This window comes from Balaenoptera musculus, chromosome 1, assembly GCF_009873245.2.
Source record: "Balaenoptera musculus isolate JJ_BM4_2016_0621 chromosome 1, mBalMus1.pri.v3, whole genome shotgun sequence".
In the NCBI taxonomy this organism is placed as follows: domain Eukaryota; kingdom Metazoa; phylum Chordata; class Mammalia; order Artiodactyla; family Balaenopteridae; genus Balaenoptera; species Balaenoptera musculus.
The window spans coordinates 137,629,268-137,688,125 of record NC_045785.1 but is presented as its reverse complement, the minus strand read 5'-3'; the positions used below and the strand labels follow the sequence as shown (position 1 = coordinate 137,688,125).

The 58,858-nt window shown below is 46.3% G+C and overlaps 2 protein-coding genes across 3 annotated transcripts; both read left to right on the top strand.

Annotated features, from left to right (window-relative positions):
• Positions 1-26,707: 26,707 nt before the first annotated feature.
• On the top strand, positions 26,708-32,437 carry RGS16 (regulator of G protein signaling 16). 2 transcript variants are annotated; one of them, XM_036836775.1, is made up of 5 exons: positions 26,708-26,850; positions 27,745-27,855; positions 28,642-28,703; positions 28,994-29,160; positions 30,615-32,437. In XM_036836775.1, exons 1-5 carry the CDS (start codon positions 26,807-26,809, stop codon positions 30,819-30,821), a joined length of 591 nt encoding a protein of 196 aa, XP_036692670.1. In that variant the 5' UTR covers positions 26,708-26,806; the 3' UTR covers positions 30,822-32,437. The 2 variants fall into 2 exon arrangements, with proteins under 2 accessions (XP_036692670.1, XP_036692661.1); XM_036836766.1 differs by having other exon boundaries at positions 28,639-28,703.
• Positions 32,438-39,794: 7,357 nt separating this feature from the next.
• Positions 39,795-56,731, top strand: RNASEL (ribonuclease L). The gene is made up of 7 exons (XM_036834204.1): positions 39,795-39,900; positions 42,148-43,812; positions 48,087-48,172; positions 49,424-49,629; positions 50,428-50,560; positions 54,452-54,582; positions 55,235-56,731. Exons 2-7 carry the CDS (start codon positions 42,336-42,338, stop codon positions 55,413-55,415), a joined length of 2,214 nt encoding a protein of 737 aa, XP_036690099.1. The 5' UTR covers positions 39,795-39,900; positions 42,148-42,335; the 3' UTR covers positions 55,416-56,731.
• Positions 56,732-58,858: the final 2,127 nt, after the last annotated feature.

Sequence of the window (58,858 nt, the reverse complement as noted above, 5' to 3'; positions counted from 1 at the left end):
ATTTACTACATCAGTGGGCTTCATTCTAAGAGTTGTGTGCAAAAATCATTTCTGTGCGCTGAGTCCTGTGTTAAATGGACTAAGGGACCTTTGATTTAAAGAAACCCAGGGGTAAACTTTTCATTAATTGGATAACTTTCTATATTCTTTCATTCATTTAAATACTTTCTGTGCACCTAGTCTGTAGGCCTTTGAGGCCATGACTAGGCAGGCTAAGATAAATGTCATGGTCCCTGTCCTCAGGGAGCTCAAAGATCGACCAGCCATTCCTAAGTTATAGCACCTGCCTCAACTTTCCTTTTCAGTATATCTTCCATGGATCGATTTTGCGCCTCCTGTTAAAAACAAATAGGATTTCTACTTGGGGCTCCTATAGATGCACTCCATACCCTTTCCCACCTCTTGCCTTTACTTATGTTATTCCTTTTGCCTGGAATCCAATTCAATTAAGCATAAAAATTGAGCATCTGCTCTTTTAGGACTGTGGGAGCTGGAGCTACAAAGAGGAACACTATCTGGCTACTGGACATTGTAAAGCTTGGCCTTTAAATGTCTAAATCCTATCCACCCTTTAAGGTCCACTTCTTCAATGAAGCCTTCCCAGGTTTCCCAACGAGCCGTGCTCTCTGATCTTTGCCTCCTTGGAAGTTTTTGAATTGTAGCTTTGAATGGTGTGTCTACCTGCCGATTGGTGAATCTTCAGCCACACTTACCTAGGGGAACACAATGGAAACACCCCATAATTCCATGATTCATCTCCATGGCAGAGTCCCCGAAAAGGTGGTATTTCATTCTCTTGTCCCCAGATGTTGCTGCCTAGCATACAATGGGCAGGAAAGGACATAGTCAGTGATGGCAAAGGCTACTACTGGTTGGCCTACCCCTGCATCTAGCGTGACCCACTTTTGCTTTGTGGCTACCGCCCGTCCTTCTTCACCTGGCTGTTGCCACCGCTGTCGGGTGTCTCCGCCTTCCCCTCGCATCCTCCCACTGAAGCCTCTGCACTTCAAGTCTGAATAAACTCAGCCGCAGATGCCCTCGCCTTCCCCCAGAGCCCAGGACCTCAGCCTTTTCTGTCCTTGCTCTCATCCCATCCCACAGTCCAAGTCCTTCCCAGGAAGCCAGAGCTGCTCTGTCTTGGGCCCAGAGCCAGATTACATCTCAATGCAACCCTAGGGACTCCTTTGGGTTTTTCCAAGTTTAAACTCACCCAGTGTCTCACCAGGCCAGGGAATATGATCAGATCTTCCTTTTTTTCCTGCTGTGTCTACAGGAGCGAGGAAGACGGGAGGGCCGCCTCTATTACAAAAGAAATTTTGGTTGGCAACATAAATTCAACTCAAACCAGCATGAATAAAAGGGGGACTTGGCCAGAGTATGGGGCATCCCATGGAATCTAGACAGGGATGCAGCACAGCTGGCATCAGAAACAGTGAGCAGAGCTGTAGGGAACCCGGAAGCTCTGTTTCTCCTCCCCTCTGTTTCTCTCTGTGCACCTGCCGCATCCTTTTCTCTTCTTGCAGACTGTTTTCCTCTGTTTCCCAGTTCACATGGCAAAAAATGGCTGGTAGCTCCCATGTTTACACATCAGTCCTAACACAAAGACATGGAGAGGAGACCATTCTGTCTCTCAGTCTCAGGTCAAAAAACTCCCAGACTGACTGGCCCAACTTGATTTGGATGTGCTCCCTTGGGTCAAGGAGGCAAGCTCGCTTTATCAGAACACAGCTTCTGCTGCAACTGTGTGGAAGCAGGAGGGGAAAGGGAAATTTTTAGAGAAGGGGGTACTGGAGCCACAATCCAGGTGTCCCCCAGACCTTCTCATGGGGCACGTACTGACAGGTTCTCCCTCTAGGAAACTAGCCCCCTCCAATTCCGCATCCAGCCACCTGGACACTGGTGCTGGTAATATGCTTGTTTATGGGTGCATCTTCTGGCCCACTCCCTAACCCCTCCTTAAGCTCCTGGAGGGCAGGGACAGGCTTAGTGGCAGCCCCTCTACCCCACTGCCTATCCAGTGCCTGCACTTGGCAGATGTCCCTAGTGGTTGCCGAGAGAATATAACACTTACATGTACCAAGAATTGTTCTGAGCCCTGTACGCATTAACTTATTTAATCCTTGAAATAACCCTACGAGGTAGGAACATTTGAGGAGACCGAGGGGGCAAGTTGCATGTCCAAAATGACATAGTTAGTCGGTGGCTGAGTCAGGATTCAAACCCAGTTAGAGCGACGCTCAGGTTCAGGATCCTAACCGGCAGATCCTACCAACCTCTTCATGAGTGTTTGGTGAGTTTCTGCCTCACTTCTCAGGTTTCTCAAGTGAGCCATGTCTGAATACACACACTGGCAGCAGTGACCCTGGGTAAGGGGGTCAGGGGGGTAGAAGTCAGGAATTTCTTGGCCCTCCCTTCTTAGGTAGAATTGGCTACTCTCTTTTATGCCCATGTCTTACCTGTACACATGTAGCACCTGTAACTCTTTCCTGTACTGATCTGTTTATGTGTCTGTTTCACATATGTGACCAGTGGGGCACATTTTTAATATTCACTTAACATACTTTTATTTTAAATAAAAATGTTGCTGGGAAATGAGTTGTAAGTTATAGATGTAGAAAAAAACACAGTAGGGAATCCCCTGGCGGTCCAGGGGTTAGGACTCCGTGCTCTCACTGTCAAGGGCCTGGGTTCAATCCCTGGTCAGGGAACTAGGATCCCACAAGCCATGTGACATGGCCAAAAATAAATAAATAAATGAATAAATAAATAAGTAAATAGGGAAACATCATTATAAAAAAAAAAAAGAAAAAACACCATAAAAACTGTCTCTTATTCCCCTCCCCTCTGCCCCAGCTCCCTTTCCACAGAGAAAACCACTGTCAATGCAGCGTTAAGTTCTTTATCTGGTGATTTCCCCTATGCTTCTAACTCATGCCACTCCCTCTTGATTCATCAATTTTAGACGTCAGTTCTAGACTTCTCATTATGGCAGTGAGGATTCTAAAGTCATGTACTTTCCCCTCTTCTCTTCTAGGTCTCCCCAGTTTCTGGTTAACAATGATTTTGCTATCATGATTGTATAGATATTGTTTACTGTTAAGCCAATTAATATATTTTAATTACATATCCATTATTGCACAATTTTTTCCCCCTGGGATTAATAATTGCCTCTAATTTTCATCTGTTTAGTGTTCTATCAACACCTGGTTACATCTTCCCATGTGCTCCCACAGCTGTAAAACAATGCCTGATGACACCTCCACATCGTCCAGTCTGTCAGATAATCCCCACACCCCACTTCACCACCCCAGACATCTCTCCTAGAGTCCTCTGACCCCCTTATTAGGGATCAGTTGCTGTCTCAGTCTGCCGTTTAGATGTTGTGGCCCTTTCCTTTGCTGACTTCCTGGGAATTCCTTTCACCTCTCTCGTCTCCTAATTCCCGTCTCCCAGCCCATCCTCTCTCTTCTTATTTTCTTGTTTTTGTTTCAATAGAGCACACTTTCCAGTAGTGGCTTTCTAAGAAAGGGTGCATGGGAGATAATTTTTGGAAACTTTTTTTACTGAAAATCTCACCTCTGCTCACCTTTGATTTGAGTGGTACAGAATTCCAGGTTGAAAATTGTTTTCACTTAGAACTTTGGAGGCACTACTCTTGTTTTCTGGTTTCAATGTTGCCGTTAAGAAGAAGAATTATTTTGATTCCTGTGTATCATTTGTGGTCTCCCTCACCCTGGTTTCTCAACTTACAGGATCTTTTTTGTTTGTTTCAGCCTTCTGAATTTACAATGATGTGGGGCTTTTTCCATTCATGTGAGCATGTAGAAGGCCTTGCCAATTTGGAGAAGACTCATGCTTCACTTTGGGGATGGTTTGCTTATATTATTTCTTTGATGATTTCTTCCCCATTGTTTTCTCTGTTTTTTTTTTTTTTTTTCTGGCACTCCTATTAGTTAGAAATGACACTCTTTGGCTTTATCGCCTAATGGTCTTATTCACTTTTTTTATTGTCCTTTGCTTTATCTTTTTTTCTACTTTCTGGGAGATTTCCTCAACATTGCCTTTGGACACTTCTGTTGGTTGTTTTTGTTTGTTTGTTTTGCTATTGTAGTTTTGACTGCCAAGAGCTTGTATTTATTTTCTCTGATTAGTCCTTAGAAAGCAAAATTCTGTTCTTATTTCATAATGCAATATTTTCTCCTACTTGTCTGAGGATATTAATGATGGGTTTTGTTTTGTTTTGTTTACTTTTTCTTCCATTCCCTGCATTGTTTCTGTTTCTCCCAGGTTCCATGTTATTATTTGTTTTAGTCTCTTTCTTTCTTGTTTGAGACTTTGCTCTAAGGTCTGGTGATCCTTGGTTTTTCCCTCACATTTACGAGTGAAGCACTAAGAATGTGACTAAAAGCTCTGTGTGCGTAAGTGGGGCTTTTTCTGTGGGAAACCCCAAATGTCAGCATCTGTAAGTCTCCTCTCTGGAGCGGTTTGACCTCTCCATTGGAAAGCGGTTCCCCTGGGGCTGGGCCGGGAAGGAAAAAATAGCTGCTGGGTCATCAAAGCAGAGGAGGCCTGGGACCTGTTCTCCAGGGGTGTCCCCAGGGAGGCAGCAAGACCCTGAGAGTCATGGCCGGGAGGGCAAGGGATCCATAGACAGTACTTCCAAAGGTTGCTGTTCAGCAAGAGAAGTTACGAAGCAGCAGCTGCTGCTGGACCTGACTGTGGATGGGGATTGTGGCCGTCTGAGCAAAAACCTGAGTGGACAGAGGACCAAGGACAAAAGAGGGCCACTCACTCCCACTACCTGATGCCTCACTGTTGTATAAAGCCTTATCACCCTGGTAACATTTCATGGAGGGGTACCTCAGATAGGTCTGATTTCTTGTTTTGTTTTTGCTTCTCTAGCAGTTTGCAGAACAGGTGCTCAAATTGAGAAATTAGGTTAACCTATAGGAAATAAAGAAAATAGTAAAAAAAAAAAGAAAGAAAGAAAAAGAAAATAGTAGCTTGAGGACTGGGATTCACAGCTGGTATGTGTACAGTTGCAGATAAATCAACACCAAGTGTACCACATAATGATGACATAAAATAAATTCCTAGACCCCAAATGCAGGAGTTCTGGATAGGCTTCTGTTGGCTCCGTGGCATCCCTCAGCCTCTCATGGTAAGTCTAACCTGAATCCATCATTGGAGGAAGCCAAAGAATGATTCTACCCTGTACCATCCCACTCATATATCATCAGGGAATCACCAACCCTAATGGGAAAGTCAGATCAATGCAGCTGAAACTGCTTACATATTTGGAGAGAATTTCAGTCGTTTAGCTTAGGAATCACACATGTGTGTGCACACATGTACACATGCATACACATACGGACTGGGTTCCTAACTCAAGTGGTCGGGGGAGAGATGAGGGAACCATCGGGCTCATTTCCAGCGCAATTCCAGAACTCTCCAGACAAAGCCCAGAACTCTCCAGACAGAGCCTCAGTGCCTCTGGAGATGTAATCACAATCCCAAAGAGGTGTCAGGTGCAGCTGGGGGCCAGCCCGACTTCTTAGAGTCTGACAGTTCCAGAAAGGCAGGGTGGAGAAGAGAGACGGTGGCAGGGCACGGAGGCACACGAGAAGGCGGTGATGGGGACTGGACTCCCTCCTGAGCACTGGTGAGAAACAACCCTCCCTCCCTCCCCTCCCCCACTTCCCTGCGAGCCCCAGGGCTGAGGCAATGCGTCACCGTATTTTGAGTTATTCTGCTAAATTGTGTCTCGGGGAAGTGAAAGACAAATCTCCAGAGGTTTGCGTGTTCGATTCACACCTAACACAGCCGCTGTCTACCGCCAGGGGAAGTACAGCTGTGCAGATTTCTAGCAGCAGCCTGAGACTGGGTCTTCAACTTTATAGCTGTTTTGCCTGTCTTGTCGTTGGGCCTTGGGGAAGAGTGTCCATGATGCAATGCCAGCCCTCCTTGCTAGGGATGACTCAGCACTTTGGGAAAATAGAAACCTGACCCAGGGGAGAGCACTTAGCTAGGAGTGGCAGTAACCTGTTCATCATACCCGGAGGTGAGATGCTGCTCTCTTAGATGTATGCAGTTGCATTCGAATAATACTTTGTGCTCATCTCAAAGGGCCTTAACCAGAGAGCTTCATTAAAATCTCATGAGAGCCTCATGAAATATACAAAAAACTCTGTGCTTTGTATTTCAAAGAGAGAAACTGAGTCCTGAATGGCCAGCTGGGTGGCCCATGAGTAACCAGTAACAAAAAGAGCAAGAAATTCATTTCACTCTCATCACCTCTCTCTTTCTCTCTCCAGATTAATTAATTTAACCAAATTACCCATTTTAAAAATACTGATTTATTACTAGACCTCTAAGTATATACATGCAATCTGATGGATAAAAACCAAGAAGAAAAAATCTAGTTCACAACACGAATGTCTTCGGGGATGATGTTTCTTATCAAAAAGCATTTTTTTTTCACATTATAAGATGATTTCCGTTGGAAGTCCATTCATGGTGAGCTTCCCTGGTACATTTATTTATTTATTTATATTATTATTATTTTTTAACATCTTTATTGGACTATAATTACTTTACAATGTTGTGTTAGTTTCTACTGTATAACAAAGTGAATCAGCTATACGTATACGTATATCCCCATATCCCCTCCCTCTTGCGTCTCCCTCCCACCCTCGCTATCCCACCCCTCTAGGTGGTCACAAAGCACCGAGCTGATCTCCCTGTGCTATGCGGCTGCTTCCCACTAGCTATTTTACATTTGGTAGTGTATATATGTCCATGCCATTCTCTTACTTCATCCCAGCTTACCAGTCCCCCTCCCCCTGTCCTCAAGTCCATTCTATACGTTTGCATCTTTATTCCTGTCCTGCCCCCAGGTTCTTCAGAACCATTTTTTTTTTTTTTAGATTCCATATATATGTGTTAGCATACAGTATTTGTTTTTCTCTTTCTGACTTATTTCACTCTGTATGACAGACTGTAAGTCCACCCACCTCACTACAAATAACTCAATTTCGTTTCTTTTTATGGCTGAGTAATATTCCATTGTATATACATGCCACATCTTCTTTATCCATTCATCTGTCGATGGACACTTAGGTTGCTTCCATGTCCTGGCTATTGTAAATAGTGCTGCAATGAACATTGTGGTACATGACACTCTTTTTGAATTATGGTTTTCTCAGGGTATATGCCCAGTAGTGGGATTGCTGGGTCATATGGTAATTCTATTTTTAGTTTTTTAAGGAACCTCCATATTGTTCTCCATAGTGGCTGTATTAATTTACACTCCCACCAACAGTGCAAAAGGGTTCCCTTTTCTCCACACGCTCTCCAGCATTTATTGTTTGTAGATTTTTTGATGATGGCCATTCTGACTGGTGTGAAGTGATACCTCATTGTAGTTTTGATTTGCATTTCTCTAATGATTCATGATGTTGTGCATTCTTTCATATGCTTGTTGGCAATCTTTACATCTTCTTTGGAGAAATGTCTGTTTAGGTCTTCTGCCCATTTTTGGATTGGGTTGTTTGTTTTTTTGATATTGAGCTGCATGAGCTGCTTGTAAATTTTGGAGATTAATCCTTTGTCAGTTGCTTCATTTGCAAATATTTTCTTGCATTCTGAGGGTTGTCTTTTCGTCTTGTTTATGGTTTCCTTTGCTGTGCAAAAGCTTTTAAGTTTCATTAGGTCCCATTTGTTTATTTTTGTTTTTATTTCCATTTCTCTAGGAGGTGGGTCAAAAAGGATCTTGCTGTGATTTATGTCATAGAGTGTTCTGCCAATAGTTTTCTCTAAGAGTTTGATAGTGTCTGGCCTTACATTTAGGTCTTTAATCCATTTAGAGTTTATTTTTGTGTATGGTGTTTTTAGGGAATGCTCTAATTTCATTCTTTTACATATAGCTGTCCAGTTTTCCCAGCACCACTTATTGAAGAGGCTGTCTTTTCTCCATTGTATATTCTTGCCTCCTTTATCAAAGATAAGGTGACCATATGTGCATGGGTTTATCTCTGGGCTTTCTATCCTGTTCCATTGATCTATATTTCTGTTTTTGTGCCAGTACCATACTGTCTTGATTACAGTAGCTTTGTAGTATAGTCTGAAGTCAGGGAGCCTGATTCCTCCAACTCTGCTTTTCTTTCTTAAGATTGCTTTGGCTATTTGGGGTCTTTTGTGTTTCCATACAAATTGTGAAATTTTTTGTTCTAGTTCTGTGAAAAATGCCAGTGGTAGTTTGATAGGGATTGCATTGAATCTGTAGATTGCTTTGGGTAGTAGAGTCATTTTCACAATGTTGATTCTTCCAATCCAAGAACATGGTATGTCTCTCCATCTGTTTGTATCAACTTTAATTTCTTTCATCAGTGTCTTATAGTTTTCTGCATATGGGTCTTTTACCTCCTTAAGTACGTTTATACCTAGGTATTTTATTCTTTTTGTTGCAGTGGTAAATGGGAGTGTTTCCTTAATATCTTTTTCAGATTTTTCATCATTAGTGTACAGGAATGGAAGAGATTTCTGTGCATTAATTTTGTATCTTGCTACTTTACCAAATTCATTGATTAGCTCTAGTAGTTTTCTGGTAGCAAATTTAGGATTCTCTATGTATAGTATCATATCATCTGCAAGCAGTGACAGTTTTACTTCTTTTCCAATTTGGATTCCTTTTATTTCTTTTTCTCTGATTGCTGTGGCTAAAACTCCCAAAACTATGTTGCATAATAGTAGTGAGAGTGGATATCCTTGTCTTGTTCCTGATCTTAGTGGAGATGGTTGCAGTTTTTCACCATTGAGAATGATGTTGGCTGTGGGTTTGTCATATATGGCCTTTATTATGTTGAGGTAAGTTCCCTCTATGCCTACTTTCTGGAGAGTTTTTATCATAAATAGGTGTTGAATTTTGTCAAAAGGTTTTTCTGCATCTATTGAGATTATCATATGGTTTTTCTCCTTCAGTTTGTTAATATGGTGTATCACATTGATTGATTTGTGTATACTGAAGAATCCTTGCACTCCTGGGATAAACCCCACTTGATCATGGTGGATGATCCTTTTAATGTGCTCTTGGATTCTGTTTGCTAGTATTTTGTTGAGGATTTTTGCAACTATGTTCATCAGTGATATTGGCCTGTAGATTTCTTCTTTTGTGACATCTTTGTCTGGTTTTGGTATCAGGGTGATGGTGGCCTCGTAGAATGAGTTTGGGAGTGTTCCTCCCTCTGCTATATTTTGGAAGAGTCTGAGAAGGATGGGTGTTAGCTCTTCTCTAAATGTTTGATAGAATTTGCCTGTGAAGCCATCTGGTCTTGGGCATTTGTTTGAAGATTTTTAATTACAGTTTCAACTTCAGTGCTTGTGATTGGTCTGTTTATATTTTCTATTTCTTCCTGGTTCAGTTTTGGAAGGTTGTGCTTTTCTAAGACTTTGTCCCATTTCTTCCAGGTTGTCCGTTTTTTTGGCATATAGTTGCTTGTCGTAATCTCTCATGATCCTTTGTATTTCTGCAGTGTCAGTTGTTACTTCTCCTTTTTCATTTCTAATTCTATTGATTTGAGTCTTCTCCCTTTTTTTCTTGATGAGTCTGGCTAATGGTTTATCAATTTTGTTTATCTTCTCAAAGAACCAGCTTTTAGTTTTATTGATCTTTGTTATTGTTTCCTTCATTTCTTTTTCATTTATTTCTGATCAGATTTTTATGATTTCTTTCCTTTTACTAACTCTGGGGTTTTTTTGTTCTTCTTTCTCTAATTGCTTTAGATGTAAGGTTAGGTTGTTTGAGATTTTTCTTTTTTCTTGCGGTAGGATTGTATTGCTATAAACTTTCCTCTTAGAACTGCTTTTACTGCATCCCTTAGGTTTTGGATCATCGTGTTTTCATTGTCATTTGTTTCTAGGTAATTTTTATTTCCCCTTTGATTTCTTCAGTGATCTCTTGGGTATTTAGTAGTGTATTGTTTAACCTCCATGTGTTTGTATCTTTTACAGTTTTTCTCCTGTAATTGATATCTAGTCTCATAATGTTGTGGTCAGAAAAGATACTTGATAGGATTCCAATTTTCTTAAATTTACCAAGGCTTGATTGTGACCCAAGATATGATCTATCCTGGAGAATGTTCCATGAGCACTTGAGAAGAAAGTGTATTCTGTTGTTTTGGGATGGAATGTCCTATAAATATCAATTAAGCCCAACTTGTTTAATGTGTCATTTAAAGCTCGTGTGTCCTTATTTATTTTCATTTTGGATGATCTGTCCATTGGTGAAAGTGAGGTGTTAAAGTCCCTTACGATTATTGTGCTACTGTCGATTTCCCCTTTTATGGTTGTTAGCATTTGCCTTATGTATTGAGGTGCTCCTATGTTGGGTGCATAAATATTTACAACTGTTATATCTTCTTCTTGGATTGATCCCTTGATCATTATGTAGTGTCCTTCTTTGTCTTTTGTAATAATCTTTATTTTAAAGTCTATTTTGTCTGATATGAGAATTGCTACTCCAGCTTTCTTTTGATTTCCATTTGCATGGAATATCTTTTTACATCCCCTCACTTTCAGTCTGTATGTGTCCCGAGGTCTGAAGTGGGTCTCTTGTAGACTGCATATATATGTGTCTTGTTTTTATATCTATTTATCCAGTCTATGTCTTTTGGTTGGAGCATTTAATCCATTTACATTTAAGGTAATTATCGATATGTATGTTCCTATTACCATTTTCTTAATTGTTTTGGGTTTGTTATTGTAGGTCTTTTCCTTCTCTTGTGTTTCTGCCTAGAGAAGTTCCTTTAGGTTTTGTTGTAAAGCTGGTTTGGTGGTGCTGAATTCTCTCAGCTTTCGCTTGTCTGTAAAGCTTTTAATTTCTCCATCGAATCTGAATGAGATCCTTGCTGGGTAGAGTAATCTTGGTTGTAGGTTTTTCTCTTTCATGACTTTAAATATGTCCTGCCACTCCCTTCTGGCTTGCAGAGTTTCTGCTGAAAGATCCGCTGTTAACCTTATGGGGATTCCCTTATATGTTATTTGTTGCTTTTCCCTTGCTGCTTTTAATATTTTTTCTTTGTATTTATTTTTGATAGTTTGATTAATATGTGTCTTGGCGTGTTTCTCCTTGGATATATCCTGTATGGGACTCTCTGCGCTTCCTGGACTTGATTGACTATTTCCTTTCCCATATTAGGGAAGTTTTCAACTATAATCTCTTCAAATATTTTCTCAGTTCCTTTCTTTTTCTCTTCTTCTTCTGGGACCCCTATAGTTTGAATGTTGGTGTGTTTAATGTTGTCCCAGAGGTCTCTGAGACTGTCCTCAATTCTTTTCATTCTTTTTTTCTTTATTTTGCTCTGTGGTAGTTATTTCCAGTATTGTAACTTCCAGGTCACTTATCCGTTCTTCTGCCTCAGTTATTCTGCTATTGATTCCTTCTAGAGAATTTTAAATTTCATTTATTTTGTTGTTCATCATTGTTTGTTTGCTCTTTAGTGCTTCTAGGTCCTTGTTAAACGTTTCTTGTATTTTCTCCAGTCTATTTCCAAGATTTTGGATCATCTTTACTATCATTACTCTGAATTCTTTTTCAGATAGACTGCCTATTTCCTCTTCATTTGTTTGGTCTGGTGGGTTTTTACTTTGCTCCTTCATCTGCTGTGTATTTCTCTGTCTTCTCATTTTGCTTAACTTACTGTGTTTGGGGTCTCCTTTTCTCAGGCTGCAGGTTCGTCGTTCCCACTGTTTTTGGTGTCTGCCCCCAGTGGGTAAGTTTGGTTCAGTGGGTTGTGTAGGCTTCCTGGTGGAGGGGACTGGTGCCTGTGGTCTGGTGGATGAGGCTGGATCTTGTCTTTATGGTGGGCAGGACCATGTCCGGTGGTCTGTTTTGGGTTGTCTGTGAACTTATTATGATTTTAGGCAGTCTCTCTTCTAATGGATGGGGTTGTGTTCCTGTCTTGCTAGTTGTTTGGCATGGGGTGTCCAGCACTGGAGCTTGCTGGTCGTTGAGTGGACCTGGGTCTTAGCATTGAGACGGAGATCTCTGGGAGAGCTCTCACTGACTGATATCACATTGGACCAAGAGAGACCTCCTGGGGCCAGGAGGTCTCTCATGGTCCCATGTCCTGAACTCGGCTCTCCCACCTCAGAGGCTCAGGCCTGACACCAGGCCGGATCACCAAGACTCTGTCAGCCACATGGCTTCTAGTGTTGGAGGGTGTCCTGCAGAGGCAGGGGGTGGCTTTGGCTCACTGCATGTAGGAGGACACTGGCAGCAGAAGTTCTGGGAAGTACTCCCTGGTACATTTAAATATTGGCTCATAGATCTTTGCTTGCCAAGAAAAGTATGAAGGCAGGGGGCAATGAAACTTTAAGCTGAAATACCCAGTGGTCAATATGTGCTGAAGAGCAGTTGTAAATTAACAATGATTTCTGAAATGATGGTGTAAGCCAATGAGTATATAGAATCAATTCACAAAAATGCAACTCACATGCAGCTTTGGGGCCATATGTGTTTTTTGAAAGTGAGCCCTGCCCATAGCAGTGTAAACCCAGAGGTATAGAACCCCAGAGAAGATTTATGGAGGCCTGGTGGGCTAAGGCTCAGTGGGATGGAGAGGTCTGCCTTGACAAAGAAGAAACCATAGATCCCTGTCAAATGGCCTCACAGAGCTTGGCTACGTGGGATTCTGGGACAGCTGCAGTCCTGGGGTGTCAAGAAGAGACACAGGTGGTTAGCAGCTAAAGAGCTGGAGAGCCTCTGGTCCTAAATCCAGATGGAGTTTACTGTCCCCTCCCCCCATGGATCGTGGCTGAGATTCAGCAGCAGGGATCTCTTTTGTGCCAAAATTTTGCCTGAATTTCAACCCCCCTAGGAGACAGCGTGCGTTCCTGTGAACATAACAGATCTGTGTTCAAATCTGGGCTCAGCCATGTTCCAGACAAGATTCCTAATCTCTCTAAGCCTTAGATTCTGCATCCCAAAATGGAGAGAGTGAGTAGCTACCTTGCAAAGAGGTAGTAAGCCTGAGAGATGATGTCTGTAAAGGATTTGCATATAATAGGCACTCCAAATTAGCAGCTATTATTTTTATTGGAAGAGAGGCTGAAATCCCATCAAGGGGAAAGAGGAAGGCTGCCATCAGCCAAAGTGTGTTTGGAGGGGGGCGGACTTCAATAAAGAGTGGACGGAGAGTCAGCCCTAAGCTCAGGTCTGCATACTCAGAAGCAATTGGACCGGTGCCAGAGGCTGCCTGTATCTGCCCAGCACAGCTTGGAATTTTGCATCAGAAGCAGCAGGGTGCCAGTAAGGTACCCTCATCTGGGACTCTTGAGTCAGGAGCTGGTGATGCAAAGAAATGGGGTGGGGGAGACTCCACTTTGAGGTTAGTGGTGGCCGTGGCATCTGGTTTCCAGGGGCAGCGGAGCCAGCAGGGGGGTTCTGGGGAGTTCCAGCGCTGGCTGTGGAGCGGGCTGAGACGTCTAGCCTTCAGCCGTGGCACCTTGTTGGTGCTCGTCAGAGTGGTTACGTGGAGGGATTTTTGGCCACCGAGCCTCCTTTTGTTCTTGTCTGTGTTCGGAGACTCCCTGAAAATTCTGTAGGCTACCCCAAACTCCCTTCAATAATTTTTTTCTCTTTAAGTCAGAGACAGTCCATTTCCATTCTTAGCAACAGAAACTTGACCAGGACATCTTTCTGACCACCTTACTTAAAGTAGGTCCCCCTTTGCTCTCTGTTTCCTTTATTGCTTTCGTCACTGTTCATCATTATTTTACCAATTTGATGCTTGTTCCTTATTTCTCTTCCCCTTCCGGATGTAAGCTGCCTGAGGGCTTCATCTGCCGTCCTCTGGGGTCCATCCGCAACCAAGCTCCTGGAAGCTGCTTGGCATAGCATCCTGGCTATGCCCACAGACGCCGGGGCCAGCCTGCCTGGGTCTGAACCATGGTACTGCCACTGTGAGATTTCAGACCTCCGTGTGTCTTGGCTTCCCTAACAGTGAAGCAGGGATAATAACAGTTCCTGTGTACAGTTGTTGTGAGGATTAAATGAGGGCACATATGAGAAGAGTGCCCGGCACACAGTGTTCATGGATGAACTTATGAGAAATCCAAATAAGAAGGCAGCTGCTTTTCAGGATTTGATGATCTTTGTCCCATTGCTTTAACCTTCACTCTCAGTGGAGAACCCCTTTCCTAGGGTTAGGCTGAGTTTATCAGATTGAAATTTGGGGTCCAGAACCAAGGGCCCAGTCTTCGACGTGCTCTCCTCTTTTGAGCATTTCATGCTGCCCCTGTTTTGTTACATAAGCATCCCAAACCTGGGTGCTCAGAGCCTGGGAAGCCAAGCTTCTCTGAAGCACTGAGTCATGGCCCGCCGTCTCCTTCCTCAGAGTCCTCTCACTGTCTTTCCCCAGCCTGCTGGGGCTAGTGGGACGGCCACTGCTTCCAGGAAGAGCTGCTTCTTTTGGGATCTCCAGGCCTTGGATGATATAGGAACATCAAGGCAGAGCCTTTCACCCAGACAGGCTGTGGCAGGGCAACCAACTAAAACATCACATTCCTGGATGACTGCTTTTCTCCAGAACCAGTGTGTTACTTTTTTTTTTTTTTTTTTTTAGTGTGTTACTTTTTCCATGGTCTTGGCTCTTCCGGCACAGAGGGCTGGATGCCACGTGAGCCATCCATTTCTCGGTGTCTGCTGCCAAAGTCCACTGATGGTGCAACCGAGCATGGGGCTATGAGCCCAGATGTTTGCTGCTCTATTTTAAGATTCCTAGTTCTGTCTGTTTCCCAGAAGTTGTCAATTGGTCAGAGGAAAGGGAAAGCGGGGGTGGGAGAAGATGAGGCCCAAGCCACAGGGGCTCATTCCTTCCAGCTGGGTGGAAATTCCCATCCTTCAATGAAGCGAAGCACCGCCCTCCAGCCCCAGACAGAGTGACTCAGAATTCTTCACTGGTCCTGGCCACGACAAAAAAGTCTTGTTCATTTTAATAACAGAAATGAGGAGAGTACCGCATTATTTGTGTAAATCTTAGACTTCTCAGAGCCCGGTCACCCACTTCCCCCCCCATTTGTTGGGTAAGACAGACCGTGTAACTCCCTGTTTGCAAGTGAGAAAACAGAGGCACAGAGAGGTTGGTCATTGCCCACAGTCACACAGCTGGTTAGTCACGGAACTGGTCACAGAGGCTAGATCTCCTGAGGTTTAAACTATTTTCTGCCATTCAGTAAACAGCCATTTATTATCTTTCCCCATGCCAAGGCGCCTTCCCGTGCTTGTCAGCATGCGCGTGACGGAGAACGTAGCCCGGGGGCTGGCCTATGGTAATTCCCAAGACTTCCTGTTCCTGTGGCTTATTGCTTCTCAACCTCACAGGAGAGGACATTCATTCATGCAAATGAACAGTTATTGTGTGCCTGCTGTGTGCAACTACTGTGCTTTTGCAGGTTCACCATTTGCAGAAGAGAAAGTTGCTAAATGCAAAATTACAATAAAACGTAGTAAAGTGCTGTGTTGTTGGCAAACACAGAACGTTTAGGGAACACAATGAAAGGGGTAATTCACTTTGTTGGGGGGCATTCCCTGGCACCCCCGTGGTTAGGATTCCACGCTTTCACTGCTGAGGGCGAGGGTTTAATCCCTGTTCAGGAAACTAAGATCCCACAAGCCGCGCAGCCAATAAACAAACAAACAAACAAACAAACACTTTGTTAGGGGCAATGAGGACAAATCACAGATGAGGTGGTTTGTCCCCCTAACTTAAAAAAATTTTTTTATTGAAGTATAGTTGATTTACAATGTTGTGTTAGTTTCAGGTATACAGCAAAGTGATTCAGTTATATATACATAAAGAATATATATACACTCTTTTTCAAACTTTTTACCATGATAGATTATTACAAGATATTGACTATAATTGCCTGTGCTATACAGTAGGCCCTTGTCCCCCAACTTTTAATTGTGAAAATTTTCAAGCATATAGGAGAGCTGAAAGATGATTATAACCACCACCTAGGTTCAACCATTGTTATCATTTGCCATATTATTTTTCTCTCTCTTGATATATATACAGGTGGATATAGATACCTAGATACGCAGATATATACACATTTATGTAGGCATATAGCTGAATCATTTCGAAGTCAGTGAGGGATGTCATGACACTCACTCCTAAACATCTCAGCATGCGTCTTCGAAGAATAAGGACATTTGGAGAGGTGAATTTTGAGTTGGGTCTTGTCAGATGAATAGGAGTTTATCGGACAAAAGGGGAAGGTCATTTCAGGTAATGGCAATGACAGTGTACGTGAAAGCAAATGAACGGCATGGAGCGTTTGGGGGAAAGGTTATGGAGCGTGACCAGAGCTGAAGGGGTTGGGGAGCAGGTAGAAGAGGAGCCTGGAGCAACTGATTGGAACCAGACTGTAGAGGAACAGGAATGTCCTGCTAAGGGTTTCAGTGTGGCCCTGGGGGAGGTGGGAGATACTGGAGGCTTGAAGAGGGTAAGGACACGCTCCAATTTTTCTTTATCTGGCGCCACAGTAGGGAGGATGGGTAGGATGTGAGAAGATGGCTTAGGATGCAAGAAGGTGTACAGTGGTCGTGAGGATGGAGAAGGGAGAGTCCAGAGGTTGGATGAGAGTAGACAGGACTTAGAGGCTGATTGGAAACAGGAGGGATGAAAGTGAGGGATCATTGATGGCAAGTGAGATTTCTCTCAAGAGCAACTGAATAGATGCTTTACTGCCATTCATCAATGCCATTCATCTAGTCACATGATGGTATGTACACCATGTTGAATGAGTTTTGGACAAGTTAAGTATGAAGACACCTAATAAGCAGGTGGAAATATGGGTCTTGAACGCTAGAAGGGGTCAGAGAGATGGGTTTGGGAAGGCAGCAGTGCATAGAGAGCGGCTGAAGCAAAAACAACTTACTCTGGTAGAGGCTGAAGTACAAGGAGAGAGGCTGGCCAGGGCACAACCTTGGGCAGCACCTATATGGAAGGACAGACAGAAGACAAGAGGGGCAGCCTCGGAGGTGGGAGACCAGCTAGAGGGAGGCCCGCCCACCCGCCAGGTTCCCAGTGAGCATTAAATGAGCTCATATGTGTGAGATTCCAAACTCCAGGCTAGGGCTGGGTAGTTGTTGGATAAGTGAAAGTACCATTCTTTTTTTTTTGATGTGGACCATTTTTAAAGTCTTTATTGAATTTGTTACAATATTGCTTCTGTAACATGTTTTGGTTTCTTGGCTGCAAGGCATGTGGGATCTTAGCTCTCCCACCAGGGATCGAACCCGCAACCCCTGCATTGGAAGGCAAAGTCTTAACCACTGGACCGCCAGGGAAGTCCCGAAAGTACCATTCTTAGAGTGGATGGATGTTCTAGGTGATGAGTGCGGCTCCAGGGTCAGAAGCTGCCGGGATTGAAGGGCTGCCTCCTCCTGAACTGAGGCTTGGAAGCTGAAAGCCCTGTTCCTGTTCCCAAGAAGGGAAGACCAGACTGAATTCAAAGAGGAGGAAGGTAAACCTTCATCTCTCGAATCCCCTTAGAGCCGGGGATGTGAGGGTTTGGAACCCAGGGCAGGAAAGAGCTTTCTGCAACTCTGGAGGGGGGCGAGGAGGGGACTGTCTACACAGCGAGGGGCTCACTGCATGCGTGCTGGCGTCAGACGACCCGGTATCAAACCAGGGCTCTGCCCTCTTGTCCCTTCTCCAATTAGCCTGTCTATGCCTCGGTTTCCCCATCTGTAAAACCACAATAGTAGGCGTACCTTCCGCAGAGGTTAGCGTGAGGATGAGATGAGATGAGAAGAGAAGGACCATAAATGTGGAGCACAGAGAATGCTCGCTTCATGTAGCAATTGTCATCACCATTGCTGGCGCCCGGGGGTTCGGGAAGCCTGGGGATTTGGATCCGACAGGTTCTCCCGTAGCCCACACCGGAGCAGCACATCCACGTGGCGAGCGGAGAGGGAGTGGCTCGCTGGGGCTCAGGCACACAGCCCAGCGCGTGTCTGCCCTGCTCAGATGTCCGGGGCCCATTAGTCAGAGCTCATTTCTTTCTCGGCCAAACATCACGCAGCCTTCCCGCTGCGCTCTTCCCTCTGTCCACCTGGGCCTGTTTCTAGGACATCTGCTATGTCAGGAGCTGATGGCCAGGGAGCTTGTGAAAGGATCACCTGTTCCCATGGCTCCCCCCGCCCCCTTCCCTCCCACCCCACGTCTGTCGGCCCCAGCCTCCCGTGGCTCAGACAGCCGGCCACGTTCCTCCCTTCGCTCGGGGAGCTGCGGGCACAGTGCAAGGAGGCACGTTTCCTCCCAACTTGTTACGGAGGAACAGCTAGGGTTGATGCTTTGTCAAGCCTCCTGCTTTCCTACAAGATTGCTTTTCCTCTGCGCCCCTCCTTCAACCCTCCCCACCTGCCCCTATTCTCTCCCTATTGAAATGGGGGTTCAGAGACTGTGACTCAAAGGAGGACAGACCCCAAACTCCCAGGAGACGGCCACCCCCTCCTGGAGCTCCGACCTGACATCTCTGCACGTGTGTGAGACGTTCACATGCCGGGGCTTGCTGTGTGAGCAGTCCTCGTGTGTCGTCTGTGGCCTGTGTAAGCACCTACATATCCCTATCTAGGGCAGCGTGGAGAAATGGCCTGAAGTAGCAGCCAGGGGCCAGGGGGAATGCTGCTCAGAGGCAAGAGGACGGCGCATTGAGCAGCCCTGTGTCCGGACTTGCTGGACAGAACTGGGTTTCAATCCTGGCACCTCTGTTCACGGGGTGTGTCACTGCGGGTAGACTACTTACCCACACTGTCGGTTTCTCCATCTGGAAGGCACTGAGCTCAGTGTTGGGTCATGGGGGCCCTGCAAATGGCATGTCCCTTCCTCCAAGACCAGGTCTAGAGCCGGGACAGGTGTTAGACAGCTGCAAGCAGCTGAAATCTGTTCTTGCTACCAAACACAGCATCTCCCTAGCACCTGCCTCTCTGGAACACCTAGGAGAGGGGAAAAGGCAGCGAAGTGTGCCGGGAGCTCTCCTTACTGAAGACCTTCAGAGAGATGGGACGAAGTGGCACAGTTCCGTGTGTGTTTGGTGCCCTGTTTCCAACTCGAGCTGGGCTCTGGAATGACTGATGTGTGTCAGGCTTTCCCTGGCTTTGTGTCGGTTTGCCTGCACTGGGGGACTCCACCAGCCCCAGTGGGGGCCATGTGAGGGAGGTGCATAATAATAAATTTCATGGCGTAAGGCAGCCTGTCTGTGACCCACTTCCAGAAAGTCATCAGGTTGAAGTTCAGCCAAGAGTGTCTGCGATCCCAAGGAGCCTGGAGAGGCTGAGCTGACAATGGCTCTCCAATGACATCCACCGTGTCCAGTGGGATGCAGTCCTTCTTTCCTCATCCAACATTTCATGACTATCTATATTATGCCCGACACTGAGCTAGGTACAAATTCTAGGTTCCAGGCCACCCTGAGGCCATTTCAGACCCGCCCAGGTGAGCACCTACATCTCAAAGGCAGCTTTCCAACCGAGGAGAGCACACTAAGTGTCTCTAGACCCAGGGATGGACTGGTGTGCTGAGCTTTCCTAAGAAATGAAGGTGGGTGGGCTGGGACTTAAACTGCTACTTGCACAGGTTTCTGTCTCTGAGGGTCTTTCAGTCCCCTGTCCGCCCCCGCCCCCCCCCGCCCCCCACATGGTTTGAGGGTAAAAATGTTTCAGTTAGGCCATTTACTTCCCAGAGAGCAGGGGGCATTCTCCTTGCCCAGAGCATTGCCTATCAGTGTTCGTGGCTGCCCCGGCCGGTGAATATGGTAGAGGGAGTGAGTTGGTCAGAAGCCCCCTCTCCTCCCCAACCAGGGGGTGGCATCTGTTAGATTCCCCCAGTGCTTGTTTCCTGCCTGGAGTGAGGCACAAGCCGGCAGGCAGTACCTGCGTCACGTCCCAGATCTGGAATCCAAAAGTCTTCACTCCTCAGTCCAGGAAAGAACAGGGAATTGGAAATGTACATTTCAACTTTCAGTCATTTGCAAATCCCAGGCCTCACTTTTTTGCCCCCTCTAATCATTCATTCTACGTGGCTTCTCAGGGCCTTGGAAGATTATTAAATGAGAACAATCCAGATTTTTATAAACTTTGTTTCCAAGACTCAGTGAGTAGAAGTGAGATGCTCTCAGAAAAATGACATTCGTGACAAAAGTGAAAAAGGGGATGGGGAGGGAGGGTGAAAAAGAAGAAGACAGAAACCCAGGGCACTTAGGTAACCCTCCTCTTTTGGAATTGGCAGTATTAGGGTGAGGGGGGCCTCATTTATTGCCACTGATTTCGTTGATACTTTAGGGAATGAATCAATATGCGAGCACATGCAGGTGAAAGCTGAGGCAGCACGCTGCAGGGGGCACCCCGGACACTGGGAGAATTCAGGATTCAAGGCAGGCAGACAGTCTGGTTGGGGTGTGGGGTAAAGCAGACCATCACGGCCAGGCAGGCAAGCCCACCTGCATGGGGGAGACCACAAAACACCAAGCACAGGGCCTGTGAAGGGCCACGGCCCGCATGCAGCAGAGAAAGCATTAACCCCAGAGGCTCCATCTACCAGCAGGAGGATGAAGAGGAGCAAAGGTTTCTGGGGTCCCACACATCCCAAAGGCTTTGGGAACTGGAGCTCTGCCTCCCTTGAAAGCTGCCCCGGGGCTCTTTCCAAGGTGGGAACCAGGATCCTCTATGAGCAAAGAGGGCTCGGGAAGCACAGCTGGGAAGGGAGGCGTGGCAAAGCAGCTGAATTGAGTTTTCCTGAAGAGATAATAAAAGCCCAGATGTTCACCAAGGGATTTTAGCAGAGAAAGGAGCTCTCGGCAGCCACATGCGGGAATTGCATACACAAGAGACAGAAGAAGCGGACAAGTCCAGAGCCAGTGATGAGACACAGCTGAGGGCAAAGACAGAAAGTGGGAAATGTGAATGGCCGCAGAGGGATGGGGTGAGCAAAGAAGAGGGGTCGGGGTCGGGGGGATACAGGAAAGAAAACTACAGAAAACAGAGGATGAGGTGTAACGTCCTTCCCAAGCTTATGCTTCGTTCTTCTCGTAGTGAGCAAACTCTGAGTTCTAGAAAACACCATACAGCAAACTGGCATGGTGTTATGTTAGCAACACAGGCTCTGGAATTGGACTGAGATCAAAACCCAGCTTGACCACTCACTAGCTGTGTGATCACAGGCAAGTTACTTAACCAGTCTCTGCCAGAGTTTACTCAAATGTAAAATGAGGACAAGATAGCACCCGCCTTATGGGGTAATTGTGAGAACTGAAAGGTAATTCAGGGGAAAATAGCACACAGAACAGAGCATGGCACACAGTTAGTGTTCTTAGCTATTATGATTTGTGTTGAAGCAGAAGCCAGCCTGCCAGCCAACATTTATAGAATACACACCAAACTGGGCATGGTGCTAGGGGCTGAAGATAAAAAGAGGACCAAGGCAATGGTCCCTGCCCTGCAGGAGCTCACAGAGCAAACAGATTGGGAATCAATTGTGAGTTCAGGGTAACATAGGCAGGAACAAGTTCCAGGGATGAGAGAGCACTTGCGCCAGGCCTCAAAAATAAGTAGAAAACAAACTCAGGATTCAACGTGAGTCTTATGGTTCTAGGACTCAGACTAGTGGTTGCCTCTGATGGGGGGTGGGGTGGGGTGGGAGGTTGGCTGGAAGGAGCGTGAAGTTTTCTAGGGTGACAGAAGTATTCCGTAGCTTGATTGGCTCTTGATTAAAATGCCACCCAGCAAGCTGGCATGGTGTATGCCATGGTTACATGGACGTCTACATTTGTCAAAACTCATCGAGCTGTATACTTAAGATCTGTGCATTCGTTATATGCAAACTATATCTCAATATATATAAATTAGTTTATTGAAAATATCTTTTAAAATGAGTAGGACTGGGATTGGAGGGTCCTTCAGGCCTAGAGAACCTCATGCTCAGGGCTTGTAGGTGCAGGCAGCATGATGCCTGGGGTAACCTGCAGCTGCTGAGGTTGGCCGGGTGTTAGGGCGTGAGGTGAAGGATGTGAGATCAGTTGGTTAGAGCCTTAGGTGCCATGTAGAGGAGACTAGACATGATCCTACTAGCCATGGGTGCTGCTGAAGAGTTTCAGCCTCTCCCAAGTGGCTGGGACTGCCCTCCTTGGAGCCTAGGGGTCCATTGGTCCAGTTGGGTAGAGAGAAGCAGGCCTCCCATCCCCTCAAAACTCTGCTCAGAGGGAAGGAGGGGAGGGAAGAGGAGAAATCAGAGATGAGTAGCACAGCCATCAAAGTGAGCTGCACCCAATGCCCTAAAGGATAATCAGGGGAAAACAGTCGTTTCTTGCACCCAGGCTGAACTCTGTCAACTTCCCCTGCCCAGGAGGGGAGAATACCCACAGTTCTTGTCATGATGCAGCAGGGAACTGACCCCCAGAGACTGTCTATTTCACATCTGCTGGAGGCGATCTCTCTCTTCTCATGCAGACGTCTTAGGATATGTGCTGCCCCTGCTGTTTTTGTGCTTCTAAACCTAAAAGTGGCATCCAAGTGTGCACACTGCCAGCTTAAGCGCCTCTGCCTGTATGTAAGGAATTCCTAAATCTTTGTGCATCTTTGCTGTACCCCCAAACTACGACAGGCTTTTCCTAGTTGTTTGTCCCACCTGAGGCATGCTTCCTCCCACATGCCCTGCATATTCTGACCTTCCCTGGTGCTCAAACCTCTCTCACTCCTGTTTTTTTTTTTTTTTTTTTAAACACTGCCAATGCTCTCTGATCTCTCCCTTTCCTGGACACTTGTTGCAACACCAGGCAATAATTTCCTATCACCTCTCCCTCTCCCCTCTGGTAGTTCTGTTTCCTCAGCTGGAAGGAAATATAAGGCCATTACAGTCAGAGAAGAGCCTTAAAAGCTGTTGTTTCCCCATCAACTTGGGAACATAGTACATTCTTTTTTTTTTTTTTAATTCTCTTTTTTGGAGTCATGTTTCTTTTATTTATTTATTTATTTATTTATTTATGTTTGCGTTGGGTCTTCGTTGCTGCACGTGGGCTTCTCTAGTTGCGACGAGCGGGGGGCTACTCTTGGTTGAGGTGCGCGGGCTTCTCATTGCGGTAGCTTCTCTTGTTGCGGAGCACGGGCTCTAGGTGCATGGGCTCAGCAGTTGTGGCTCGCGGGCTCCAGAGCACAGGCTCAGTAGCTGTGGTGCAGGGGCTTAGTTGCTCCGTGGCATGTGGGATCTTCCCGGACCAGAGATCGAACCCGTGTCCCCTGCATTGGCAGGCGGATTCTTAACCACTGCACCACCAGGGAAGCCCCATAGTAAATTCTTAATAAATATTTATTAGTAGATTGATGACTGACTTTGGAAGGTCCCGACCACTGTGGGGATCGTCTGTGCCAAAGTCGAGCCAGTATTTTCATTTCCTCTAACTGTTTTCAGCAGACAAAGGTCCTGTCTAGACCTCAGTCTCTGTGGAAAGAGTGGTCCTGGGGGGTCAGAGGGGCTGAAGGAGATGGAAGGCAATGTGGCTGGGATACTGTGGGATGTTGAATCCTGACCCCAGATGACCCAGGCTGCAGAGCTGTGTCCGCATACTCTCCACTAAAGAGAGCACAGCTGCACTGGGACCGCTGGGCAAAAGTGAGGTCAGGTTCTGTCAAAGCCAGTACGATTCACAGGCCAGCTCAGCTTGCCGGATTGACAGCAACTGTTGAGTCATTACTGCAATTGCAGACATGAACCGATTTACTTGCTGGGAAGAGAATTTGGGATAAACCGTGAACTTCAAAAAGTTTCTGCCTGGAAACTGAAGAGGTAACCATGGCAACCGGGAGGCAGGTTGAACTCGGAGAGGGCTCTTCATCTTGAGCAGGGAGCTTTGTGCTCTTGGATTTGCCCATCTGCGCACCATGCATCAATTCCTTTGTCTCTTTCGCATTCTTTGTCAAATGAAAAAGTACTAGCTCAGGAATCTGGAGATTGGGCCCAGGGTTCAGCTGTTTTCAGCTCCAGTGCACTTAACTAAGTGCCTTTAGCACTGCCGTTTTGTTGTCTGCAGAATGGAAATTTAAAAGCTCCTCTGGCCTATTCACAGGGAAGGCAGAAAGGACAGGAAGGTTTGAGGAGGTTTTCTGCCTAATCACTATTATTGTTGTCATGTGGCCATGTCCAGGCTGATTCCAACGTGGTACTACTGAGGGTAAGACCGGGGGTTCAATCCGTCCATAAACTTGCCTTTATTGCTTGGAGAAAAGCTGTCTCAGACACCACCCACGTCCCCATTCGGCAGCTGCATAATAAAAGCATATGCACTGGGGCCGGAGCAGCAGCAGGTGACAAAACAGCCCTCATCCCAGCTGACCAACTCCTCCAGCAGAAGGGCTTGCCAATGCTGCCGGGTGGGCTGCGTCATCGTGTGGACCAAGGGCTGTGCTGAGAAGCAAACGCTCAGAAAGGCATCCTTCCGTTGCCCCCCTCCCAACCCTTGCCCATCGCCCTGCCCCACACCGGTCCAGCCCTGGACTTGTGAGAAAAGTAGAACAAGAGCCAAGGTGGGCGAGACGGGGCGCAGGTGGGAAGCGGCATCTAAGATGGTGCTGCCAGTGCGTGAGCTGCTGCCTCGCCTGTCCCTGTGTTCCACTGACCAACCCACTAACCACCCGGGAGGCTGGGGAGGGTTCAGCTCTGGCTTCAGAGAGCATTAGGTTTTGACTAACTGGATCATCTTCTGCAGGCCCTGGCTTAACAAGGGAATCTGCTCTGACAAAAGACCCCCCATATTGTTCTGATTTGGGCCTCTTTTCCTACAGCAGTGCCTCAACGGCTCTCTCACAGGCCTTCCTCCCCTCTTCCCCTCTGTGGTTTTCCCCTTTCCTTCCCTGACCAGCTTTTCTGGGACTTCTCACTGGGCTCTGTCAGGTGGAACCTCTTCGCCTCTGGTTTCCGACCCTTACTTCCAGGCCCTGCTGAGGAATAGCAACTCTTCAATGCCTCTCATGAAATAAACACGTAAACTCCGAGAGTCACAGAAAAAACTTGCTACTTTGCCTTATTGCCTAGCAACCCCTGTAACCCTACTAAGTAAACCTGAGAGCGAAGGTTGACTGAGGGCTGACTACGAGCTGAGCCCTGTCCCAAGCACCTTCCAGGTGTGGCTGCAGGTGCTGTGGTGTGTCTCCCAGATCTGCGTTTGGGACCAGGCCCTCATCCCCCGGGGTGCTGGCGGCTGTAGGCTCACAGCCATCTCTCGCTGGGAGTTGCCCTTGACAGAGGGAATTGCCTCGTCTAAAATTTGGCCGTCCAATGAATCGTTGATGTGGGATTCAAAGGCCCGGCCCCTTGCTTCACTGCGGGACTGGGTCACCCCACTCCAGAGTATCCCCTGGGACCAGCTTCGGGCATTCGTTCCCTCCCTCTGCCCAACCCTGCTTCCCTCACACCCTCTTAGTTCCCAGAACTCTCCCCAGCAAGTCTCTGCCTCCCAGAAACTGAGTTTCCCGTCTCCTGGGGAATTCAAACTAAGAATTACGTTTCTTTAGTTCTCACAACAACTTTATGAAATAAGTGCATCATGTTTTCGTTTTAGAGACAAGGAAACGGAGGCATGGAAAGGTTGAGAAACTCGCCTAAAGTCTCCCATCAGTAAATGGTGGAGCCCAGATTTGAAACTGAGAAACCTATACCTAGATGGCACACTCTTAACCTCAAGTGCAGCCTCTTAACAGCAATCCCAAAGGGAAGTGAGGGGCAATGCGGAGGCTCTGACGCCTTTATGGGAAAGTGAGGAGAGAGCCAGGGCATTTATTACCTTTATCTCAGAGATGAGGACGCCGAACTAGCTAGCAACTGCTTAAAGGCAGGATCATTCATTAGTTCCGGAGGTGTTGGGATTCTAATCTGCTGAGGGGCAGTGAAAAAGCATGGTACATTCATATCTGACTTCTGGCAAAACACTTACTGTGTGACTTTGAGCAAGTTATTTAACCCGAGTCTTAGTAAAAAAGTACATAGTAGATGCTCAATAAAGCCAGCCACCACCCCCACCCCTTGTCTGCTATTTCTAACTCTGATCTTGGGCAAGTCTCTCTAACGTTCTGACTCAGTTTCTTCATCTATAAAATGGAGGTGATGATGACAAAGGGCTTACTTAGTTGACCCGTGGCCATTTGGCTAGGAGCACAGTAAATGGAAGTAATCAGTGTAACCATGATGCTCTCCTGCCTGGCTTGCATCCTGTGCTCCGGTCCTGCAGGACCCAACAGACTCAGGCTCAGGCTCCCCGAGGAGGCACCCCAACACCAATCCTCCTGGCACCGCTGAGTTGGTTCCCTGCTTTTACTAGCGGCAGAAGGTGTTTTTTTTTTCCCCCCTACTAAACTGGGTGTGCGCTTCTCATCTCCGTGTGACTTCTCCCTCGCCACGCCGGTGTCCGCCCGGAGGAGGGGGTTAGCCCCGTGAGCACCCCCGCGGTGTGAAGGTTGCACGAGGGTAGCGGCGCATCCCCGGCAGGGCGCCCCGGGGGCCCCGCCCCGTCGAGCTCCAGGCCCCTCCTGCGCCTTCGCCCGCGCTCAGTATCGCTCTCCGATTGGTCGGCGGCGCGCAGCCCCGCCCCGCCCCCTCCAAGGCAATAAAAGCCGCTGCCTCGGCGCAAGCAGTTGAGTAAACCCAATCTTCGCAGACAGGCGCTGGCCGCCGCTGCTCTGCCTTCTCGCGCCCTGCGGTGCCCTCTGGAGCCCGTCACCATCCTCCGCACGACGTGCTGCCCTGCCCCCGCAGCCATGTGCCGGACCCTGGCCGCCTTCCCCACCACCTGCCTGGAGAGGTAAGAGCAGCTTGTCCAGCTGCCTGGAGGAAGAAGAACAAGTCCCACCAACCTTAGGGAGTGCAGCGGTGGCAGGCTTGCAGACCTGGGTGGGCTGGAGAATGGGACGCAAGTGACGAGAGGCAGAGGTCAACTTGGTTCCACGTTCTCAGATGCCTCCCTTAGAGTCTTAGAGAAGGATGGGCGACGAGAATGGAGAAGGCAAAGCAAAGGGAAGCAGGGGGACCACCTCTTACTGCCATGCCCCATCCTCTGACAAGTGGCAGTTCTACTCAGGTGACCCAGCTTCAGGAAAACCACGGTGGCATCACCAGGCAGAACTGAGTCTTCCCCGGTTTCTTAAGCACTTGGTTTTCATTCTAAGTCATAGGTCTAGGGGCATGGCCTCCTCTGGCCCTGGAAAGGCAGGGAAGTGTTTTTCAGCAGCCCCCCCAGTGAGGGATGTGCCCGCTTCCCAAGGAGCTACTCACCCACTCCAATCCTTGCTGGAGCTGGGAAAGAAAAAGTAAAGATGAAGGCAGAAATCAGCTTCCACACAGCTCCAGAAATATTTGTGACAAGTGTAAGAGAGTGCTGAACTGCCTTCTGCTAATCAACAGGCACAAAGATGGATCAGTGTGACTTAAGTGGGAAAAAGCCCATGTGTGCTGTACTGTAGACCCAGAAAGTATAAGACCTACCGAGGCACAGCTTAAATATTGCTTTCATTGTTTCTGGGTTCATGATACCGCTGAGAGAGGCAACGTTTAGGCCCTGGGAACAGTTACGGGTTCCCAGGAACCCCAAGGCTGGAATTTGAGTGACACTAACCTGAGCTCTTCTGGGACCTCATAAATCTCTCTGCCCTGGCTGAGCGAATGGAGAATCCTCACAAGCTCGTGCTTTGTCTTCCAGAGCCAAAGAGTTCAAGACACGGCTGGGGATCTTTCTTCACAAGTCAGAACTGGGCTCCGGTACTGGGAGTGTTGGCAAGTTCGAGTGGGACAGTAAACACAGCAAAGAGGGGTAAGTCCTGCTGAACAGCCTAGGGCCCCTAGAGGGAGGGAGCCAGATTTAGGAAAGGAGTCCTGAGAAGGAAAATACCAGGAGAAATTAGGACATGCCAGCGTGGACGTTGGTGACCTCTTCCTAGAGATTGTAATGGAGCTGGTCATAGCTGGTCTGCTATGGCTGCCTGGCTCATGGGTGACTGGGTGGATGGCTCCAGGCTTCTAATTCCACCAACAAATGAGCATACCCAGGGCCTGAATGTCTAGTTACCAGACTCCCGCACCTGAAGATGTCATTGCACATGCAAGCAGGGCAAGGGCAGGGTCCAAGGCCACTGGAGGGTTTTAAATTAGTGGCTACTTCCACTGACATGCACTTTACCTGGAAGCCCTTTTATACTGACCATCAACTGTGCCAGGTGCTGCGTTAAGCTCTGGGGTTATGGGTAGACATAATCTCTATTCATAAGACCCTTATTTCCTTGAGAAAGTATACAAAACAAGCTCTGAGAGTCAGGGGAATAGAAAGAATTTTGGACAGCGAAGACACAGTCTGAGATATTTACTGAGGGCCAGAAGGTCCCTGCTTTGGTTTCTGGTTACTGAGCTGTCCTCTAGAAAACCCAACTATTTCCCTGAATCCCAACCAAGAGTTTGAGGCATCAGCTCCAATAATTATCCAATTATACAATTGTGTGAATTATACAACTTCCATCAGCGTTCTGGCTAGGATTTGTGCTGTGCAGTAGTTTGTTGATTTTTTTTTTTAATTAAAATCCTGCCTTTTTTTTTTTTTTAGCAGAAACTTCTCAGAAGATGTGCTGGGGTGGAGAGAGTCATTTGACTTGCTGCTGAGCAGTAAAAGTGAGTGGGACCCTGTTGTGGTCTGTCTGTGGATGGCACATGTGTACCCATGTGCCGTGGAGCCAGCCTGAGGATGCTGAAAGCGTGGGCAAAATAGTAGTAGTAGTAATAATAATAATGATCCCCTAGTGTGCCAGCCTCTATTCAGAATACAAAGGCAGGTCCTTGTTCGAGAAAATTACATCCTAAAAATAGAACCATTAACTACAATTGCTGTCTTTTCTTCTTTTATTCCCGGCTGGCTGTCCCCGCTGTCTGACCCGTCTCTTTCTCTCTCCCTGCAACCCCAGATGGAGTGGCCGCCTTCCACGCCTTCCTGAAGACAGAGTTCAGCGAGGAGAACCTGGAGTTCTGGCTGGCCTGTGAGGAGTTCAAGAAGCTCCGGTCAGCTACCAAGCTGGCCTCCCGGGCTCACAGGATCTTTGAGGAATTCATCTGCAGTGAAGCCCCCAAAGAGGTCAGAGCCGTGACATATTCCAGGGATCCTGCAGACCCTGCCTGCTCCTTCCCCACTGAGAATTGGGGATGGTGGGGGGCCAGCAAGGAAAGGGCCAAGTTTAGAAATAGAGTGGCCTCATTTGGCACAGGAGGCTGCAGACTATAAAAGCCAGGCTCCGGGCCACCCCTGTCTGCTGTTACCCTCATACTCACCAGTGGGACCGGAGGGGTTGGCAGGTGTTTTTTTGGCTTCTGTCCATATGCACTTCTATAAACTAAGCCCTTTTTAGAGCTCAAAACACTTACACAACTGGGGAGACAGGTCATCATAGGATAACCTGGCTCAGTCCCCTGTCTGACCTGCCTCAGGTCTGTGGTCTGTGAACCTTTTAACCTTCCCCCCACGCCTCCACTGTGTTTGATAGAGAATATGGCGCCACCTTGTGGAGAGAGAGTAGTAATGCCTTGCTTTTGTATCTGTACAATATTATATTTTCTGAGCACTTTTATTTATTCCATAAAGATTTGTTGAGCATCAATTACATGCAAGGCACTATTATAGACATTGAGGATATGGCAGTGAACAAAAAGTCTCTACCCCAGTGGGAGAAGATGACAATAACCAATTAAGTAAATATTGTCAGGGAATGATCTGTGCTCTGATAAAAACAAAGCAGGATATGGAAGGGAATACCAGAGTATGGGGTGGGAGGATGTGAGGTCTTTCCGATTTATAAAGGGAAGTGAGGGATGGGCTGTTTGATAAGGTGACATGTGAACAGAGACCTGAAAAGGAGGAAAGAACATTCTAACACAGGAAACGGAAAGTGCAAATACCAGAGCGTGCCTTTTGTGATCACAGACCAGCAAGTGGGCCCATGTGGAGCAGACAGTGAGGGAGAGAGAGTGGGAGATGATGTCACACAGGTGGCAGATGGCCAGGTGCCGGCCCAGGTGGCCGTGTGGGCTCATTGCACACTTGGGCTTTTCCTCTGAGTGACGGGAAACAACAGAGCTGCTAGCAAACTGACTTGGGTTTTAAAAGGCTCGCTCTACTGCTGGGTGGAGAATAGACCCCGGGGTTAAGGGGAGACAAGAGAGACACCAGGTAGCAGGCGCTGGCACTAGTCTAGGAGAGAGGTGATGGTGACTTGAACCCGGGTTGTTAACAGTGGAATGGGTGAAAAGAGGTTGGATTTGTACCCATTCTCAACATATCCTGGGTCATTCTGAGAGACTGGAGGACAGACACTGGATCAGAGGTGGGGACAGACACTGGATCAGAGGTGGGGACAGGCCTGGAGTTGAAAAGCCCGTTGATGGTCAACTCTGGAGACCCCCGGTTCCGTGTTCGGAATCCAGTGCGCCTTCCACTGCCCCACGTGCCAGTCCTCCCGCGCCTGCTGGCCTCCTGCCCCTGCCACCCCGTGCCCTGATGCCCGTGCACCCACATGCTTGCCCTCCTTCCCACAGGTGAACATAGACCACGAGACCAGGGAGCTGACCAGGACGAACCTGCAGGCGCCCACGGCCATGTGCTTCGATGTGGCTCAGGGGAAGACGCGCACCCTGATGGAGAAGGACTCGTACCCGCGCTTCCTGAAGTCCCCAGCTTATCAGGACCTAGCTGCACAAGCCGCGGCCGCCTCCGCCTCCCTGTCCGAGCCCTCGCATACCTGAGCCTCCGGGCTGAGAGGGGGCCAGCCGGGCAGAGAGGTTGGGTCGCCCATAGCCGAGGCGCCGCCCCTGTGCGGGGGGCGGGTTCTGCAAAGCCAGAGAGGACAGCGAAGGGAAAAGCCCACCCGGTGACACCCTCTCCTCCAGACACTGCGGGACTGAATTCCGTGCGTGAGAGGGTTCCGCCACTTCTAGGACCTGCGCCCAAGGGCTGAAGAGGACGGTTGTGTGTGGCTCTCTGGGGGAAAAGAAAGATGGTGCAAGAGTCAGCATCGGCTCTGGCCGCTCTCAGCGGGGCGAGGGATATTCCAGGGTGCTTTGGGAAACTTGTGGATAAAGGGAAACTTGAAAATGAGTGAGGGAAAGACAACCAGGTTAGCCGCTCTGCCTGTCCATCGGGGGAAACATCCTGGTTTCCTAATTCCCAGACTGTCCTGGGCACACGGGGAACCATGGATGTGGAGCCTTCCCATCCCGTCCTCTTCACCTGCCTCTGGGCTGCCCGGGGGTTCCCTGGCTTGCATTTCTCAACACTCCTGTGTCCAGCCTGGCAGTCTTGTCAAGGCCAGAGAGCCAAGGTGATGCTTGCCCCAGATGAGATTTTTACCTCAAATACTGGCCTTCCAGCCCCTTTCCAGATCAGTAGAGAGCCCTGAAAAGAGGCCATCTTGCTCACGTGAAATGAACCTTGGTGCCCTTGGTGGCCTCTTGCAGGTGCCCCGACCCTGTGTGTGCAGCAGGGTCCACCTGTGAGCAGGGCCCGCTGAGGACCTCTTGCTGGGATGTGTCCTCTCTTAGCTCCGTGCTGCTGTTGAACGTGGGGCCCATCAGGAGAAGGGCATGGGGCCTCTTGGTGAGCCAGCTCTTTTGCCGGGCAGGGTGGAAGGAGGGAGAAAAGGGTCCTGAGAAACCAATCTCTTGGCAGTTCCAGAAAATCCTCTTTAAATCAAGCTCATCTTTTATTTTTGTGGGTCTGAGAACAGGGAAAAAGCGATCCCCCAGGATGGAAGGGGAGCCTCGTGTTTCTTTCCTGTGGATGTGAGGTACACTCACTGGGGTGTCGGGAGAAATGAGGCAGGAACCTCAATGAACTTGGACAGACCGTAGAAGCTGGGAAGAGCAGGACTGGGGGCAATCAGAACCAGCTTGTCACCTCAGGGCATCACTGAGCACACATTCCGTGGTGGGACTTCTGCCTGGGCCCAGGCTGGGGAGGTGAATTAACCGGGCAGCTCCCTTGTGCCCCAGGAAAATCCACACTGTTCTCTCTGCGCTATGAGCTCCTCCAGGAGACAATTATTTAAGTCTAACATATTGTTGGTTTTGTGACCGTGGTCATGGCACATTATTTTTATTGCTGTTGTCGTGTTGTTGCTATTGTTATTTATTGTCATTTGAGTTTGCCTCTACTGGAGAATCTCAACAGGAGCTGGCGGCCTGACTCTCTCCCTCTCCACTGGACTCTACCTCTTGAACATGCTGGGAACCTCTTAGCGCCTGTCAGGAACTCCTCCCTGTTTAAATATTTATTTATTGTTGACACCTGGAGCTGGTTTTCTAGATGTGAATGATGTACTCGATCCCCATTTTCCTGTTTCAGCATGTTATTTTATTGTGAAATAAAATAAAACCCAAATATGAGATCCTGTCTCCAAGGGCTGTGTGGTCAGGGGAAGAGGGAGAGGGAAGTGCTGGCGGGAGTCTTGTGGGAGAGCTGGCATCCGGAGATGCCACAGGATGCATGGGGAGCTTTCGAGTTACGGGCAGAGGCACAAGTCAAAGGCTCAAGTTTGCCTGGTGACCTGTTCGAACGGTGGCCACCAGGATGGGTAACTTCATTCAGCTGGTGACAGCCCAACTTGTGTCAAGCCATTGTGTCGTGTTGATTGGACCTGGCTCAGCTGTCATTTCAGAGCCCATCTCCTCTCTCCACCCTGCCCAGCACAAGCCATTCCCAGTTCTTCAAACAGAGCAAGGGGTGGTTGCCCCTGGCCAAGTAGCCACACATTATCAGTTGGGGGGGACTTGTGTGCCATTTTCACCTTTGCCCATTTCCAATTTGCATTAGTATCCTTTTCAGATGTCATATAAATTCAGGGAATTAGTATTCCTTATAATTTCATAGACGTCTCTGAGATGAGCTTTGGGAAGCCACTTGATACACGGGACTGTTCCATTCCCGGGGCAGAGGGAATGAGAGGTTTGCGCTGGGCTAGGAAGAATTTCGGGGTAGACTTGCAAGGATCCAATCTGCTCTCCCTCTGCCGATCACCTACTCGTTCTCCCTAAATTCTTCTCTATGTTGAATTATCTGTTTATATAAAGATAATTGAGTAAAGTGACCAGACTTCAGGTACATCGAGTAGAAAACCCCATGGAAACACATTCTAAGCCCAGATCTAAGAGGCGATTCTATGCGTGATGCCAGGAGGGATTCTGAGGTTAAGGGCCTGGGATGGAAGATGGGAACACACACAGTGGCAGGCCCTGATCTCATTTAGTCCTTACGACAGCTCTGTGAGGTAGGTATGATAACCCTACGATACAGATGAGGAAACTGAAGCTCTTGGGGGCATCGGGGGTTGAGAGGAGAACACGCCCAGGGCAGCTGGCTCGAGAGAATGGCAGAGATGAGACCGGAGCCAAGCAACACCATGGGGGGGAAGGAGTCCAGTCTGTGAGGGATGGTCGAGGGATATGATGGATGAGGGAAGAAGAAAGATGGTACCCAGAGAGGTGGGGAGGTAGGAACCTTGTCCTCTTCTCATTATTTTCCTTCCATCTTTTTGCCTTTTTACATGCATTTATTGCATCTAGTGCATTCTATGTGCCTGGCAGAAAACCAAAATAGCCGTACCATCAACTGCAGGTAGCCTCATTTAATGGTGGGTGGGGATTCTGGATAAGTTTAGACAAGGGCACAAATGTGTATTTCCTGAAGCAGTATGGGTGCCAGTAGGAAAACGTGGGTGTAATCGGCGAGTAATGGAGAAATGAACTGGGGTGACGGACATCCAGTGACTGGGGTGGGTGCTGGCAGTCTCCTCAATCCAGCAAGACCATCCTCAAGGCTTGTTCCCCTCCCCTAGCCCTTCTTCTCACATACAGGGTGGCCCATGGTGTGGCCTGAAGGTGGTAGATACGCATTAGAGATAAAGAAGAACGACTCTTGGCTGACCTAGACGTCTCCCAGGTGTCAGGCTCAAACCAACACAGGACCTCTACTGTATTGGTTCTCAGAGTGTTTAAGTGATTTCCTGAAAATCACGCAGCCAGCAAGAGGTCTCCAATATCTTTAAACTCACGGGCTCTGGTCCTCCCCCAGAGCACTTCAGGCTTTTGCTTAGCAGGCAAAGCACTTCTTGAGTGGGTTGCTTATGCCTTTCCGGCCTCTCCTCCCAATCCCTCACCTGCCCCTTGAAAACAAATCTTTCACGGTTCCCAGATTCACCCTACTGTTCAAGCCTCCTTGCTTTTGCCTCCTGGACCACCTCCCTGCTGTGTCCCCTACTCTCATCACTCCATCAGCCTGGGGACGCATCTTTCAAAAGCTGGCTCAAGGGTCTTACTGGGGCGCCTTCCCTGAGCCTTTGGGTCTGATCCCTGAAGCCTGTGCTTCATGTGCCCCCACAGCTGCTCACCCTCATCAGAGCACTTACTTCCCTCCTTTCTGTCTCCCTTTACCAGACGGCAAACTCCTGGGGTTTAGGCATGTCCCCCTCTCCAATTTTCTACACCCAGGGCCTAGCATATACATGTTTAGCAGATGGCTCTTACGTTAATGATTAATTTTAAATCCAGCAGGAGAAACGTTTAGATGACCATTTCCAACTTCCTACCAGACTCCTCTCCCTGGACGTCCCACAGGGTCATCGTATGGAGCCCATTCAAAGCCAAGGTCATCATCGTCCCCCTCAGATATCCACTGCCTTCTGGTCCCCTAACCCTGATAGGGAGAGACGCTGCTTCTCCTCCTGGCTCCCCGAGACGTCTTTATAGTTTTTTTTAAAAAATAAATTTATTTATTTATTTATATTTTTGGCTGTGTTGGGTCTTTGTTGCTGCACACGGGCTTTCTCTAGCTGCAGCGAGCGGGGCCTACTCTTCATTGCAGTGCGCGGGCTTCTCATTGCGGTGGCTTCTCTTGTTGTGGAGCACGGGCTCTAGGCACGTGGGCTTCAGTTGTTGTGGCATGCGGGCTCAGTAGTTGTGGCTCACGGGCTTAGTTGCTCCATGGCATGTGGGATCTTCCAGGACCAGGGCTCGAACCCATGTCCCCTGCATTGGCAGGCGGATTCTTAACCACTGCGCCACCAGGGAAACCCTCACTGAGATTTCTTAGAGGAACCTTTCATTCTCTTCAACCTAGGCTATAAAAACAACTTCCCACCTGGTGCCCCTCCCCAGTGCTCTCCCCCTCCAGTTCATTTTCCACGCCGTGTCAGTCTTTATCCATAAAGCACAGATCTGAGCACGCCGTGGCTGCATTCAAGCCCTTCAGTGGCTCCCCTTTGACTACGAGAGAAAGTCCAGCTCTTAACGATGACACACGAGGTTCGCGCTGATCTGACCCAAGTCCCTCACCTGACTTCGCCCCTGCCCGGATGGCCCTTACACACATGCTCTCTGCTCGTAATGCCCTCTTTGTCTTTCTTTTAATTAGGGGTTGGGGGCTGAGGAGGAGGATGCCCTCCTCAAAAGGCCTCCTGAAAATCTAGCAAAAACTCACCTCCTCAAGTGAAGCCTTCCTTCCCAGACATCCACTGCCCAGAGTTCATCTCTGCCACTTCCGTGATTCCAGGACACCCTGTCCTAACCTTGATCGCCTCATGTGTGACATGGCACTGTCACTTGCCTCTTCACAGCTCTTTTTCTTTCACTAAGCCACTCTCTTCAAGATGGGGAGCCACGTTATTTGATAAGATGGGGCAGAACAGACCACGGCAGAGTGATACACAGCCCAGCTCGTGGGGTTGGAATGTTGGGGCTGGAACCGGCCCCTTCGCTGTATGACCTTGGGAAGCTACTAAGCCTCTCCAAGGCTTGCTTTGCTCATCTGTGAAGGAGGGCAGTAAGAGTGCACCCCTCGGAGGGCACATGGAATGAAAGAAAAGTGCTTGGCACAGTGCTGATATCCCACGAATATTAACTATTATTATTATCTGATTCCAGGTACTCAGCACAGTACCTTGTACACAGTCAATAACTATTCGTTGACTTTTTGAAAAGAATAGAAGAGTCACAATTCAAAGCCAGGATTCCAAGTCTACATTCCCAAGTATAGTACAGCTGTTTCCACACTGTATTTTATCTGATATGAAGAGCATTCCAGAATTCCAGATGAGGAAATCAAGGACTGAGCCATTCAATCCAGACAGTACTCACTCAACCCAGGCTCGTGTATTTCCGCATCAGTGCTGTTGTTTCCGTGTTGACTGTGGAGGGCTCTGGCCTATTCCCTCACCCTCTGCTGCCTCCCTGTGGCCATGTCAGGTCAGGCTATACAAACTTTTCTCTTGGAATTGGTTAACTTTGCTCTCATTTTAAGTTGGCTCCTTCCTTTGGAATTATATCCAAGAGGTATAACTTTTAGTTTTGTTTATTAATGCAGTTTAATAAAGATGTGAAATTTCAATAGAACTGAAAATTATTAGCATAATTGCTAAGATAGCCCAGGGGGTACGGGGGTTAAAATTAGATTTCTTTAGCCAACAGGCCTGAAATCACCTATAAAAACTGAAGCTCTTGGCGTGGATGTAGAGAGAAGGGAGACCTTGTGCACAGTTGGTGGGACTGTAAATTGGTGCAGCCAGGATGGAAAACAGTATGGAGCTTCCTCAAAAAATTAAAAATAGAACTGCCATATGATCCAGCAATTCTACTTCTTTTGTTTTTTTTATTGTAGCTGTATGAGATAACGGATGTTAACTAAACCTATTGTGGTAATCATTTCAGAGTATGTGTGAATCAAGCCATCATACTATATAACTTAAACTTCTAGAGTGATGTATGTCAATTATTTCTCAATAAACCTAGAGGGAATTCCCTGGCGGTCCAGTGGTTAAGACTCCGTGCTTTCACTGCAGGGGCCCATACTATATAACTTAAACTTCTAGAGTGATGTATGTCAATTATTTCTCAATAAACCTAGAGGGAATTCCCTGGCGGTCCAGTGGTTAAGACTCCGTGCTTTCACTGCAGGGGTCCAGTGGAAAGACTCCTGCTTTCACTGCAGGATCCCTGGTCAGGGAACTAAGATCCCACAAGAGAAAGGTGTGCTGGGCATATTAAGTGCTGATCACAAGGTAATTCAGAGTTACCGAATCTTTTAAACTGGCCCAGCTATTCAAATTACTTTATGAGGAGAAGACAGATTTAAAACTTAAGCAACGGGGGCTTCCCTGGTGGCGCAGTGGTTGAGAATCTGCCTGCCAATGCAGGAGACACGGGTTCGGGCCCTGGTCTGGGAAGATCCCATATGCCGCGGAGCAACTGGGCCCGTGAGCCACTATTACTGAGCCTGCGCGTCTGGAGCCTGTGCTCTGCAACAAGAGAGGCCGCGATAGTGAGAGGCCTGCGCACCGCGATGAAGAGTGGCCCCCGCTTGCCACAACTAGAGAAAGCCCTCGCACAGAAACGAAGACCCAACACAGCCAAAAAATAAATAAATAAATAAAATTTAAAAATATTCTGTTTAAAAAAAAAAAAAAAAGAACACTTAAGCAACGGAGGAGTGATCCTAAGGGTAAGAGATGTAATGTAGTTAGGTGCTAGAGAACGGAGTTTGAGACTTCTTTATTTAGAAAATATATCTCTTGACTCATAATCCCCATCCTGGTATTTTCAACCCTCCTTATTCTACTTATTATTCTCTGTAGGATTTTCCCCATAAAGCATATTACATATAATTTACTTATTTTGTTTATTGTCTGGCTTCTCCACCAAGAATGAAGGCAGGCATCTTTCTCTGTGTTGTTCAGTGATGTAGGCCAAATCTCTAGAACAAGGGAAGTTACTTAACCACTTTGTGCCTCAGTTTCCTCATCTGTACAATGGGATCAAAAGCAGTACCTACATCAGGGACTTCCCTGGCAGTCCAGCGGTTAAGACTCTGAGCTCCCTATGCCGGGGACCCAGGTTCGATCCCTGGTCAGGGAACTAGATCTCGCATGCTGCAACTAAAGGAGCCCACACGGGGCAACGAAGATCCCGCATGCCGCAACTAAGACCTGGTGCAGCCAAATAAATAAAATAAATAAATGAATAAATATTAAAAAAAAAGTACCTACCTCATAAAGATTAGATTATATGATTTAATATATATATATATAAAGGGCTCAGAACAGTTCCTAGAGCATACTAAAGAGCTACATAAATGCTTGCTACCATCATCATTCTTCTTCTTCTTATCATTATTATTAGTTCAGGCAGCAAAAGCGGCGTGTGCAGAGACATGGTGGTGGGAAGCAGTGTGAGGTGATGGGGAACTGGATGGTAGTAGTGATGATGCCCATGGGGAATCGGGACTGTCAGGGACCATATCAGGACCTGAAATCATGTTACATATTGGATTTCTCAATTATTTATGATCTATTTCTGCCTACTAAGATGCAAGCTCCAGGAAGACCCCCATGAGGCATTTGTGTGATAAATCACTGTATCCCAAGCATTTAGAATAGTCACTGGCAACATTGTCAGTGCTCAATAAGTATTAATGGAACGAATGATGGGTTAAGGATTTTGAACTTTGTCCTGAACACTATGGTGAGTGAGTGAAGCAGGTAATACTAGATTAGAGGCTGAGAAGCAAGTCATCAGTTTCTTCCAGTAAGCGATAGCAAGGGCTGAGGTCGTCATCCCCTTGCAGATGAAAGTAGGAGACTTGGGATTGGGATGAGAATGAGGAGTGGCATTCAGGAGGCGGTGCCATTCATGGAGAGAAAGGAAAGGAGCAGATTTAGGGAGAGACGAGAATCTCTGTTTGGGACATGTTCTAGATTTGTGGGTCTGAAGTTCAGCAGAGAGGCCGGGGCTAGAGAGAGAGGCTTGGGAGTCAGTGGGGCGTAAGGGGCCACTGGTGACCAACATGTTACCACATCTTGCTCGCTGTTCATGACCCTCTAGGAAGTTTGTCTCCCGGCAAGACGGGATATTCTTTGAGGACAGGAATACTTCCCATTGTAGCCTTCAGTATACAGCGTGCAACTCAGTGCTAGGAAAATGGTCAGGAACAGAACTTCTAGAGCAGAAAGGAATCTTAAAAATCCTATTAACATGAGAGAACGAGGCCCAACATTGTTCAACCACTTGCCTGTGGTCACTCAGCAAAACAGCCACAGCTCTGACTGCAGGACCAGGTCTCAAGACTGCCAGCCTTGTGCCCTTTCCAGGAGGTCACATTGCCTCAGGGCGGTGAGTTGAGGGCACCCGGGTGAGGGAAGGAGCTCGGGCTTTGGGCTGATCTAGCTTCCTGGAGCCTCAGTTTCATCATCATCAGGATTGGTAGGGGTTGACTGGGTCCGAGTCTCTTGTGAAGCAATGAACATAGTGCCGGGCACCCTGTCGGTGCTCAATAAATGTTTATTTACCACTCATTTCCCTCAGGAAGATAGGGGGTTTGGAACAACGTGGTCAGGCTGGAGCTGGATGCTGTGACCCGAAAGGCTGAAGGCTGAGCAGCACGATCTTGGACATCAAATCAGCCCTCAGCGATCAGTTAAGAGCCACCGAATAAACACATGTATACGTATAACTGAACCCCTTTGCTGTACACCTGAAATTAACACAACATTGGTAATCAACTCCACGCCAATCTAAAATAAAAGGTTAAAAAGCAAAAGAGCCACCGCTTTCCTCCAGGAGGTTCAAAGGTGCTACTAGCTCAGGCTACCTCTGCCGAGTGTAGGCGTGGTCCGTGACCCCGCCCTCCTCCTTTCACTCCCCTTTCTAGGCTCCGCCCAGCTGGCTGGCTCCTTGACGCTCCAGCCCCAGGAGGAACTGTTTCCGTGCCGGCTACAGTGTTTGAGGGTTAGGTGCTGCCAGAGAAATAACCAAGGAGGAGGCGTCTTACCTGACTTAGAAGGTAAGGTGGGCAGAAGGAGGAGAGCTGGGAAAGCTTGAGAAGTTGTTTTCTTTGAAGGAGTCCTTGGGCTCTGGGGACTGGAGATGACAGTGGGTGTGGAACTGCAGGAGAGGAAGGAGCGCACAGAGCCAGCTGGCCAGCCCCAGGGGGCCCTTCGGGCCTGAGCCCACCTGAGGTTCCCAGGGTTCTCTCACAATCCACACGTTATTTATGCAAGTCATCTCAGTTTATCAGGCACGTCTTGTCGCGTGGAGAAAATGAAACTGAAAGCAGGGCTCTTCCCTTGCAGTGTTTTTGATGGGTTGTTTTCCTTTTCTACTCTGATATTTTACCTGGGGTTTCTTTTATTATTATTATTATCATTATTGTCATTTTAATTTGCATTTCCTCAAAAGGAGTCCAAGATGTGGTATTCTTAAACGATTGTATTACACTGAAGTTAGCAGTTGGAGGTGGGCTGGAATAAATAAAGGACCAGAGAAGGAAAGAAGTTCGAAGAGACCCTGAGTCTTCCAGGTTTCTTCGAGCTTCTTTCCTTCTCTGGTCCTTTATTTATTCCAGCCCACCTCACACCCACTGTCAGCGGAAGTGTTTGCACAAACATTGGGTCCAGAGAGTTCACTACCGGGTGATTGTGCTTCCGCTGCACATTTGATTAGACCTCTGAGGTAGGGGCTTTGACACTGTCGGAGGGGTGAGATTGCTGAAAAATGGTTGCTCTGTGAATTTTGCAGCAGATGTAGTTATATAAATCTTCAGGTAACAGTTTGCTGCCATCTGCTATTTGAATTGGGTCTAAATTGCTCAGATCTGATCAAGGGCAGTTGGATTAAACTGACACCCCAGGTTCCCTATTTGTGTCGTGTGTATATGCACATGGGTGGGGAGACTGGGATTTGTTAACTTTTGTTTTCATAAACGGACGTCATTAGCTCTACCATTTATTGAAGGCTTGATATTTCCCCCTCTCCCTACTTCAATGCACTTTATATGGGGGACTGTATTTATTGTTGCCCCCATTTGAGGGAACAGAAAATTGAGACTCAATAATCTAAGATTACACAATTAGGAATAAGAGTCTAGAATTACACGACCAGGGGCTCACACTTAGATCTTGCTGAGTTGGGAGTCCGAGTTCTTAACCATACGCTACACTAGTTTGAACAGGACCACACGTGTGCAAAGAACCAGGGCTGTGCTGAGCATGTTCAACCAGAAACACAAACTGATGAAAAACACCTATTTTCTTATTAAATGAGGGTTCTGGTTTTTTAAAAAGGCCATCTGTTTCTAGTAAGAGTATGTTTATATGGCACTGGGAAAAAAATGTATTAATATAGGTTGAGAATCCTAAAAGCAATCATAGCCTTTGACTCGGCATTCAGTTCTTTGAAATCTATCCTAAGAAATCCATTATAAGATCTATCATAAGAAAACAAGCTAAAATAAGCTAAATTTGCTCCGACGTTATTTAGAATTGTGAAAAAAATAATCAGTTTGAAACTCTGTTTTAAAAGTTATTTTAAACATTTGCTTTATAGTAGAGAACTGAAAAACCTCTCTGATGGCATATTGCATAGCCATTAAAATGTTTTAAAACACTTGTAATAATATAGGACATTATTTATAGTAAGGCATTAAATGAAAGGAGGCAGGATACAAAGTTACTTACAGAGCATGAGCCCAACTATTATTAAAAAAAATCTATAGAACTATTACTAAAATATTAACAAATACCTGTTCTGGGCAGTGGCAGAATAAAGTAATAATTTTCTTGTTTAAAATTTGTATATATTTATGATATTCTGTAATAAAAATTTCTATAATAGATGTATTTTGAAAAAGTTGCTAGTCAAATTAATTTCTCGAATTCAAATGTTTTCTTTTTTTTTTACAAATTTATTTATGTTTGGCTGCATTGGGTCTTCGTTGCTGCGTTCAGGCTTTCTCTAGCTGCTGCGAGCGGGGGCTACTCTTCGTTGTGGTGCGTGGGCTTCTCATTGCGGTGGCTTCTCTTGTTGTGGAGCGCGGGCTCTAGGCGCATGGGCTTCAGTAGTTGTGGCACATGGGCTCAGTAGTTGTGGCTCACGGGCTTAGTTGCTCCACGGCACGTGGAATCTTCCCGGACCAGGGTTCGAACCTGTGTCCCCCTGCATTGGCAGGTAGATTCTTAACCACTGCGCCACCAGGGAAGTCTAAATGTTTCCTCACTATTATAAAATTATAAAGCTCCTCTCTCATTTCCAGGTGGAAAGTCAGAAGTCTTCAAGAGTATTGTCCTTCCTGATACTGGTGGTCTGTAGCCAGATAATTCTGATTTACCCTGACAGGATTTTCTAAGAGTTCCACGTCTCTTTGATCAAATCCCAAGGAGATAAGATTTTCATTTTCTTGAAAAAAAGGCAAAAAATTTGTAACCAGTGGTATTTACCATCATGGAGACCAAGAACCATAACAATCCTCAGGAAAGACCCACACCCTCTACTAATGGGAGGGCTTCAGTGGAAGACAATCATTTGTTGCTTAAAGCTACTAAAAATGAAGACATTAAGCTGGTCCAGCAATTGCTAAAAAAAGGGGCTGATGTCAATTTCCAGGATGAAGAATTTGGCTGGTCACCTTTGCATAATGCAGTACAAAGCGGCAACGAGGACATGGTGGATCTTCTGCTTAACCATGGTGCTGAGCCTTGTCTGCGGAAGAGGAATGGGGCCACTCCCTTCATAGTTGCTGGCATCGCTGGAAATGTGAAGGTGCTCAAACTTTTACTTCCGAAAGTAGCAGATGTCAATGAGTGCGATGTTCATGGCTTTACAGCTTTCGTGGAAGCCTCTGTGTATGGTAGAGTTGAAGCCTTAAGGTTCCTGTATAAGAATGGAGCAAAGGTGAATTTGCGTCGAAAGGCAAAGCAGGATCAAGAGAAGATTAGGAAAGGAGGGGCCACTGCTCTCATGCATGCTGCTGAAGAAGGGCATGTAGATGTCGTGAGGATCCTCCTTCATGAGATGGGGGCAGATGTCAATGCCCGAGACAATATGGGCAGAAATGCTTTGACCTATGCTCTTCTGAACTCTGATGGTGAGAAGGTGAAGGCCATTACTCGCCTTCTGCTGGACTGTAAGGTTGATGTCAGTGTGAGGGGGGAAGGAAGGAAGACGCCCCTGATCCTGGCAGTGGAAAAGAAGAACCTGGGTTTGGTGCAGATGCTTCTGGAACAAAAACATATAGAGATGAATGACACAGACATTGAGGGCAAAACAGCACTGCATCTTGCTGTCGAACTCAAGCTGGGGGAAATCGCCAAGTCGCTGTGCCACAAAGGAGCCAGAACAGACTGTGGAGACCTTCTTGCCATAGCAAGGCGCAATTACGACCGTGACCTTGCAAAGTTTCTTTGGCAGCATGGAGCCGTAGAAGATTTTCACCCTCCCGCTCAAGACTGGAAGCCGCAGAGCTCACGTTGGGGGGAAGCCCTGCAACATCTCCACAGGATATACCGCCCTATGATCGGCAAACTTAAGATCTTTATTGAGGAAGAATATAAAATTGCTGACACTTCTGAAGGGGGCATCTACCTGGGGTTCTATGAAGACCAAGAGGTAGCTGTGAAGCTATTCTATGAAGGCAGCACACATGGACAAAATGAAGTCTCGTTGTTGCAGAGCAACCGACCCAACAGTAATGTGGTGACATTCTATGGCAGTGAGAACTACAGGGGCTCTCTGTATGTGTGCCTCGGCCTGTGTGAACACACACTGGAGGAGCACTTGGCCGACCACAGAGGGGAGGCTGTGCAAAACAAGGAAGATGAGTTTGCTCGAAATGTCCTCTCATCTCTATTTAAGGCTGTTGAGGAACTACACCTGTCTGGATACACTCACCAGGATCTGCAGCCACAAAACGTGTTAATAGGTAAGTCCCCAGTCTTCTCTTAGAAACGTAGGGTCTTTAGTACGAGAGGAAAGGATTTTCCTGGCAGAACAGGGAAGAACTAGAGTCAGTGTGGATTGTTCAGTTTGAGGATTAATGTAACGAATCCATAGTTACAGGGCAACCTCTCCTGCTACCAGGTATAACCCGTATTCCACGTGGAGGTCGAGGATGCCAATGGAATAGCAGGCTAACCTTATACTGCCCTTGGCAAATACAAATATGAAGGTAGGTCTTGGATGGAGCCAGCTCCAGAAGTTTGAACTCTTAGAGTAGTCTGCAAGTCAGGGAACCTAGAAAGTGTGTTCCTTCAGAGAAGGTGGCAGTTACAGTGAAACTTAATGGCAAAACCGAGGTTACAATTGGGATCCAGGTTAAGATGTGACACAGTGAAACATACCGCAAGCAGGCCGAACAAGTCAGTGTCCACTGTTGCAAACCAAAACCAAAATAAACTAAAGCAACATTCAAGGATACAAGCAGAGCTGAGGGCTTCCTTGGTGGTGCAGTGGTTAAGAATCTGCCTGCCAATGCAGGGGACACGGGTTCGAGCCCTGGTCTGGGAAGATCCCACATGCTGCAGAGCAACTAATCCTGTGCGCCGCAACTACTGAGCCCGTGAGCCACAACTACTGCAGCCCACACACCTAGAGCCCGTGCTCCACAACAAGAGAAGCCACCTCAATAAGAAGCCCCCACACTGCAATGAAGAGTAGCCCCTGCTCGCCACAACTAGAGAAAGTCTGCACAGCAACGAAGACCCAATGCAGCCAAAGAAACAAACAAAAAAACCAAGCAGAGTAGGGAACAAATGTATGGACCCCAAGGGGGTGAAAGGGGGGGAGGGGCGGTGAGATGAATTGGGAGATTGGGATGGACATATATACACTAATATATATAACATAGATAACTAATAAGAACCTGCAGTATGAAAAATAAATAAATAAAATAAAATTCAAAACTTAAAAAAAAAAACAACAAAAAAACCCAAGCAGAGCTGAGTGTGAAGTCCCGGGGGGCAAGGTGGTACAGTAAAAAGAGCCTCGGCTTCAGCCATGTTTAAGGAGACTTGCAGCCTTGTCCCACCACTTTGTAGCTTTGTAACCTCAAGCAGGTCACTTAATTCTGTGAGCACTGGTTTCCTCACTTGAGACTGATAATACCTCCTTCATAAGGTTGTTATGACGTCTAAGTGTAGTATGTCAAATGGACAAGTCATCTGTCCATTGTAGGTGCCCAACAAAGGCCAGGTACTTGTCTAGAGGGCTAAGCAGAAGCAGATAACTAACCTACAGATATGCACTGACATTTAAGCTTGGTGTAAGGGACCGGGGCAAAAAGAAGATGTGGGTACTGAGAGTCAGAGAAGAGTACTTAAGGTCCTGGAAGAGAGAAATAGGTAGACGTAAGATCTGGTTTTAGTTTGAGGACAGGTGCTTGTGGCACTCCTTCCTGGTTTTAAGCAGCTTCGCTGGGGAGACTGACAAGGGCCAGAAATATGTGCAACTCTACCCAGTAAGGAAGAGTCTTTGAGGTTCAGCCAAAGGTGAGGTCCTTCCCAAGTTTACCTGCTGATCTTGATGCAAAAGGGTCACGCATCACGTTCTAAAGAAAAATAATTTGTGCCTACCTATTCTTTGAAATTTCTAGCACCACTTCTTCCATTCTTAAGCTTGAACAGGAAAGAATTGATTATATTTCTGCCTCAAGGTGGCGAACCTAGCACATACTGCAGACTCTTCCCTGTGTTAAATCCCTCAAATGATGGGAAAAGGTTTCTAAATGAATTCATAACCGAGATCAACGTTAAAAAAAGAATTCCTAGAGGACAAAATCCTTGAAGAATCATGGAGAGACTAAACATAGATAGGATGGGATTGAAGAATAACACAGGAGCCCAGGACAAATGCAGGAAGCCACAGGGAAACATTCCTCATGAAAGTAGGAACAGTGTAGAAAAGTGCCACTCCAAAGTGATGGAAGCCAGAAGCAGGAGAGGACCAAGGACCAGCTAGCAGGCAGATTGCTGCGTCAGTCGACACTAGGCAGATCAGACCCTGGGCTTCCCCTCTTCCCCAGGGACCAAGCATCTATGACAGACCTTTCTTCTACAGACAGGGTGACTGCTTGAGACACTGGGTCATTGGTGATATCAAGAGAAACAAAGAGCAGTTAAACATGCAAGATTTCTGCCAAAGCAGCTACTAAGTGGCATGTCCTGCTTCCCCCAGAGCGTCACTGAATAAAACGCAAAGCAGAAGCTCTGACGACTGCTTCCCTCCCTCCACTATGTTGGGTGGCATTAACAGAAGCAACTCGCAGGACGTCAGGGAGTCTCAACCGCAAAGTAAGACTTACAGTCGAAAATCACTTAGGATTTTTAAGAGGTGCCAATACCGTGAAAGAGATGCATGAAACAGAAGAATTTACACCCAAAGAAACATAGCTAACCAAATGTGTAAGTCTCCATGGCTGTTAAAAGAAATTGTCCCAAACCTGGTGGCTTAAAACCACAGGAATTTAATCTCCCACAGTTCTGGAGGCCAGAAGTATGAAACCAATTCCAAGGGCACCAAATCAGGTGTCAGCAGGGCCAAATTCCCTCTCTACGCTGTAGTACAGAAACTGGGCGTAAGTATTAACATTTTTTATAGCACTTTAACAATGTCTGTTGAAACTAAAAATAAAAAATTGAGGAGTGTAAAAAAAAAATCAAATGTTAGAAGAGATGTGAGGTATTCCATTAGGTACTTTCAAATTTCAGTAGCAGAAAACTCGACTCCAAGTGGCTTAAATAAGTGAAGGGAATTTATCACTTCAAATAATTGAAAGTGGTCTGTGGTTTATGATCTGCACCCCATCTGCCCCTTCAACCTCATCACAAGCAACTTTCTGACTCTGTCCCTCCTCCCCAAGTGCACACTTGGGCCTTCCTTCTGCCAGAGTGGAATTCTCCACGCATTCCTATCTGGAATTCTCTCTGCCCTCTCTTCCCCATTCCACTCACCTACCCAAATTCTACTTTCTGATCTTTTCTGTCTAGGCGTCTCTTCCTTTTTTTTTTTTTTTGGCTTCACCATGCGGCATGTGGGATCTTATTTCCTCAACTAGAGATTGAATCCATGCCCCCTGCAGTGGAAGTGTGGAGTCCTAACCACTGAACCGGCAGGGGATTCCCTAGGCGTCTCTTCCTTAAGGAAAACTTCTCCGCCCTCCCCGCCCCCCCACCCCCCAGCCATGTAGCTCTTCTTGTGATACACTTTTAGGGCATCCTGCACTTTTGGCTAGCATTTTCAAAATTGCAATTAATTTAATGTTTATCCTCCTTTAGTATCGGTCTCCTTGCCCAGAGACTCTAAACTCTGTAGGGCCAGGACTGTGTTCTCCTTCCTCACCATCATTTTTTTCCCCTCACTAAACATTTATTGAATGATTTAATGGGTTCCTTTTGGTTAGACTCTGAGTCTCCTCACAACTCTGATGTCTAAGTTCATGATGAAAGGAGTTTGAGAAGCACACAGTTATACTGGCCATCGTCCTACGTGGGGTTACCCAGCCTTCCTCTCAGACTCCTTTAAGCCACCTCTTCGAGGACAAATTACTGACTCACCCACCTTTCATTTCGTTCCTGACCTCTCTCATCCATGCATCCCTCTTTCTGAGGACTTAGTGGCTTCCTTTAAGGGAGGAAGATTCTGAAGGGGGCCAGGAGGCAGTGACTCATTCCAAGCACATGGTTTATTCGTGGTAACAGATGACAATGTCTTAGTGGGCAGTAACTAGTGGGCTTGATTTGGTGCATACTTGACGCTTGGTGCTTGGTACTTAAGCACTTGATTTGGTGCTTAAGTATACTTAAGCATACTTAAGGTGGTCTTGGATTTGGACCCTTGTTGTTTAGTTGTTCTTTAGCTATAGGATGTAGCCTTAACTCCTGCCAGCAGCTTCTTTACAAATCTGTGCTCTTTGACCCTAGGAGTTGCATGACTGGGGAGCTGGTTATACTTATCCTCATGCTTCCCCACCGCTTGGCTTGGAACAAATAAAATGTAAGTCCTGCTCTTGGCAGATACCGAAGAGATCAAACGACACAGTGCACATGACAGTGTTTTGAGAAGCAAACAACAAAGCAGATATGAGCTTATCATTGTCTTCCTCAGAGACGATAGACTGTACATTGTGTTACAGACTTATTTAAATTAATTACAGCATGGAGAATGAGGATTTTCAATGCATCTCTACAAACTATCCCTTAGATTCCAAGAATGGCGCTTGCCTGGCAGATTTCGATAAAAGCATCAAGTGGACTGGAGATCCACAGGAAATCCAGAGAGATCTAGAGGTAATTTCTAAAAACAACTTACTTTTCCATCTTTCTGCTTCCTTCTTTGTTCATTACCTTACTCCCTGTGGCCAGTTAGAGGATGTTCCTATTTCAACCAGAAGGAAAGACGTTTCCAGGCATTTCCCCGGTACTCATTGCCTTCACTCCCTTGCAGACAGCAGCATTTCCCCAAGTGGGTATGGGGTTGGCCATCGCCGTGGCCCCTTTCTCTATCTCTTTAGATCTCTCTCTGACCCCACAGGCTGAATAGTAAATACACTGAGCATGCCACAGTTCTTCCAGAATTACCGCCAGGAGATTTTCTCCAAAAGAATTCCACAATTCCTGTAGGAGGTATTTTCTGCCTAAAGACAAAGTAAATGAGATTTCTTTTCCCACTCTATTCAAACACGTGTGCCAAACTCCTAGGAGGGCCAGCGACTAAGGCCCTCTGAAGCACAGCGGAGGGATGGGATCGATCCGCAACTCGAAAGAGACTAAACTTGGCCCCAAAGGTTAAGGTCCTGAAAGAACTGTTTCTCCAGAGAGGAGACAGAACAGAGACATAGCCTCTGCTGACCACAGCTCCCAGATAGATACTGAGCTTGTCAGGGCAGCTCTCGCCTGGAGTTCTCCAGGGTGCTAAACTTCCAACCCAATAGACAAGAACTCTCCATCCATGCCTGGCCTTTCTGGTTCAGTGGCTCCAGGTCTTAGCTCCTTCCCTGACTGGTGTCCTTCCCAGTGCAGTTTCTATGCTGGCCTCCTTCCTGGTCCTTCCTGCTGTGCCCTGACTCCTGGGGCCTTCACTCTATTCTGTGGGACCTGGTCTGGCTCCTTTATCTGTGGCCTGACGTAGGCCCGACCCAAAGTCCCAGTTCCCAGCCAGACTCTGAGTATCCCCCTTGTTTAAAACCTTCTCCCTTTGCCCTGTTTATCTAAATTCTATCCGTACTTTGAGGTCTAGCTCAAATTCCTCTTCCTCTAAGCAGTCTGCCCTGACAACTCTGGCCTGGGATTATCTGTTGTTCCTTATAAACCTAAACCTATAAGCTATACTACCTTGAAGAGGTAGTATACTAAACTATACTACCTTGAAGAGTTCTCTATGCACAAGCCCATGCCTTCTCTCCCTGACCAGGCTGTGGAATCTCCTCGAGATTCTACCCGTTTTCCATTTGCTCATAGCCTGCGCCACACCCTCCAAAGTTCCCCAAACAGAGTGATAATTCATAAGCACTTTTGGCTTGATTTATGGCTTTTATGTAGGCCCTGGGACTGCTGGTCCTGTACGTGGTCAAGCAGGGAGACATTTCTTTTGAGAGGCTGAAGGATCTAAGACCTGAAGAGTTGATTCAGCTTTCTCCAGATGAGGAAACTCGGGACCTCACTCGTCACCTGTTCTTCCCTGGGGACAATGTGAAGGACCATCTGAGTGGCCTGCTGGGTCATCCCTTCTTTTGGAGTTGGGTGAGGTAAGGAAAACTGAGTGTATATTACAGGCCTCCAAGACAGAGACAGTGAGTGTATTAGTCAGGGCTCTTTATATATATACAAAATAAGGAAATGCCTCATGCAATATTGGGGCTGAGAAGTTCCACTATTTGCCATCTTCAAGCTGGTGACCCAGGAAAGCCAATGGTGTAGTTTCACCTGAATCCAAAGGTGTGGGAACCAGGGGAGCTGAAGATGTAGATTCCAGTAAGGGTCTGAAGGCCTGAGAACTAGGAGAGCTGAGGGCAAGAGAAGAGCCGTGTCCCAGCTGAAGCGGCCAGGCAGAGATGGGCGGATTTCCCCTTTCGTTCTATTCAGGCTCTCCGTAGATTCAATGATGCCCACTCACACTGGGGAGGGCCGTCTGCTTTACCGAGTCCACTGGTTCAAATGCTAATCTCCTCGGAAACATCCTCTCAGACACACCCAGAATAATATTTAATCTGGGCCCTGTGTGGTCAGTGAAATTAACACATAAAATTAACCATCATGGTGAGGTGGGCAGGAGTCAGGCTGGGAATCAGCAGACCCAGGCTTTTCTCTCAGCTTGGCATTTCCTGGCTGGGTGTCATTGGCGCAGTGACTTAACTTCTCTGGATCTGGTTTTCTCCACTGAAGAATAGAAAAAGGATGAGGGAAAAGAGAGAGAGAGAGAGAGAGCTCTCCCCTTATGCAGATTTTAGAGACATGCTTTTACTACTCGTATCAAAAGCCAAAATCTAATAGTTCTGTAAAGAGTGGGAAGGATGGAACAACCGTGATAATTCCGTCATTCTCAGCCGCTACAGGACCCTGAGGGATGTGGGAAATGAATCTGACATCAAAACGAGAAATGCTGATGGCAAGGTCTTCCAGCTTTTGCAACCTGGAACATCTGAACTTTCCACAAGTTTTGCCCAGTGGACAACTAAGGTATGAACAGCTCCTATGGTCTGGGAGTTATTCCAGGAGGAAGAATCTGTGTCATGTGTTGTGTTGGTTTTCCTAACTTTTTTATACTATGGGCCTGGTCCAACCAAGTGGTGAGAAAGGGGATTTTCCTTTCCCTCCTCCCAGCCCAGGTCCCTTCTGCCCTTTTGAGTCTCTGCTCCAGGCCAGGCCCTCCTGAGAGACTCATCCAGCCTCCTCTTTAGGATGGCCTTGTCACAGCCCAAGAGCCTTTTTCTTTTCTGTGACTCTTTCTCTCAAGCCTTGTTTTCTGAGCGAGGTCTGACTAATAATTCTATTTCCACTGTGACAAGAGCAGCTGATTAAACAGAGTTTAGCCCAAAGGAGGTCCTGCCCCATGGGGCATTCCCATCCAGGGAGACGGGCTGCTTCTGCTGCCAGTGAACAGCCCAGCCTGAGCACCCATATACGCACCTGTTTTCTGTATGAGAGAAGGGAAACTGAAAAAAAAAGAAAAAAAGATGATCTTTCAAATTCCCCCTCTTCCAGAGAAGGTCCACTCAATGTAGTGGAACATAAAAATTAATCACCATTTCAGTCTAGTCAGTACTATCAGAACTTTCGTTATTATTAATGAGCAGACATCTATCAAGTACCAGTATGTGTTAGGCCCATGCAAGGTCAGAGATATACAAAGCAGAGTACAGCATCCATGTGGGGCGGAGAGACCCACAGAATGATGGCTGTGGGATACATGCTGGGTACCCCAGAGACATGGGCAAAGCATTATGGGAAAATCCATAACTCTCAAGTCTTTGAGTGAGACCAGCAGCTTCTGTATCTTAAGCCTGATGTAGGACTCTTGCTTCTTCCAACCCTCTTCATTTCTGCGTCTCATTTTGCTTTCCTTCCCTTGCTTGCCTCTAGACCACATGTCACACTCATAATTGCTGGCTTAACATCTCTCCTTCTTGCTCCCCAGTAAGTTCCACCAGGGCAGAGACCATCCGTTGTCTTGTCTGTCATTGTATTCTTGGCATGGAGTAGGTGTGCCATGACTCTTTGCTAAATGAATGTCTATAAAAGTTCAGCTAAAAATTAAACTTGTAGAAACAAAGAGATTTGAAACCAGAGCAGGTGATAGTAATAGCTAACGATCACATAGTGCTAACTCTGTGGCAGCTGTAGTTCTCAGGACTTTGCATGAGTAACCACAGTTAATCTTTACAACAGCCTCTGAGGCAATTAGCTCCATCTTGCAGGTGGGCAAACTGAGGCACAGACAAGTGATTTGTTTCAAAGGCACAGAATCAGTAAAGGATGCAGCACGATTTGAAGCTGGGCACTCTGGCTTAAAGGCCATGTGCTAACCTGTAGCTGATAGAGATTGTCATTTTCTTTTTCTTTATAATGTCTGAGACAGAGAAACAGGACTACAGGCAACAGAAAGGAGAAATCCAACCTCAAGACTGAAGTGCTAATAAAAGTGGTTGCAAAAGTAGAAATAAGAGAAGTATAGAGCACAAAGCACAGAAGAAGCAGGTGATGAAAGCTATTGTTTCCCTTCTTTTCTCACTCTCCACTCAGTGTTAAATGGAGCATTATTTTCAGACCATATAGGAAAGTCGTTCTCTTGAAGGTTAATTATCTGGCCTTTACTTTCTGTTTGAAAGCAGAAGCAAAGTTTGAGAAAATGCAGTGGTGTTGGGTAAATTATCAATCAAAGCCCAAAAGTCCAGAGGCATAAGAAGGAAGGACAAAATTGAAATGGAGCGGAAAGTACAAATAAAGAAAAGTGCTAACTATCACTAGAGAGATAAAGGTTATGGAGGTGATGGGACGTTATCAGTCATCAGAGGTGATGACACAGGCAGGTTCTAAGGTGCAAAAATGTAATTTTAAAAAGTGCTTCCAGAGAACAAGATACAACAACGAGGAACCTGGGAGACAAGGGGGTTGAAGAAAATGGGGCTGAACCCAAAGACGCAAGACTCTATCATCGAGAGAAAGGAGCCTCAGTTTTATTTAGAAACATGAAAAATAATGGTAGAACTACTTTTTTATCCTCAGATAATTTACGTAAGATTTTATTCTGATTGTACTTCAGGTGACAAAAAGGATACCCAATCTACTGTAATAGAAGGTACAGAATTGAAAAGCGAATAGGAAAATAGAGATCCAGAAAAAAAGATAATACAAATGAGACCAAATATTAAATGTGCCAATTCCCCTAGAGAAACATTTAAAACTGGTTAAAAATAAAAATATAAAAACGTATTTAATCAGCAAAGTCCTACTGCATAGCACAGGGAACTATATTCAATACCCTCTCATAAACCATAATGGAAAAGAATGTGAGAAAGAATATGTATATATATGTATAACTGAATCACTTTGCTGTACCAGAAATTACAACTTTGTAAATCAACTATACTTCAATGAAAAATTGAGAAATAAAAAAAAAAAAAAGGCCACGCGCTAAAGCGGCTCACTGCACAATGTTATGATGCCGTCAAGTCCACCAAATCATTTACTTGCCAAGGAAATTGAGGCTCAGAGGTGGAACCCCAAATACTCAGGGCTGGAAAGCCAGAGGTTGGTAGAGCTGGGAAGAGAATTCTGTTCTTTTGTCTCCCAGTTCATTGGTTCTTTCCCTTAAACTTCATTGACATATGCTGAATTCTTTAAAAAAAATTTTCCGTTTGTCCAAGTATTTTATTTGCATATTCCATATTTTTTATTTTAATTTATTAATTTATTTATTTTAAAATTTTATTTATTTATTTATTTAATTTCAGCTGTGTTGGGTCTTCATTTCTGTACGAGCTTTCTCTAGCTGCGGCGAGCGGGGGCCACTCTTCATCGCGGTGTGCGGGCCTCTCACTATCACGGCCTCTCTTGTTGCGGAGCACAGGCTCCAGACGCACAGGCTCAGTAGTTGTGGCTCACGGGCCCAGTTGCTCTGCGGCATGTGGGATCTTCCCGGACCAGGGCTCGAACCTGTGTCCCCTGCATTAGCAGGCAGATTCTCAACCACTGCACCACCAGGGAAGCACCATATGTTGAGTTTTGATTGACTTCAAGTCTTATCTTTTTGTTTTCATTTTCAGCTGTGTTGTCCTGTTGATTTTGGTGACTTGCCCATTTTCCTGGGCGTGCAACCAGTTTTCCAGTGTGGACTCCACCTTCTTCACACGGCTGCCTCTCCTCGCACACATACGTGCTCAGCCTTTCTCACATGTGCTCCACACATAGTGCCCCCAGGCAGGCTTCTAGTCACCAGTTACTCTTCCTAAGGGACCCTCTGGCTTCATGGTTGTTGCATCTTATTTTCTTACTCCAGACTCTTTCTACCTATCAGAGCCATCTACAAGAGGAAGACATTATTAACATGAGAGCAGCTGCCCTGGGACACCTAGGGACAAGGAGAATCATGTAACCTTTGGAAACATAATTACAAAAACAAAACCAAACAAAGAACAACCACACTCACTATGGCAATGGCTGCAACGCCTGGTTTCAGTCAGGACAACCTTCTTGAAGGAGGAGATGTAATCAAGTATGAATTTGGAAGGGTGGCCACAAGGATAGTGCTACTGTATAGTGAGCAAATTTCCTCGTATAGTAGCCAACGATTTCCTAAACCATGTTTTAATGTAGTTAATTTCTATGAAAACAATTCTCTTGGAAAATAGATACATGAATTTAAAGATATTTATAATTCCACATCCAAACACAACTACAGTTAGCATTGTGGTGTACGGTGCTTACTTCCAATCTTTTCTTTGTATTAATTTGCTTTATTAATTAGTGGAAATTTTGACATATGTTCAAATTTGTATTCTGCCTTTTTGTATTAACATTCAGGATTTATTTTGTGCTGCTACCACGTTTTTGTGTAATTTTTTTTTTTAGATTGACCAATTTGTGATGAAAAAAGCGAATAAGTCTTGTAAAGGAGGCAAGGAATATCAGGACACCGTGGGTGACCTGCTGAAGTTCATCCGGAATTTGGGAGAGCACATTGATGAAAGAAAGAATAAAAAGTAAGTCATGTATGAGAAGTCATGTATGAGATGAGAATAATTTAAAAATTCCAGCTCTAAATTTATATCTGCTATTTGATGGAAAGAAGAAAATTTATTTTGGTGAAAGTCATTCCTCCTTCTGTTTGGAAAAGGGCCATCACAAGGGTCTTACAGTCAACAGTGGACATGCCCTGCAGGTTCTCCTCTTCCTTTTCGGTTTTTGCTGAGCCCCCTTGAACAGTAGGCTAGCAATTCTTGTGTGAAGAAACACAGGGGACTGCGTGGCTGGGTAAAGCGAATGTAGCATTAGAAGAGTAGCCCCGTGTTAATCCAATTAGCTTTTGCTACCAAAAATCTTAGCTGCAAACTCACAAAACACTTGCAGTTTTCAGGGCTCTTTTGGATTTCAGCACTGTAGATAAGGGATTGTGGGATTGTATTATGTACACTTTATGGATAATAAAACTGAGGTTCATAAAACTTAAGTTGCCAAAGTTTAGTCCATTAGTTGAAGAGTCAGGAGATGAATCTTGCTCTGTCAGATTCCAAAGTCCTCATTTATTCTGCTCTAGAAACCAGGGGAGCAAAAAAGATTTCCAGGGCCATATGCTATAAAGGGGGGATGCAGAGTTTGGGGCAAGAATATCAAAATATTTATGTTTCATTTCAGGATGAAGTCAAAAATTGGAGAACCTTCCCAGTATTTCCAGGAGAAATTTCCCGATCTGGTCATGTATGTCTATAGGAAACTACAGAACACAGAATACACAAAGCATTTTCCAAAAACTCACAATCTAAATAAGCCTAGGTGTGATGGAGGTGGTGGTGGTGAGCAGGCTGGCCAGCCCTAGTGCCTTTTGAATTCAGGGAAGTACTTTTTTGCTGTGTAATTCTGGGCGAGTCACAACTCTCTGGGCCTCTTGACATTTTTTTTTGTTTTTGGCCACACCACGAAGCATGAGGGATCTTAGTTCCCCCACCAGGGACTGAAGCCATGCCCCCTGTAGTGGAAGCACGGAGTCCTAACCACTGGACCACTAGGGAATTCCCTGGGCCTCTTGACTAACCTGGTTGCTTGTGAGCAATGAATTGGATAGCTGATGTGTCAGTTCCTGGTGCCATGCTCAGCATTCTCCACGTTTACAACAAAAAAAGCATATGCTCAAACTACCCTAGTCCTTTCTAAGGGTAAAGCTTAGTGGCAGGAGCTGGGAGAGCATCCTGCTAAGATTCGTCTTGTCAACTGCACCAAAGGAGTGAGTTCCTAGACCTCTAATGCTTTATGTTTTACATCAATTATCTCATGAAATTCTCCCAACAACCTTGCCAGATAGGATTAATATCCCCTTTTAGGAACTGAAGAGCCTGAGAGACTCAGGGAAATTGAACTACTTGCCCCAGATTATACAACTTGCACAGAGCGCAGTATAAATGGACGTGGTGTTATTGTTACCTCTCAGTCAGCACCTTAGAACTTAATTACTAGCTCAGAGCTCTTCTGCATGAGACCCAAAAGGTCAAAGGGGCTCTGGGTGGCTCATTCATTCATTCAATATTTGTTGAGCGCTAACTAGTATAAGTCTAAGCACCAACTGCATGAAATGCATTCCTTCTAGAATCACCTGTGTTGGTTTTCTATTATGTTAAGGCTGTATTTCTCAACTGTAGGCAATCTTGCCCTTCAGGGGCCATTTGGCAATGAAAATGTCTGTCAAAGCTGAGGGTAGGGGGTTGTACTGGCATCTAGTAGATAGAGGTCAGGGATACTGCTGAACATTCTATGATATGCACAGGATAGCACCCCCGAAACACAGAATTGTCCAGAAGAACAGAATTGTCAGTGACACTGAGGTTGAGAAGCTCTGCCTTAGCGGGCTGTGCTACGTTTGAGCTGGCTGGGAGCCCACGACTGCGGACTGTGTGGCTCACCTCACAGAGGAGTGACTCGAGTTTGATGTCTTGCTTTTGGATCTGCAGTGAGACAGTTCCAGGTTCACCCCCTCAGGAAGTCCTCAGAATGCCCTCACTTTCCACACCCCCGTCTGAGTGTCCTCTCTGGCTCCCTAGCACCCGTGGCCACACCAGAGCATGCGTCTCTCCACCCAGAGCATGATTCTTCCCCACTGGAATGATATATATATCATTGGCTCCTTAGGGCCAATGATATATATATATATATATATTTTTTTAACATCTTTATTGAAGTATAATTGCCTTACAATGGTGTGTTAGCTTCTGCTTTATAACAAAGTGAATCAGTTATACATATACAATATGTTCCCATTTCTCTTCCCTCTTGCATCTCCCTCCCTCCCACCCTCCCCATCCCACCCCTCTAGGTGGTCACAAAGCACCGAGCTGATCTCCCTGTGCTATGCGGCTGCTTCCCACTAGCTATCTATTTTACATTTGGTAGTGTATATATGTCCATGACACTCTCTTACCCTGTTATATTTTTTGATGTGTATCATTACAGCCTAGCAAAATGTCTGCCACATGGTAATGACCAATAAATATTCATTGAAAAATGAATGATCCATCTTCATACATGAGTGTAATAATACTAGGATACATTTTGAGGGTGTTTTATAATTTATAAATTACACCTGCATATTTTACCTCTTTTACTTTTCAAAATAATCCTGTAAGATAAGTGTTGTGATCGTCATTTTGCAGATGAGGAAACTAAGGTTAGAGACCTGTTGATTTACTCTAATGCATAGGAAGTGTCACTGTCTGAATTTGAAAAGATTTTCTGGCATGAAGTCTGATGTTCTTTCCATTTATCCTCACTGCGGTTGTGAAGATGAAGCTTTGTAAGGAGAGGAGCTGGGAGAAAAACCAGTGTCTTAGGTTCTTTCTGAAAAGGAGATGGTCTTGACTTCCCTGGTGGTCCAGTGGTTAAGACTCTGCACTTCCAACGCAGGGGGTGCGGGTTCGATCCCTGGCTGGGGACTAAGATACCACATGCTGTGGGACCAAAAAATTAAAAATAAGTAAGTAAGTAAGTAAGTAAATAAATAAATAGAAACGTTCTTTGGGACTTCCCTGGTGGTCCAGCGGTTAAGACTCCACATTTCCAACGCAGGGGGCACGGGTTCGATCCCTGGTTGGGGACTAAGATACCATATGCCACAGGGCGTGGCCAAAAATAAATAAATAAATAAAATTTAAAAAGGAGGTGGTCTAAAAAGGGTTGTCACTGAATGAAATTAACAAGTAGTGGAAGAAACAAACTTAAGACTTTTCTTTATGGTTGTAGGAGCAGCAAGGTTGCTTTAAGTTTTAAAAGTAAGATTTGTTTTTCTGATTTGTAGTGAATACTTGGATATGACAATCAAATGCCCATTTGTAAAGCATATTCAATAAAACTTTGAATCATCTGAATGTCTGATTTTCTCTGAGTGACATTTCTACTTTAGAGAGTAGGGATATCTACAATAGAAAATGCTCAGTGATTAATTCCTGGGTAAGTTTTAAGAAAGGCATCCTGCTCTTTAATAATGGGAAAAGGAGCCTAATTTCAGCCCTCCATTAATTCGGGAACAATACGCACCTTGGGGGTCCTTGCAGAAAAGGAAGGGTCTGATCATTGTACTCTCTACTTTAATCCTCTAAGGGTTTCTGTGGACATGCTGCAAATATTTCTTATTCAGTTGCCATTATCACAAACATTTAATTGAGCTTGTAGTTCTTGTTAGGTACTGTGTTAGGCAAGGTGATTCTGTGCGTGGGCTTGTCAAGCAGAAGTGCCAGTTACACAGAGACGAGGGGAGCTTGCCTGCCTAGAATGCACTGAACAAGCAACATAGGAGAGAAAATTATGGTGAGAATAATAGTTACCACCTCTTGAGCACCTACTGCTTTCCAGAGCCTAATGCTTTTATATATGACATCCCATAACAAACATGACAATGCCATAAGATGCAATTATTCCCATTTTACAGAAGAGGCAACTAACGCTCAGAAAGGATTGCTAAGTTGCCCAAGTTCATATGGGTAGTAAGTGGAAGAGCCAGGGTGAAAACCCAGGTCTGCAAGTCCAAAGGGTGTGGTTTTTCTGGAGAGCCCAAGATGGAGAGTTCAGGTAGGCTGGATGGTCTTTGTGAGCGTGTGTATCGGGGCTTTCATCCATTCCTTCCTATTAAAGCCTAGGAGGTCAAGGTTACCCATGGCCTTCATAGCAACCAAATCCAATGGTCCTTCTCTGTCTTCATCAACCTCACACCACAGCTGATTCAGCTGACTACTCTTTTGCTCTTGCACCTGTCTTCTTTAGCACCTGCAGCACCAC

Bases quoted from the DNA above. Each gene is read 5' to 3' on its own strand.
- RGS16 (XM_036836766.1), top strand. From the start codon at position 26,807: ATGTGCCGGACCCTGGCCGCCTTCCCCACCACCTGCCTGGAGAG. The intron at 26,851-27,744 runs GTAAGAGCAGCT...TTTGTCTTCCAG, and splicing joins CCCACCACCTGCCTGGAGAG to AGCCAAAGAGTTCAAGACAC. The intron at 27,856-28,638 runs GTAAGTCCTGCT...TTTTTTTTTTAG, and splicing joins AGTAAACACAGCAAAGAGGG to CAGAAACTTCTCAGAAGATG.
- RNASEL (XM_036834204.1), top strand. From the start codon at position 42,336: ATGGAGACCAAGAACCATAACAATCCTCAGGAAAGACCCACACCCTCT. The intron at 43,813-48,086 runs GTAAGTCCCCAG...ACTATCCCTTAG, and splicing joins GCCACAAAACGTGTTAATAG to ATTCCAAGAATGGCGCTTGC. The intron at 50,561-54,451 runs GTATGAACAGCT...TTTTTTTTTTAG, and splicing joins TTGCCCAGTGGACAACTAAG to ATTGACCAATTTGTGATGAA.